The 72,089-nt window shown below is 36.7% G+C and overlaps 1 protein-coding gene across 2 annotated transcripts; it reads right to left on the bottom strand.

The window, feature by feature from the left end:
- Positions 1-27,490: 27,490 nt before the first annotated feature.
- LOC134791641 (chaoptin-like) lies at positions 27,491-53,458 on the bottom strand. 2 transcript variants are annotated; one of them, XM_063762697.1, is made up of 6 exons: positions 53,155-53,458; positions 33,867-34,037; positions 32,806-32,950; positions 32,600-32,710; positions 29,525-32,517; positions 27,491-28,213 (listed from the first exon to the last, which is right to left on the bottom strand). In XM_063762697.1, exons 2-6 carry the CDS (start codon positions 34,033-34,035, stop codon positions 27,930-27,932), a joined length of 3,702 nt encoding a protein of 1,233 aa, XP_063618767.1. In that variant the 5' UTR covers positions 34,036-34,037; positions 53,155-53,458; the 3' UTR covers positions 27,491-27,929. The 2 variants fall into 2 exon arrangements, with proteins under 2 accessions (XP_063618767.1, XP_063618768.1); XM_063762698.1 differs by lacking the exons at positions 29,525-32,517; positions 32,600-32,710; positions 32,806-32,950.
- Between the last annotated feature and the right edge of the window lie 18,631 nt (positions 53,459-72,089).

Below are 72,089 nucleotides of genomic sequence, written 5' to 3'. Positions count from 1 at the left end.
CAATGATGACATTTGTCTAAAGTCAGAATCTTATTAATATCATAAATAAAAAAGATAATCAAAACGGTCGAAGAAGGTTTCAAATACTATTTATTACCTCAGGAGCTACTAACACATACAGGTTGCTACAAAGTATAAAAATCGTAATTTGTTAATTTCTTCGTAACCGCTACACCGATTGTTATGGTACTTTGTATGCTGGTTCTAAATACCCTAATGCATATGTACATTTCGGCTTTGTCCAATGGCTAGGGACATCCTGTATATATTTCAAATTAGGGCTATTAGGGCGTATAGTAATTGTTGAGCATTATTAGTAATGATAGATGTAAACGATTTTGTTATAAGAGAGTAGAGACTACACGATCCCACAGTCAAACCGTGTAAACTGTTTTGTGGGACACTGTACTTGTACAAGCAGTATATTTTTATGTTAATAAATATAAATATATATATATATATAACTTCTGGGCAAAATCTATTAAACTAGTAGTTCGCCCCGAACTGAGAACTCGCGGATTGCCAAAAATTATATAAAGCGATTGACTTTGTTGCACCTACTTACTCGTATGGTTCGACATAAAATAGTAGAAAATAATTTTCACTATGTAGAAAAGGAGGTAACACCACCCACTTTTCTAGTAGCATTTCGTGTCTGTAAGGGTCGTAGTTCTAGCCTAACCTAACCCATTTCTCTAATAGCAGTTCGGTTCTGTGAGGATCGCAGTTCGAACCTAATCAAACCCATTTTTCTAGAACATTTCGTTTCTGTAAGGCTCGCAGTTCTAACCTATCCTAACCCACTTTTTTTCGGTTCTGTGAGGATCGCAGTTCAAACCTAACCTAACCCACTTAACGGCGCGTGCGGTGCGGTGTACGGGGGTTTGAGCGGGAGGGGCTAGTAAGTTTGGCATCATTATACTTTATACCCACATTTTATAGTAAGTAATCATAGTGGTTTATTTAGCTTAGGTATCAGTGGTTTTCCGGGTCAAGGTCCGAGTCCGGGTCCAGGACCAGGTCCAGGTCGAGATCCAGGTCTAGGTCTTGGTCCAGGTCCAAGTCCAGGTCCAAGTCCGGGTCCAGGTCCGGGTTCAGGTTCAGATAAGAGCCCGGATCCGGGTCAGGTCTGGCTCCAGGGCCAGCTCCGTCCAAAATCGAAATTCAAAATCGCCAAACGTGTAGTCATTGAAGAGTTCTGTTCTGATCATCATCAGCAGTTCCACTTCATCAAATGCGACAGTTTTTAATGTAAATTCTTGATTTTCTGATGAAAATACACATATCTCTATACGCATGCTTTTAAGATTTGAGGAGTTCCCTCGATTCCTCATGGATACCATCATCAGACCTCGAGCTTGACAAAAATGTGGCCTAAAAACTTAATTTGCTTAACAAACATAATGAAGAGGACAAATCGCCAAACGTGAACTATGCGTCGTTGAAGAGTTCCGTTCTGAACATCATCAGCAGTTCCACTTCATCAAATGCGATAGTTTTTAATGAAAATGCTTGATTTTCTGATGAACATACAAAAATCTCTATACGCATGCCTTTAAGATTTGAGGAGTTCCCTCGATTCCTCGTGGATCCCATCATCAGAACTCGAGCTTGACAAAAATGTGGATTAAAAACTTAACTTGCTTTACAAACATAACGAAGACGACAAATCGCCAAACGTGAACTATGCTTCGTTGAAGAGTTCCGTTCTGATCATCATCAGCAGCTCCACTTCATCAAATGTCACTTTTTTTAATGTATTATTATGCTTGATTTATTGATAAAACACATAAATCACTATATGTATGCCTTTAAGATTTGAGGAGTTCCCTCGATTCCTCATGGATCCCATCATCAGAACTGGGTTTTGACAAAAATGTGACTAATCTGTATGCATATACATACAATCAAAAAAATAATTTTCAAAATCGGTCCAGTAATGACGGAGATATGGAGTAACAAACACAAAAAAAATCACAATCGAATCTCCTCCTTTTGAGATTTGAAAGTCGGTTAATAAAAGAGGGCGCCACTTTCTACGCAGCTGTCACATTTTTGACGTAAAATGCTTACACATAGCAATAATTTATAGTCTGTCAAGCCATTTCCGTCAGTAGAAAAAAGCGGCTAAAAAATGTAGGCGCGAAGGGTTATCGTCCCATAGAAAATTTGAATATCGCGCCTTTTTCTACTGACAAACTTGTTTGACCGACTATAGTATGGAAATTTTATAGTTCCATTTTATTTAATTACTACTATTTTATGTCCCACTATAGGCGGCAAATCGGCAATGGATCAAAAATCGCGTGGATATATTACAAAGTCTGTAGAGCCCTGAATTGATACTGTATCTGTGGTAAGCCGAAATATTTCCTGTTAAATGTCAAATACCTATATTATGTTTATTTTTATCTTGCTAATTATTTCAAAATGGTAAATTTAAAAACGATATTATAAAAGTGCAAGCCGAGCACTTTCATTTGATACCAAACTCGACCATACTTTCTTGCAAAAAGATGACCAGAATAGCAAGACCCCTCACAAATAGCTTTTTAGCCTTCTAAGCTCTTCTAGCTCAATAACCCCTTGATCGAGCCTGCTCATAATTTAATGACTAAAATATAATGCCCTCAACTACCCGTTTACCCAATTTCATTTAAATTAGAACAAATTTACTTAAGTTCTTGAGTATCAAACTATCCTCTGATAGTTCAGCTTAAAAACATCGAAATGCCGGGACGTGCCCCTAGCCAGCCGCGTGTCCCAAGTCGAATGTAAGAACTTCGTTCGCTTCGCTCACTCGTTCGATTATAAATGTTAATTATTGACTAACTAGAGAGAAATAAAATAACTTGCCTACACAAAAATAAGTTAAACAACCATACGTAAGTAGTTACAAGTTAAGATAGTGTTGGTTACTTCAACCTAATACTTTATCTCGCCTAGTTAGCTGTTAATTTAATTTAATGTAACATCAATTAAGACTACATTTTTATCACTTTAGCAGCTCATAAACTTGTCCAAAAATAAGTACACGTTATTAAAAATACCTAAAACATGGAACAAAATATTTGTACTCTTTAAAAATATACTCATTAAGTTATCAAGGAAGCGAAAAAGATTGTATATCAAATTTACTTTTTTTAATACAAACACGACCAAAAAAGTAATCTGGTCTGCAAATTAAGTAAAGCAATAACTTTGCCGTAGATAAAATTATCGGGCTTGAAGCTTGAATAAATTAACGTATGGATTAATCTCATTATAAAATAAAATACCTGTTAAAATGTTTAATTAAGTCTTCCTCCATTAATTAAAGTTTACGTGAACCTTTTTTTACCCAACTGCTTTGGTATTAGGTAAGTTTCATAAATAATTTTAAATATTATGGTTTAATTTTTTTTTTCATACCCGTTTTAGTTGAAATACGTGTACATATATGTTTTTTTTTTACTATTATTAAATACTAAGTATTAAATTATTCGAAAAGTAACTCATGTGTTCAAAGTCTATGATTGTTCGACATGTTTCTCTCAACAACAAGCGTTTTAATATACTTACCTAAGTATTAATAGTCTCACGGAAGTTTTACAATATTTTTTAATAATTTATCAAAAATAATATCAGGTCAATTATGAAATACATCTTTAAAACTGTTTAAAGTGTTTATAATGTTTAATTTTACAACCTGCTACACGTTCAATATTTTTATTTTAAATTTATGTCCCTTATCATATAATCGGCGATATCACAAGCTATAGGTACTGGTAAGTAGAACGCTTGAACACGACGCCTAGACCTGGACATTTCAGTTTGGCGTGCTATTTCTAAAGATGAAAGGAGAATTTTAGTAGAAGTAAATTCAATTTTGTTGACTTAAGTAGTTTTTAACGGAAAATTAAGATTTGAAATACTCTTACGATTAAATAGTATAGGTAAGCTGTAATGTCACCACCAGTCTGCCACCAGTGGCAGCAGCATTGCATTGCAGCGCGACATTACAGCATGAAACGTCAAATTTAATAGTTATCAATTTCTCGATAAATTGACATTTACCTAGACATTTCCTGCACTAAAGAAGTCTACTGTAGCAGTATTGCGCCACGACATTACTGCGTTACTGTCGCAAATGTCAAAATCGATGTTGTTGCCCGGAATTCTGACATTTACGACAGCAATGCATTCGGCAGAAAAGTCGCGCTTCAATACTGCAGCAGCAATGCTGATGCAGTCTGAATCCGAACGTTGCCTTTACACTTAGTGTAAATTTAGAGAAAACTCCTGTCTAGTCTCGTCGTTTATGTCTAGTAGTGAGTCATTTTAGCATTAGTGAAAGTGTACTGAAGTAAAATCGGCAAGGTATTTGAGACACAAATCAAGTTATTAAATCTTGCCACACCTCGTAAAGATGTAGGGCATCGCTTCTAATGCAATTTTCCTATAACCATAAAATAACTCCATCCGGACCCTTCAAAGGACAGGTGTTTTCGGCTCGAATTAGTGATAATTATGCATGAGACACATCTCGGCTTGGTTAATCTTGCAAAGTTGTAAAGTTGGCATGGCCCAAGTTGGTAAGGCTGTTAGCGGTAGTGGGCCGACGCATGTTTATTTCGGAGATTGCGAGGGTGTAACTCGAGAGTGTTTGCTGGTTTTGAGGGCGAGCGCAAACACACCCGACTCGGAGCGAGCTTAACGAGCCAACTCGGCTCATCTCGCTCTCCAACCAATCATAACGGCTTTAAAAATAACTGGGTCAACTAAGAATGTTTTGCAATTTTGGAATTTAATTATTTATCTTGTAATACTCCTGCTGGTTGTTTAGACTGTTTTCCTGTACAAATAAAAAAAAACTTACAGTACGGGTACAATGGCTCATATACATATTATATGTAATAAATAGCAGAATGTTAATCGCTTATAAAACGGGAAGATTTTCCATATTTCCGTAAGGCTACATCATTCATTTCACATCCCCCTTTTTCCACAGTTTTGCCTCTCAAATGTTTCGTTTTTGTGAATGGCGGTTAGTGTCTTGATGCATGTACTTTATGCATGTAGAATACATACTTTTAAAGTGTGTATACGTATACGTATACGACGTGTTTTCTTTAACCTCAGTAGCCATACGTTTTGGATTTTAAAGTGTAGAGTGCACGAGTGTTAAGCAAGTAAAATACGACTTTATGCCTTTGTTCAAATAAGACAAATAATATCGGTTCTTATAAGATTTTCATAGGTTAATACTGTCATTTTAGATAATTTCAAACTTTTATACTTATCCAGAATAGAAGGTAGGAAATACTAAAAACTCAACAGCTTCTTACTTATAGGCTCAGAGACCCAATTGCCCAATTCTGCGTCAGTTTACGCCGTTGGGTTTTGCGAGGGCAGATAGGTATTTTAAATAGTCTTTTATTTTTATTTATTTATTTTTACCCGGGTGCCCCACATACGCTCTTCTCACAGATCGATCCTCACCCATCGTTTCCAGGTATCCCAGCCGGCAGAGTCGTGTGGCTTTAATCTCGCCAATTATATTGGGCACCGCAACCAGCTCCTCTAACTCCCTATTCTTTCTGCGTCTCCAACTTCCATCTACAATTATTTTCATCAAAAATTAAATATTAAAACATCGTATAGCCCTCACACTTAGTTCTTGAAACGTTGGCATTCAAAAGTGACTTTTTTCACATCTGACTTTAACATTACAACGTCTGGATAAGTTAGAATTAATAAGCAGTAAAAGTTGTAACAGTGCGTAGGATGAACAAGAAAAATTAAATCACAGACATCTACAAGAAAACAACTGCCAACATCAAATTATAATTACTTCCACCGCTAAAATAGCTGCAAGCAATCCAAAGCACCTCTGGCAGCATAAACAAGATGAAAAGTACAAAACCCTCATTCCGTCGTCTTTGTATTGCGTAGTAAAAGTAAATTTTCAGACGTACGTCGCTACGTTCTACAGCCCAACAAACTGCCTCCATTTAGAAGAGCGAGAAACTGAATAATATTTACCTTTAATACTCTTTTATGTGTAGAATAATAGAATGTGAAACAGAGCAGTTCGCCGACAATGGTTGGGCACGAGTTTCGTTATCGTGCAGCGAGTCGTAGGACAATCGTACGCGGCCGCTTGCTCGCGCCTCTCGCCTCGCTTGAATACACACGCGATGTACGCTCTCTGACGGATATTCGGATAGTCGAGAGTACGCTTTAAACTGAACACTTTCCTTACAAAGCGAAAAGTTTACGTTCAACTAAATGCACACGGCCAGTCGTTTGTGCGCTCATCCAGGCTTCACATTTGTCAAGTTGGAAACTCGCATCTCACCTACCTAGTGGGACTTCGTTTTCATTTGATAGTGTTACCTTACTTTATGCACAAGCTCTTTTGAAGTGGAGTTTAAAATTATATTTGTAAAATACCAGCATTCATTTTTGTTGAAAACCAAAATTTAAACAAAAAGAACACAAATGTCGAGCTTTTTTGCCACCGTAGAACACATACTTATCCGTAACTTGAACTCTGCTATGAAAAATGCTAAACGCAAAATTAATTTCAATGTACTACATATTTTTCGACTTACTACTAACTAGTAGGGCGTTCTTATTGTTAGGCGAATAAATTGATTTGCTTTCTTCTGCGTAAAACTTATCTTAACTAACGTAATAAGATCGTAGTAATTCATCTATTAATAGGAAACGAGTTATATTAGCCGCTAGCCCGGCTCGTGTTCGACGACTTACCTGCAGCCGGTACGGAGATGAATGGTCTTCTAATGAATCGGCTGCCAGAGCGCAAAGTTCGTTACCGTAATGGATAACGTGCGGCACACGCGCCCGCGGCCGACACGACCCGACGTCCCGCTGAATTTGTTTATTAAACCAAAATGTTTATGACCGGAATATTTAGGTACAATCCCCAGAAAGCCCAAAAGTTTTATGACCTGCGGGTATATGCGCTGAAATAATTTGACTAATGATCGGACCTGTTTGCGGTACTGTGATTAGGGAAATGTTTTTCAAGGTAAAACTTTAAATGGCGCACGTTTTTTTTATTGCCGGGGATCATACTTAATGTTGTCTGAGAGCAAAAATGAGTTGGTTTTTTTTTGTTGGGATTACATTTGGGAAGAAGAAGCGATCTACTTACACTACATATTTTTACTTTTACTTTTTAACAAATTTTATGTTTACCGGGGTGCAGTAAATTATATTATCTATTCATGTTCATGAGGCGTATTCTGATTGTAATAACAAGTATCTATATCTAGGTATGAATTTTATCTGGATATGTTATGGATATGATCTGTCAGTGTCAAAAGTGATGTTTCCGTTTGAAGAATCTAGTTTTTGTTCCATTTTTTTCATGTCAATTGCCCTTTGACTAAAACGTGTAACAGTTCAATATTTAAAAATGTTAATTTAACTTAAGCTCCCTCTTAAGATTGTTTGGTACCACGTAGATACAATCATCTAACCCTGTTCTCTGGATTTCACTGAACCGCTCCGGTGTATTTCATATTTCACAAGCAAATAAGTACTTTTCATTTCACGGCAGACAGGTGTCGCTAGCTTGGGGCTCCTAAATTCATCACCGCACCACCAGGTGCACGCGAACGACGCTTCTAATCCGGCCAGAGCCTGGCTGTATGAACTGTGGTCCTGAATAATAGACCCGGATCATGCTGTCACCAACGCAGAAAATTCCATTTGTTACTAACATGTGCTTAGATATTTCGAGCGTGGAGCAGATAGGGCGGACCCGTACGCACCGTTGCGTGTCCCTGTAGTTTGTATCAGCCTAAATGGGATCGCTTAAGTAACCTATAATGACATCTAAATGGAATGCGAGTAAATATTTTAACTATATACCTATAGCAGCAATAGGTTTTTAAGTTTATAAAATATATATGTATGTTAGTCTGTAAAGTATTTGTAATATGGGCCTTGTTGCCTGACTTAATATTTAAATAAATAAATAAATTACTCTGACCAAGAAGAAAACGGTTATTCATTTATTCAGCAATATACCTGCCTACCTAACGCAAACAACTTAAGAAAATACATATTTAGGTACTACGTATTAACACATTGAGTGCCTGGAACCCGCTCGGGCTCGGGCACTCTGTTCGTAGTCGCTTTCCTCTACATAACGCTAGAACGCGGGAAAACGCTAGAATCGGCTACGCGTGTAGCGCTAGCGCTACGAAAACGTTGGCAGTGAATGCGTTAACAAAACCTTATCGTCAATAAATACTGGCTGCACAATTTACTGTATATTTCAAGTAAATACATAATAAAAAAAACTCATGTGCTATTTGTATTTTAGAACAAATGAGTTTTTTCATTATTATTTGTGCGTATCTTATTTATCTAACTGTCAGGTCAAAAACTTAATTGATTTATAACATGAAACATGTGACCCAAAGGAGATTTTGGGCCCAGAGTAAACCATCACGTATGTACCATATACGTGATGTCACCTGCAATAATATGTTACTCTTCGAAGGCCGCAAAAATATGTGACACGCTCTTATGGCTCCATAAATAAGATCGTGTCAGATATTTTTGCGGCCTTCCTTTAGTAACGTATTATTGCAGGTGACTGTACATACTATTACAGTAATTATATACGCATTTTATTACTGAAAAAGATATGATATTGGGTAAAAATGAAACGGGAATTAGAAATATATAATTAAAAGACATTATATTATTCATTTCCGTAAATCAATGTATTATATATTAACAAAAGCCTTGCCGTCGTCAACATCTTTATTAGCATTGACATAACGCTCAAATTCACACAAACCGTGAGATTTTTCCACTAAGGAGTTATAAAATCTCATTGCATTAAACTATAAGGTGGGTAGCCATAAGTCATAGTTGACAGAAGTGCGTTTTGATACTATTCAAAATATTATTAGTGTCATTCATTATTTATTTAATATACTTATGCCTACTTTTAAATTCTAAATCGGCTGTAAAAATGCCTAAAATAAGTAGTTAAGAAATATAGTAATTTGACTTTTTATTTAGTTACATAGTTTGGAGATTTAAACGAATTCAGAATACGACGATATCATGCTACTTTTATTTAACTAAACGCAACCATTTTTAACAATCTGTCAAATATTTTCGAGTAACGCCTACCTTAAATAAACCTTACTTCATTGAAAGAAGATATAAAATGAATCTGTTCACTCTCCGTAGAAGTGGTAGAAGTAACAATGAACTTCCGAATAAGATCAAAATATAACTTTTTATTGAACGCGGATACGACTTCAGTTTCATTTTCATGTCAGACTTTGTCTATTTTCTTTTAAAAAGTCAATACACTTTTACAGAATAGTGTGAGTAGTATACGCTTTTGTATATAAAAGTTTTTCTTGTCATGTTCAAGTTTTTATTGCAGTATTTCTCAAAATTCCCGTTATATTTCGTGATTCTGTTTTTATCATCATGATCTAGCAATTATAACGATTAATTTCCTATATATATTACATGTATACGTTCAATTTGCGAGTGGGCCCAAACGCCTAAGAAAATCGACGGTCTCCTTTATTGTGCTATCGTAAAACTTTGAAACAAAATATATTATTTTGATAAACGTGCCAGTGCTAATGTCCAAAAGATGCTAATGTCCAATAGTTGACATTGCTGTCTCCTGCAAATCACAAGATCATAACAACCACTAAATCATTAGCAAATAACTACAAATTTAGCACATACGAGTAGATTACTATTTCATAATGCAATTAAGGTAGAGATAGATAAATTTTATTAGGTATATGTACATTTTTTCCATACAAAGTAGTGTCCGACCGAAGGTTCGGTTTCGGTTTCGGTTTCGGCCAGTTTCGGCCAAAAAATCATGTTTCGGTTGTAGTTTCGGTTTCGGCCAAAAAACGGCCGAACCTTTCGGCCGGGCCGAAACTTACGAAAAGGTACTTCGTACTATGAAACTAAACTATGTGACAAAGACCAAAAGTTGGGGAATAAGTAGGACAACAATATTAATATGTACCTACCTACATATACTGATTCATGTATAGGTACAGAAATTAATTGGTTTATTATAAAACACAATTCCACTAATGAGGGCGCCACTAGACGGTCGACGCAGTCTTAAGAAGCTGTTAATACCTATAACGCGCACACTGTCTAATTGTATCGGAGTAAATGAGATAGCACTGTCGTATGTTACTGGGCCTGGGCAAAGGAATAATAAGAAAACTCATCATCTTCCTCGCGTAATCCCGGAATTTTTGCCACGGCTCACGGGAGCCTGGGGCCCAATTGACAACTAATCCCAAGAATTGGCGTAGGCACTAGTTTTTACGAAAGCGACTCCATCAGACTGACCTTCGAACCCAGAGAGTAAACTAGGCCCTATCGGGACTAGTCCGGCTTCCTCACGATGTTTTTCCTTCACCGAAAAGCAAATAGTAAATATCAAATGATATTTCGTATATAAGTTCCGAAAAACTCATTGGTACGAGCCGGGCTTTGTACCTGCGACCTTCGGATTGAAAGTCGCACGCTCTTACCGCTAGGCCACCAGCGCTCAAGGAAATATCTCGCTTTTTAATACAATGGACATTGGTTGGAGTCTGTGCTCAACTACTTATCCTGAAGCCTGAAGCACGGCTTTGACTTCGCATGAAAGTTCGCCTCACTGGGGCTCTTCGGACGTTTAGGCCCAGATGAAGATCGGTACCCGGCCTTGCGATATTGTCAACAAAAAATTCGCGCTCGCTGCGCTCGCGTTTTTGGTTGACACTGTATCTACATGTTGACTTGACTGGTGAATGAATAGAGTTAAGCCCCCTCCAGACTATGTGCGTGAATCGCGGCGCGACGTCGCGGAGCGAACATATCGCGAAGTTGACGTATGACTCCACACTCGCACACTTCACGGCGATTTCGCAGTTTGGTTTGCGGCAAGATGGCGGAAAAGCATCAGCTGATCGAGTTTAACTGTTAGTTATCTATGGCATCATACGTGATTTAGCTGTTTTTCCATTTTGTTTTCTTGTGAAACCGTAAAATATAGCTGCTTAATATAATATAATTAATATTTATCTTGCCACAGAAGAGCCAAAATAGTGTGTCTTGCAAGTTCGCGCTCCGCGTCTCCTTTGACGCGGGCCGAAATACCGACAAAAAACGGAGAACAAGGCGCGAAGGCGTGAACAATCTGCGAAATCGACGCCACACTCGCGTTCGCGGCTTCGCCCGCGATTCACGCGCATAGTCTGGAGGGGGCTTTAGACCAAGAAAGTTCTACAATTATTTTGATAGCATACGCAGTGCAACTAGTGCAAATGTTATTTCTACGTCATAATTTCACAGAAGTTTTGACGTTTAAAATAACACTTGCACTGCGTATGTTATCAAAATCGTTGCAGAATTATCTTAGTCTAACTCTAGTAATTTTCTTAAAAAACTGCTTAAGTAGCATCAATTTCAAGGACATGGGGTGTTGACAGCCCCATAATATGTGTAAAAGCGGTTTTATGACATTTTTTCAACGATTTTAACAAGTCTACAAAAGGTTCGGTTTCGGTTTCGGTTTCGGCCGAAACTAGAGCCAAAGCCGAACATTCGGTTTCGGTTTCGGTTTCGGCAAAAAAACATGTTTCGGTCGGACACTAATACAAAGTTGAATTGGACCACCCTAATGCTTACTTAACACATTATGCCGAAAACCCGACTATCGGGTATTTTGTGATTTCGTTCCCAGGCCGGACGACCCGATAGTCGGGATCGTGGTACTACTGCTTTATATAACGAAATTGTTGTGGCCTGGCGCGGACGTCTTGTTTGGCTGGGTGGCAATGAATGTGTTAAGATCAAGTTAAGATATATTATTACTTGTGTTGACTTAGTCAGCAAGACTTTTCTAATTATAATAATAAGGTGGAAAGTAAGAATATCTTCTTCATATAAAGCAAATGCTGTCCTGCTGGTTTCATTCGAAACTCGTTAACCTCACCTGTCACGTAATCCATCCTATTTAGATTAACCGTAAAGGAGTTTCATTTACAACTAACGCTTACTTAACGTCCCGAGTTCGGATAACAAAACATAGGTCAAAATAACGAATTGGTCCCTTTGAATTACGCCATCACCAGCACTCAGCGACAACGAGAATTCCTGATGAATTATCAATTTTCTCTTTGTCACACGCCAAACAAAAAACTCGCTATCATCGTACCTGGGGAGCGCGTTATCTTGGCAGAGATATATGACCATTATTTGTTCATGTGTGCTTGATGTGTCGTAGATGTGTGCGCCGATATCAATCAATCGTCGACGACAGTAGCCCTCCGCGGATGCTCTGTCAATACTCTCCAAACATTTTTATTGTCTGTGCGGAATCACACGGCAATACCGTTGAATTTAACTCATCACATGTACAAAGGGTCTTAGTTGTACGAAGCATCTGTGCTCTCAGACCTTTGAGTTGTTCAGGTCCCGAAATTTAACAAAGGCATTCGCAACTAGCTAAAACATTCAGTCGCAGAACGATAAAGTAGCTTTGAATGAAGCACTACTTTTATAATTGGAATAGGTTAAAGCACCTAACAACTTCTGCACAGAATGGCCCTAAGCCATTAGTAGTAGCAGGTAGTAGACAAGTGACTTTACGCTTGACTCTAAATTACTATTGTCTCAAAATGAAGTCCCAATGTCATTTTTTTTAACAAATAATTAATACTTTGCTTAAAGCCAGTTGCACCATCCCACTAACCCGGGGTTAACCGGTTAAACCATTACCCAGTGTCAAATTGTGCTGGTAACCATGGTAACTCCAGGTTTAACCGGTTAACCCCGGGTTGGTGAATGGTGCGCCCTACAGGAATGATTTTTTTAATCAAAAAGTAGTAAAATTCCTAAATTTCAACGACAAATTAACGCAAAGAAAAATTATAAATCCTCTACTCTTTAACCCATTAGCGGCTGAATTATTTTTATGTCGCTGATTTTGATGATTTTCAGATATATTAATATATTATGCCTCAGAAACAGAAATATAAAATTAAAATTTAAATCCGACCTGTAGTTTAGAAAAAAAATACTGATGCCGCATGGCATCGCTAGCCCTCTACCGTGTCAATAAAAACATGTTGTTATTTGTCAGCATTTATTGAACATGAAAGTTATAATCACATTTGGCAAAAAGTCCTGCAACATTGTAATCTAGATCGGCTTTTACACTGTTCCAAAGCACATTCTACGTACATCCTCAGCACATGGTACCAAATAATGACCAACACCATCATAGCGAAATTCATCAGCAACTCGGATACCAGTCTGAGATTGTCGCAACCCTTGAGGACAGACTGTTTATTAAGAAGTCTGCATACGTCTGTATACTAATAACCAGCAAGTGATAAAAACTGTCATCACAACGTAGCTTGATGTTCCCAATTCTACTATATTGGCTAGAAAATCAGTGGCTCGGCGTATAGGAAGAGTCGGTTTATGGTTCTATCTGAAGTTCTCTATGGAATGGAAACCGGGATCACGATGTCTTAGATGTAAACAGCATCACCCTACCACACCAGATATCTTAATAACAACCAGTGATGTTACTAATGAAGTAACAACCAATTAAGTGGGTTGGACCTTGATAGACTGTATATGGGCAAGAGGTTCAACATAGCCACTAAAACTCAAAATCCTTACTTTTTTGACAGTAATTGTATTCGAGATTTTTAAAAAGCCCGATAAGATTCTAAAATCATGATGAAAACGCTAACAAATAGGGGAAAATAAAACATAGAACATGTAACACATATCAAGTGATAAGACCACATAAGCGGCTAATGGTGCCGTACGGCATCGGAGAATTTTCTCATGCCATGTACTAAATCTGTAATCAAAATTTAATAGTCTATGTATATCATTGCATTAATTATACATCCCACGTCCTGATAAAATACATTACATAAATATTTTACCAGAAAACCAACGATTTCTGACCAGTTTACTTAGAATGAACACCAAAAATTTGTATTTTTTTCTATACCCAATTTTTGGGTACCTGAAACCAGCAGGAACAATTCAAGTTGCTTAAAACATGTAATTAAATTGATAACTGGTATCCTTGAGTATGTAATTAATCACAAAACTCCTTAATTTTCTGCTTATTGTATCTTTAGAGAGCGAAATACTAAGCACAGGAAAAGCGATGCCGTATGGCACCGCTAGCCGTTAATGGGTTAATGGGCAGGAACTAAGATTTGGTTAATGGAAATAAAGAAAGCAAATTTGGTTTCTGATTGTTATAGGTTTTTATCTGTCTTTTTTTTAAAACGTGATAATAATGTTGAAATTAGCACCCATTGGGGTGCTAGGCGACGATATACATACTTATATACATAGAACGATGCTTTACAAAAGCATCGTAGTATATGCAGCAAAGAAGTATATACTTCTAATTTACGTTTACTTTGTGATTGTCAGAACACTAATCGGTTGTTTTTTAATTATCATTGAGTAAAAAAGAAACAGTTTCACCAGCCATATTAATTAAGGAAATAGGTTAGCAAACCCCCGGGGCCCCTTAAAATATTTTGACTTCCTTACAATCTGCTTAGAGCACTTCGGTACCAAAAGCGTTAACAAAATTAAAATCTGTTTTCTCTTTAATTTATAAAAAAAAATACTACCTGTATACCTACCACATGTATGGCAACATAAGCTGAATATTTAATTATGCCAATATTGCCAATATTGTCAAGGTCAATCCGAGCATTTTTAATGCTATGTGTGACACGACTATCATGATCTTTCGTAATAAACGTCAGGTAAATAAACGAGTATTGCCCTTAGTTGAGATCACAAAGTGCCTGCATTGGGTACCTATAATATGTGACGTTCCACGACAAAAGGTACCTTATGGCGGCTGGCGCTTACGTCGCATAGCGCCGCAATAATATTGGAGCGGCGTTAATAATAGCGTAAGCGCCAATCGCCATAAGGTACCTTTACTCGTAGGACGTCACATAAGTATGGTAGAAACTATGTGAATACTCTCGTATCCCATTCTCTCAGGTACACAGGTGTTTATTCACACGATTCAATAACGAACTTCGCGAACAATGCCTCACTGATACCTACCTACTTAACTGAATAATAATATAGCCATTTAATATTTAGAAAGAAGGTGAGGATTGAAATAATTCAGAAATGGAAATAACCCAGATACACACTGTGATGTTGATAATCGCTCATTGCAGGTCATTACTTTATAATTTTGCAGGAAAAAATTATGTTACGTTTTACGGCCTCATAGCCCAGTTGGTAGTGACCCTGCCTACAAAGCAGGAGGTCGCGGTTTCAAAACCTGGTAAGGTAATTTATGTGTGTGTTCATCACATATAGTTTTCCTGAGTTATGGATATTCTATGTATTTAAGTAGGTGTTATACATATATATGAGAGAGTGTGTATATCGTCGCCTAGTAACTCACAACACAAGCCTTGTTGAGCTTTCTGTGGGATTAGGTCGATATGTGTAAGGTCCTATAATATTAACTTATTTATTTATAAAAAAAAATTAAACATTGTTATCACTCAGAAGTTAAATCTACTTATTCGTAACACATCTTTAATTGTATTTCTTCAAATTCTACGCCGGAGCAGTCCATAACATTTTCTGCAAATAATCAAAACAAATTACAATATTTACTTAATTTTGAGACAGCTGAGTTCCGCCGTCAGTCTAAAGCGATAAGAGGGAAACAAATAAATTGTACACGAAATATTCGGCCATTTTCCTCAAGCCCCTAATTGGATTAGTGTGATTCCGATGAATCAAATCTTTGTGATGAACGAAAACGAAACCAAAGAAGAGATATATTTCGTTCCACTAACAATGGGTTGATATTGATTGCACTTCACACGCACAGCTCGCATGTAACCGAATCCCATACCTTTGTAGCATATGAAGCAGCGTATTATGTTACAGAGGTGTTGTAATAATGATTTATGACGAATGGGCCTCTCAAAAGACTGCTTACTGTTAAATTTGAACTCCATGCACATCACTTGCATACCGCGGATTTATTTCCACGGTATGCATGTTTCTTAAAAGTTTTTCATGTACACTATAAAAACGAAGAAGTCATGCATGGTGTGGCATCAGCCTTGGTATTTTATATTTTAAACGAGAGTATTTCAACCTTATATCTGTCTCTTTAATTATTTTGGTAATTAAATAGATACAGAAATTTACAAACTTATAACTAGGTAAATATAAAAATTAAGGGTATTATATGCTATTAGGCCATAGGTACCCGGCTAAATGTACCTATCACGCTGCTGGCGTTTCCTCTTTGCTCTGCAATTAGTATTCATTTGTACATAAATGTAAAATCGAGATATTCTCTGACTTGTATTATTACGATTCCCTAAGCTCATAAACTTTACGGACCATCGTATGCCAGTTGCGCACATAGGTGTGTTGGGTTGGGCTGTTTGTGTAGAGCTTACGCCTGACACACCGCCCCTGAATCAACACACTAATGACATTTACCGCTCGCCACCGGAACTATCTTTTGGCTGTTTCACCTGCGAAATCGAACAGTTAATTGTTTTTCCGAGTGAATTTATTTCCCTCTTCTAAACAAATACGAGCTCAGTAGCTTAATGTTTTGTTTTGAAGTCAGATGTGTAGGTGAAACGCCGTTTATATAAAGCTCCTAATGTACTCGTACATCGTGTGTCGTATGTTTTAGGTTTTGATGATTACTTATTATTTTATGCACCAAATCTTGCTTAGGTTCTAATATATAAGTACATACCTACCATTGTTATAACAGGAATTGGAATATATTTCAAGTAAATAGTTCTTCTTTCTACCTCTATGTGGAACTAATCTGTTTATTAATGTTGATTGAACTTCCAAGTATTCTCATAAGCCAGAGACGAGGGCAGACACCACTTCACATAACTTGCCTCCATCGGAGAGGATACAAGTACGTTCCGAATGCAAGCAGAAGGTAAACAATATAAAACTTAAAGCGAATCGGACCAATAGTAGTCAAGAAATGGGCAAACAAAGGCAAATTTAAAATTACAATACTTGCTTAACTTTTAAGTTGTTTGAGTAGCGAACCGGTGGCAAAAAAGAAAATCCCAATAAAAGTTCTGAGAAGACAGATTTATTTTCTATTTTTAAAATTGATTACAAGCAAAAATACGGCAGAATAATAAATAGTCTTAATAACAGGTAGCTTTAGTCAAGTGGTTGGCAGTTTTCCTCCTCAGAAATACAAAGATTCAGAAGAAAACGAAAGTCATCGGACGTTCATTTCACTCGGTTTCCGCGCCATCAGTTTTCACTGCGAGGAAGCCACTCCTGCCAGACTTGACAGGGTGGACAACTAATTCTCTGACCCGATTATTTCTGACTAATGCATGCTGAAATTAGACACAATTTGTCTTTCTTTAATTTTAACCCAATTATCAATACTTTTAACCCAATTATCAATACAGATTTTTTCCTATCACTAAGGGAGGGAGAAACATATATTATACAGTATCTTAAAGTTCTTCATTAACGGTACCTAGGTACTGTAGCATTCAGGGTTCGATATCAGACAATAATACAACAGGAATATGCTCCAAAGGTTGTTTGGTATGGCACGGGTTTTGTATCTTTTATTCATTTCTCGTCACAAGCCTTCTAATGTGAGTAGGGATTACGAGAAAACAGTTTCGGCTAACTACACTCTCTTTGATGTAGAGTAGTATCTCGTGTATGTTTTATATTTTAGGGATAGGTACCTACTTATTACGTTAATATTAATTGACTCCAATTTAAGGTCAAATTTGATTCTAATTGGTTTATCTTTCTTTATAAATAACATTTTCCTCGCATTGCTGTGGCGAAAAATATTGTGTTTAACTCGGTAGCAAAGTTTGTTTAACCCTTGGTTTTGAAAACCCCACAACGCTCAAAATTTCACTTTTCCAACCATTCACTGCGCTCGTGATTAAATTTTGGACTAATATTTCATTTGCTCGAGTATAAATTTTAGCACGAGGAGTTAAACAACAACTTTGCCCCCTTGTACAACAAGTAACTATTATTCGACCATTTTTTTACTACTCGACAAAAGGGCGATGATCAAAACAAAAGACTCCACATGTATCTTAAGTTGAAAGCCTAATAAGCAATAAAACGACGTAAATATTATTACTTATGTTATGTGAAGACTCATAATAGCGGAGTCTGCCAACTCGTTGCCGCCAAGTTTATCTAAGTTAGGCCATTAACTAGGTGGGCCTGCTAATGAGCTCCTGAAATAATTATCTTTATTTGTGTCTTGTTAGAAACTTATTTCCCCTAACGTATATCAACCAAGTAACTACATTTGTTTCCTAACAGCCACTTTATATTAATAGTCTCCATTCCTATTTGCGCTTTTTTCGTCACGTAGGTATTCAGTTAATTGCCAGAAAAAATGAAATCCTGAATAGGATACTCAACATTCATTTTTCACGTCACGAAAAGATTTTTTCTTTATGGCAATTTGCCTGTCCCAAAGTATAATAAAACCCAGTTGTCAGAGAATAACATTAAGAAAATTGCAAGAAATCCTTGGAGGCAATAAGCAATAGAAATCGTTTGCTGTAAGTACGGACAATTACTTTCGGGCTCGGAGACGATCTTTCTTTCAATTCACATTTCTCTATTGGAAACGAAACGATTGCAGTGGATTAAACTAGCAGCTCAATATTACTAGTGTTCAGTGCCCGATTCAATGCGGGATCAGTGGAGATTGTTTTGTTAGCGGTTATGAATTTATGGACCACACGTATAATGCCCCGCGGCAATAACACTGCTGTTTCATTACTCCACAAAGATAGACCACTACAATATTTAAATGCTGGACAATGTAATTAACCATACCTAACAATATATCATCGTGTAAGTGGCATTGTGAAAAATATTAGCCTCATTCATAACCTTTATTACTATAACCCCCAACGACAATAGTCTCTCTGATTTCCGTCTTCAATATTCTACGTTACCTTCGTACGATCCCAAATTGGATAGCTTTCCGAATTTTATGATTCCTTATAAATAAAGCGCTTTCTCTTACAAACGATAAAACTGGCTATTGGTTTCATCCATTTTTATTTGTAAAATTTATTGTTTTTTTAAGCTTTGTTATACACCTTTGTTGATTAGGAATATCTAAGTCCGTGTTGATGTAGGAGCTAGGGTGTTTATTTATATAATAAACATGTATTTTGTACCTAATTATCGAATATAGTTCAACTTTATACTGAAGTAAATGACAATCAGTTTATAGGGCAGTGGTACCTATGTTGGCAATTCCAGTGGCGTATGTGGAAGGTAATTGAAGCGTGCCAGTCGGGCACCGCCTCCGCTGGGACCCCACCTGAACACGCAACCGCAAAATGTGTGTAATATACCTATATCTTTATTGCTTATTAATTTAACTGCCTACCTTGTTGTTAGCACACTTTGACACGTTTGCATACTTCTAGATTTAGATGTTATCGTAAATAATATATATTTTCTATAACTATACAATCGTACATAGGTACAGTGTATTTGAAGTGTGATTTGAACTTTATAATCTTAGCATAAAATTAAATCAGTCAGCTGTAACATTTTTTCAACCAGGCGGCCTAGCCAAGGTGACGATCGCTTGCACTTCGCCATCGAATCACTTTGTGTCCCTCTATCACTCTTCCATATTAGTGTGACAGTGACAGTTGCGTTTCGTTCGCTACGTAGCGTTAGCGATTGGCACGTTGTCTACGGGGCCAGAAGTGTCACTGTTGACAGCTGACAGATCGTATCCATAAGCGTTTCATTACAAAATGTTTAAGTTTAAATCGTCCTTCAATTCTCTACCTACGATCAATTCTTGCGCCCGCTCTATTATAATGCCAAAAAATCCAATTTATGCAAAAAATGCCTTACATCATTTTGGAAAAGAGATGGACTCTACAAACTGCTGGATAGATTTCTATTAAACATAGCTAAGAACCAAGCAAGAAAACTCGCTTTCACATTAAAAAACCCGCATCCGAATCGGTATATCCGTCGGAGAGCTACGATGCCACAGATAGATAGGCATTGGCGTCAAACATATAACACCCCTCTTTTTGCGTCGGGGGTTAAAAAGTAATAAATATCACTAGAAAAATAGTCCCCGAATGCAAAAAAATTTGTGAAGGGTGTAAAACGAAGTATGTACTTCGGTGACACTTCGGTGACCTTAAAACGAAATAATATTGCAGTTATTTGAGAGTACAGTACTGTACCTATCTATTTGAAGAGGGAGCAAGTTTACGGGTCGCCGCGCTCTACGCTATATTATGATAGTTGAAAGCTTTTCGCTTAGAGAAAACTATACCCGGATAACTTTCGCTTACTTCGAAAGATTTACTTTTTAAATTGCTTTTAAAAGTGTCCGGTTAAAGGAAAAAAAAGGTCTGTTGCATAAGCATAGATAACATTACTCTAAATAAATTGAAGCGCCGCTGTTGTCGCAAACAGTTTGGTTCAGATATATGTATAATAGTTATTTCAGATGGAAGTTATTTTGCAGTTCGTTGAAGTTGACCCGGCTTCTAAGTTAAAGTCGGGTTGGGTCATAAATTGTGTCAGGAGCGTGAGCGGCGTAGGCACGTCGATGTGGGAGCGAGTGCGAGTCGAGTGGAGAGATCGCTGCCGAATCTCTGTAGGAATGCTCCGTGATTTAACCCCCGCTAAGCCAGCGGCTGTCACTGGCGAGATATATCACGCGTTCTAATTACGGATATTGCAGATGCTTACCTAAATGATTGCCTCGTGTGATGCTCATTTTAACAATTGATGCTTTAACATTTATTACATTTGTGTCTACTCGCACGTGGTTTGGTATTTGAAATTTCTCCTACCGAAGAACTTGATAATAACTATCCATTTACATATTCTGCATCGAAAATAATACAAGTGACACAACGAAGCTTTTCTTCGTCGTTCAGCGCGAGTATTCTTCCACCTAACTGTCCTAACAGTGTTATTTATTATTAAATCAATTAGGAAACGCTATTAACCCTTTGCTGTACCATGTGACTGCATCGAATCGCTTTAATAGCGCAGATGAAGCGGGTAAACAAAATTTCCTAATGTCCTAATGGTTCGACAGCTGGTAGACATTTCATCATTAGAGTAGGTATTTGAGGCAATATACCATTATAACCCTTGCGTTTTGAACACATATTATAATTTGAAACTGGATCTGTCACGAATTTACTTTTTTTCCCTTATTTCCGACATTTCGACACAGGTTTCAGGTGGTCGTGGTCGCGGACATCGTATACAGCCTAGTATACGCCTAGTGTACCTTTAATTTACTGCACTGCAAAATTAACTTTGTACCTAATCATGTTTGTAAGCATATACATATTTATAAAAGATTACCTACAAACTTACTTATGCGTGCAACTTAGTAGTGCGTAGGTACGTAACTTTCTAGATCGTCTAGCAGGTAGAAAGTCCCACCAAAATGATCTGTCTTTTGAGTTTTTTTTTATTAAAAATAATACCTTTTAATAATGTCAAGTTACCTCGAGTACCAAATGTTCTGACATATTATATTTATTGCTCTTGATTATAATTCAACGTACATAAATTACAGACAACCTCAAGATCATTTTTTGCCCAAAAAAATTACGACTATAAATATTATAAAGGCTGATTTAGCTCCGCTCCCTAGGTCAGCAGTTCTGAGTTAGGGTACGATAGGAGAAGTATGAGACAAATTTTCAGCCTCAAATACCTACACTACACTTAAATGTTTAGGTACCAGCTCTCCTTCTATAATATTGTCATGTCTGCTCTAAACCATACTCAACTTGGTAGTTAATATTTAGTTTTACCTATTGTTCATAGGCTACGCCGCTTGTTTTTAATTTGTTTTCCTATCTGCTTTATATTTCTATTTGTTTTGTTTTCACTGTATTTGATTTTTATTACTTCTTTTAATTTATAATTTGTTAATGTGTCTATTCTTCTATTTTACCGTGTAAGCGAATTGGTAAACTACTGTAAGCTTATATGAGATAAATAAATGGTATTGTATTGTATTGTATAAGATTCCTAGTCTTTATTTATATTTAAAGACGATATAATATATATTCATAGTTAAAGATTTCCATAAAGTAGAAATAAAATAAATATCTATTTGAAACGCTTAGAAACCCTTGCTGTATCATCTGACTGCACCGCATCGCTTTAATAGCGCAGATGAAGCGGGTAAACAAAATTTAGCAGTGCCTTAGATTACAGCACTCAGGGGACAGGCTTCACGGCGTCGGCTTCGGCTAATTGCGACTAGCTCCACAATGATTTATGCTATCTTGTCGCTTGCTAGCTGCACACAATAGTTGCGCACAGAAGGTCGGCTTCATACGATGCGTATTTACCTGCCAATGGACTAATAAATATAACAGCAAATTTTAACACTCACGCACGATAGCCCTAAATTTACGGAAGCTCATAGATGGCTGAATCGATTCAGATTTTAATTTCTTGTTATGAAACTGTTAATACTGTTATATGATCTGTCAGCTGTCAACAGTGGTATTTCTGGACCAGAAATTAGTTCGTTTCATAACAAGTAATGTAGCGTAATCCTCATCTGTTTATACAAACCGGATCCTCTGAGTTTGTATATTGCATGTTGGCGCTAGTTGGGTTGCTTGAGCCCGCACTATGCGCGATTATCTCGGCGAGAGACTCGCGAGATTTATAGCGTTACGAGTATGTGTTTGTAAACATACCTCTTATGTTGAAAGTTGGGTACGAGCAATATATGAGTATAGGCTGGTTGTTTAAGTTGATCAGTCGTATGTAAAATAATTTATTTTAAATATAGTCAACATCCTAATTTCCTGACCCATAGCGACAAACGTGACAGTGCGAGACAAAGGCAATTTCACTTGTTCACGTATGTGTTATCTATACAAGCTTCTATAGGATACCTACACTATCTGCTAATATGGACCATTAGCTTGTTTAGACAATGTCATTGCTTAAAAACTGAGGTTTTAATATTTTAGTAATATTTTGACAAACTAATCGCTGTCTCTGCAGTGTGCCTAGTGAAGTGAGCTAGTGTGCATTGTCCAGACACTATAGGCGAATTGTTGTTATTTATTTACTTGCCCAGCTCGCACTCGGCTAGTTAAATCTAGACCAATTGAATAGCTTCCGACGAATTTAGTAGCACCAAAATAGGTGGTGAATCGATACGATGTCAAAGCCGGTTCAGGAAATTAAATGTATTCATTGCAGACATTTTGATTTATTCCTATCCAGCCGCACCAAGCCACCCCTATTATATTCGTTTCCTGTCTATCTGAGCCTTCCTTCATTTGGTTTATATAAATTACCCGGCTCAAGGCTATCGCAATCTAATTTTTGTAGGCCTAATTGTGACTATTATGGTGGATTTAAAATAATTAAATATTTGGGGACAATCTTACACTAATAGACCCACCTTGTTTATATATACTTACTTCGTTTTTTTAAAGATTATAATTTTTATAACCTCAAAAGTAGTGGTAATAATTAACTTTTTCTTCCGAATGCTAGGGTTTCTATGACATCTAATGTTGCGGTAAAATAATGTGTAAATGACACTATAGTTGAGTGTATAGTTACTCACATTTAATTTTGAAGGAAAAAAGTTACCACTACTTTTGAGGTTATAAAATATCTAATCAATAAACTTATAATCTGAAGAAAAGCTAATTGTCTTGGTCTAAATCTATAAAAATTTTAATGACTTATTTACGTCTTATTGCTGAAATATTTAAATCTAAATCTAAATAAGGTAGTTACCTAAAAGGATTTACGAAGTATCGTGTATTTCAACTCAGTTTCTTAAGGTAAGGTTTTCGCAGTTATACTGGAACAACGGAACGGGTTATACGGCAAGTGTGTAGACAGTTGCTTGGCGATGTGTAGAGCTGAACAAAGTATTTAATTAAATTTCGACAGTTTCCCTATAACGAAGTGAACGTAGCGGAGTATTGAAAGACAGCTGTTGTTGTGAAGTCAGTTCTTCCAACTACTGTAATTAAACCGTAGCTCGGGAGTTTGCCAGTTTGTCTTAGCGTTTATTGTATAGATATAATAGTTATAACACATATAACAGCAGTTTAGGGTTATGTTCCGTCATTCTGCTTCCAAAATAGTTATATAGGGTAACCTGGGTTGCGCCAGTCGTTATTTTAGGAAATTGTACGAAATACGGGAAAATTGCAAGGAAAATAGGCACAGCTTTCGGGTCTAAACATATACCGGGAGTGGCCTGTAACATGAGCAAAAAATTAAACTGTAGGCTGTACTCCTCATACTGACCAACATTTGTTCAGCGACTTTTAAAAATAACTTGTGGTTTGATTTTTATTACACTTTAAAGTTTATTCTAAGACTTAATGTATTGCGAAATTTGTTATGTTTAAGGCGTGACAAGCAACGTCAATCACAATAATATGGCGTGGCGATGGCGTCCATTGAAGATAATATTTATTTTGTATGAAAAATAGGGAGTCTAAATACTTCATAATTTTTAAAAGTTGTTGAACAAAAGTGTCACCGTTTGAGGAGTACAATCTATGTTTTAATTCTTTGCTCGTGTTACAGGCCACACCGTGTATATTATCTTAAGGTGCCATAGGTTCAGAGAGTGGAGCTTTCGAAAAATCGTACCTACCGCTTTTTTAGATTACAATACGGTTGCCAAAAATTGAATTAGCAATCATGAGGATTTTATCTAGGGACTTCAACGGTTCGAATCCTGTTTTTACATGATACATAAAAATCACGACCGTCTAAAACGCCCTTTAAAAATTTGTAACAATTTATGCACAAAAGCTAATAATATGAAAGGTGCTTCTAAATATTCGAAATTGTATTTTTGAAGGAACTCAACGATTAATTTCTCTTTTTTTAAATTTACAATTTACAACATATTAAAATTCAAAAACATGATATCCGTGGTCCCGAGCACGCAAATCTATCTCGCTCACGCTTACACTCGGTAAGAGTGAGAGAAGAACACGAACCTATGGGGCTTTAACGTGGATTCGTACATAAACCCACCCATTGAATCGACGTCTACTTCGATACATCATTCAGCCCACTCAAAGATAGATTACGAGCACAACTACACGAATCTAGTTTCAGCATGTACGATATGCGATTATGCAGTGCCTGAAAGCGCTTTGAAAGCTCATCTATACACTTGAGAGTAGGTTAGCTGTCTCCTGCCCAGTACCTTGAAATAAACATGGTCACCACCGTCTAGCTAGCGTCTAAGTTTTTTTTAACTGATGTGAAAGCTCTTTTAGGGTTAAGATTTTACAGGGATACGTAAAAAAATGATGTCTCAGGTTCCTCATTAAAACTTTAAGTCTAAGTTGAATAAATATTTACTCTTTTATTTAAATAATATATAAAAATATATTTTAAATAGAATTTAAGTATCTACTTAACTATACTATCAGCCGTATTCGAACAATCAGATAGGTCAAATACTATTTATTGAAACGATATGGATTGGATATGTCAGTGTCAAACAAGTGTCAAAAGTGACGTTTTTGTTTGAAGAAATTATCTAGTATTTGACGTATCTCATTGTTCGAATACGGCTGTGTGCCAGTCAGTTTCCTCGCAGTATATAAAATATATAGGTATCGTTGCTGACTGACTCGCTTAGCCCGCTTTTTGATCGTGGTCGCGCTTTTGTCTCGCTACTCTCGTCGTCAGACCTGTTTCGACGCTGGTAGAATATAAAGCGTTTTCACTAATCAAAACCAGTTTATCTAAAATTAATATTGAATAATTAGTAAAAAACAGTTTTCACCAAGGGACTTTAGAAAAACATTTTCGAACGAGAGAACGAAGCGAACGAAGTTCTTACATTTAACTTTGAACACGCGGCTGGCTAGCGGCACGTCCCGGCATTTCCATGTTTTTAAGCTGAACTGTCAGAAGATAGTTTGATACTCAATAACTAAAGTAAATTTGTTCTAATTTAAATGAAATTGGGTAAACATGTAGTCGAGGGCATTATATTTTAATCATTACATTATGAGCAGGCTCGATCAAGAGGTTATTGAGCTAGAAGAGCTTAGAAGGCCAAAAAGCTGTTTGTGAGGGGGCTTGCTATTCTGGTCATTTTATTTGCAAGAAAGTATGGTCGAGTTTGGTATCAAATGAAAGTGCTCGACTTACACTTTTATAATATCGTTTTTAAATTTACCATTTTGAAATAATTAGCAAGATAAAAATAAACATAATATAGGTATTTGACATTTGACAGGAAATATTTCGGCTTACCACAGATACAGTTTATTTTAATATATATGGTGACTTAAATCTATCAGTTAAGGGCTCCACAGACCTTGCAATAAATCCACGCGATTTTTGATCCATTATTTTCTACTATTTTATGTCGCACTATACGAGTAAGTAGGTGCAACAAAATCGCTCTATATAATTTTTGCCAAACGCGAGTTCTCAGTTCGGGGCGAACTACTAGTAACTAACTAATTTTAACCGAGGTATTATGGAAAACTAGAGAAAATAATATATGTTTTCACAAAAACTGGCTTTTACGGGGACAGACGCAGTCATGGTAGGTAATATTTTGATACTCGTATACCTTACCTATTAACCCCCTTATTCATAAACGTCTACTAAAGTTGACAAGCCGATAATAATCGTTTGTCCCTTTCCATCACACCAATACGTCGGAAAGGGACAAACGATTATTATTGGCTTGTCAACTTTAGTAAACGTTTATGAATAAGTGGGTTAGTACCTATTGTTTATTAAAAACGTTTAAAGTAAGTTTCGGTACCTAAATAAAAAAAACGCTTATTTTTTTAAGTCCTGCATTGTTGATATAAATTTTTCATACCAGTAGCTGAACTCTAACTGAAAGTTAGTTTGTATTATTAATATGGCCGTAAAAACTACAACGCGCACGGTTTGAACAAGTAATTGTTGCAAAATCGTTCCATTATTGAATCAGTTGTTAAAACATAATTGATTTACTATGGCTGAAGCCCATTTTGATGGTATTTACTTTTCAAGAACCGGTCCCTCGTAGGTACCTAACTATATTAGTATCGAATAAAGTCGACAGCAAAATCGACAGGAATAGAATAAAGCGAAGCAATTTGCTTTGAGCTCTGGTACGGGGATTAAGCACGATGCCCGGGAAACGTCTGGGGCTAAAATCACAATGAGAATCATAATATACAGTTGAAAGCACAAAGCCCCACTTTAGCCAAACGGAGTTTTGTGAATTTATTAAGGGAGTGATAAAACATTTCTTGAATTTTGCGTCAGGCCTAACTGATGCCTTTGTCAAATCACCCCGATTGGCTTCCATCGGCGCGACAAGGAAAAACCGGTGTATTTTGGAAAAATATTTACTCTGTACATATTTACAATTCCTAACATGGCAAAGATACATAATAAGAACATAATAGTAGCAAATATAATACTAAATAACTTGCAAATCATTCAATATACAAAATCAAGTTGCTAAGTTCACATACGTAGGTAGTGGAATAGAAAACTTTTCTTTGCAAATCTGTAACAAATCAATTCTAGTACCCTTTGGGAATTATATCACTATTCTCTTATTTTATATACGCTGACAATAACCAGTAAATTCTACATTTAGATAAAACTGTAATATCTACATCTTGACCTAGAATTACTGCTAATTCGTATAGTGGTACTTACAAACCTTTAATTGAACTACAGTCTGTCAAAATGCAAACTTTATCATTAAAATTGTGATAAAACTCTATGTAAATTATGTACAATAATGACTAGTTAGGACACCATCATCTGAAGATGAGAGTCCAGAGTAAAGCGAGGATGAAGGATGCGTGTGTGTATTTTGGCTGCGCGTCACTGGAGAGAGCACTGGCGTGGCACTCGGCCTCGTCTGCGCGCAGTTGCATCAGCGGCACGCGGCGGCCGAGCTGATCCTTGCAGGTGGCGCCGCGCACGGCTCGCCGCAACTCCGCGCCTGCCTCGTTCTCCTGAAGCCATCGCCGCAGCCACGCCCCCAGCCACGCCAGCTCGCACTCGCAACGCAGTGGGTTACCCGTCAGAATCAAGCCGCCTGCCAACAAACAATTGTTGCCACTTTATATATATTTATAATCGGCTTCGCACGGGTTACACAAAACCTTAACAAAGTATACACCTAAACCTAGGTGAAAACCGCATCCGCATCCGTTCAGTAGTTTTTGAGTTTATCGCGAACATACATACACACAAACAGACAGACGTGGCGGGGACTTTGTTTTATAAGGTGTAGTGATATATTTGGACCGCCCGCGGGAGGTAATCAATATTCAATATCTGTAGCGCGAACTTAGCTGAATAAAAATAGGGTCATACCTATCCCATTAGACTACGAGTTAGTCATAGGTATGTTGTTCTACCTCACTGGATAATAATATTCGGCCTATACAGGACTGTACATTTTTTTTTTATTAACCTGATAAATAACTTCCTACTGGTATGAGTTTACATATTAAAAATATCAAAGATATATTATCGGGTAGCCCGATAAGATATTTTTTGATATTTTTAGGCTCCCAAAAATTAGGCTTCGAATCGAACTTTTTGAAAGGCACCGCATGCTTATATTTCGGCACATCTTGATAATGTACGATCGAATAGTAAAAATTGTGCCAAAAGCGTTAGGTACTAAACGTGTTTAACTCACAACATGCTTTTAAATACGAACATGCTTTTAAATTCGAAGATTGTTGGTACGTATACTTAAAGCAATACGTATCAAATAAAATAGGGCGGTAAAGGAAAAAGGTCGGACATATGAGTGATCTTATAAAGATTCTCATGTTTTTCCTTTTAGAGCACGCAACTCTAAAAGGATACTTTTGTTTCAAAGATATCAGTCAATATTTTCGACTTTTACTTGAGACACTTTTTCCCCTCTCCTTGTTTACAATTTCTTTTCCAGATACGCTTCCATGAATCCATTTAGCAGGAAACGAATATTAAAATTTTGTGAATAATCTATATCTCGTCAAGCAAAATAAGCTTGGCATTAAAGTCGGAAATAGATTCGTGACAAAAAGTCCGGTAACATTTGAATAATAATATTTTAGGCAAGTCGCGACTAAGTAATATCGATTAGAATTTAGTCAGAATTGTAGGTACCTAGCAGAATTAATTTATCCACAGTCAAAGTAGATCAAACTTCAAATTCAATAGCAGCCACGTTTGTGAAATTTAAAGTTTAATTAAGTACACATTTCGAAGCAATACGTACGTCATTAACTTTATCAAGGAAATTGACAATGACAGCGACCGTTTCACCGCCGCAACAGGAATGCCGCAATATGCAATGCAACTGCAGTTGCCATCAGAATGTCGACTTAAATCTTCTACCACCTCTTACCTGATAACAGCTTAGTCGCTACATGACTCCAGCTTGTAAAGTTCGGGTAGAAAATGGCCGGATTTAGTGTGGTGAGCTGATTATAGCTCAAGTCGAGGCCCAGCTGAGGCACCTGTCCGAGGTGCCGCATCAGCGCCGTCGGCAACTTCGCCAGGGAGGTGGCTGTTATCCGAATAAACATCTCTTGACTACTTGAAAATGGCTCGAAGGCTTCGTCCGATATTTTACGCAGTCTCGATCCTCGAATTTCCAAGTAACGAATATTCCTTGCGTCAATTCCATGCAGCTGCTCGTCCATTACATCATCAGTCCAGTGTATAATCAACTTGTAAAGGGAAGGAAGGGACGAAGTAATATTAGAGATTCGAAAAGTGGCATGGTTTATGGTGGACCACGTCTGTATGCTCAGGGACCGTAGAGACATTAAGGGGCGGAAGGAATCTTGGTCGACTATATCTAAATGCTTGAGACCGTTCAAATTTAAATGAGATAAGTTGCTCAACCATTTAAAACTACTTGGCGAGATTTTTATAATAGGGTTAAATGAAATATCAAGAATATTTAAATTATTTAAGTGCGACCACATCTTTGGCACCAGAGAGGTAAGACGATTATGGCTAATGTCTAAGTGGCGAAGATTCACTAGCCGTTTAACGTCAGTCTCCTTAAAGCTGTTAATTAAATTTGAAGTTAAATTGAGACTCGTTAAGTTCGTCAATGGTAAATAAGGCACTGATTTCAAACTTATATTTGCAAGATTCAAATGCCGCAAGTTGGGAAGGTTGTGGAACAACTCTTTAAAGTTTGCTTTTATGGAATTAAAGCTTAAGTCGAGCTGACTCAAACCTCCGAGACAGGAAAAAGTGTTATCGGATAAAACTGTAAGTAAATTGTGACCTAAGTTCAAACTTAATAGAAACTGTGTGTTACGAAATATGTTGCTATCTAAATATTCTATTCGGTTGTAAGATAAATCTAGATACCTGAGAGTGAAGCCAATCTGAGAGAGAGCAGTACTTGGTAATATTGAAATCTCGTTAACACTGAGATCTAGATGTTCGATCATGGTATTCTTAAATACATCTCTAGGAAGGAGTCTTAGGTTATTATGGTCCATTTTCAGGTATCTTAATCTATTTAAATTGCTAAATTGCTCCACTGCTAGCTGGGAAATGACATTATGAGAAAGGTCCAAAATTTGTAACGAAAACAAATCACTAAAAGACTTTCTTTTAATTGAGTTTATATTGTTTTTATGCAAATCTAGTATCTCCAAATGAGCAGCTTGGCCAAACGCTTCACTCGAAATATGCATAATTTTATTATGCGAAAGAATAATTTGTCGTATTGTGGACTCAAATACAAGGAAGATATTATTTGGCACTTCATGCAAATCATTGTGTGAACAGTCGAATATATTTACGGAAACTGTGGAATCGCCATCTATGCTTCTAATATTATTTCTACTGACATTTAACGTAAACGTAATATCGGCATGAGAAACGTTGAGAAACGAATCAAGCTGAAAGTACGAGAAGTTATTACCTTGAAGCTCTAATATTTCTAGTTTCGGCAAATTAGCAAAGGTTTCCGGCTCCATCGAATCGATTATGTTCCCAGCCAGAGATAAATATCTCAAGTTCGGTAAGTTGGTGAAACTGTGCTTAGTTAAGTTATTGATTCGGTTATAAGATAAATCTAAGTTTCTCAAGTCAGGCATATTCGTAAATGTTCGGCCTCGTATTGAACTTATAAAATTATAGGAAATTCTTATACTGTTTAGAGGTAACGTGATATTTTGATGACTTTCGTCGATAACTATGTCTACAATCCTGTTATAGTCTAGATTTAAATACTTTAAATACGGCAGTAACGCTATGTCTGTTAATCTCAGTATGTGAAAATCATTATTGTCGAAAGAAAGCCAACTAAGGTTTACTAGACCCTCGTCTATTTCGAACGGAAAATAACCACTAAATAGCGTGGAAGATGACTCTAAAACATGCAAGGAGTTAGTAACATTCGAAAAAGATTGCGGATGAACGTAGTACAAGTCGTTGAAACTCAAATTAATTTCTTTTACTGGCATACTAGCTGGGAAAACGTTCTTATAAATCTGTGCAATCCTGTTTCCTCTCAAATTGATAGTCGCTAGAGCAATAGCCCAATCTCGGAATTCGTCGGGCATCAAATTAGATATCCTGTTATAGCTTAAATCGAGGTAACGAATGGAACCCGGTTCGAGTGTTTGAAGCGAAGAGGGCATGGCAGTTAAAAAGTTGCCGGCCAGAGAAAGCGTCTGGAGGCGGCCGGGGAGGGGCGGCGACTCCTCCAACTGGTTGTACGCCAAAGATAAATGGCGGAGCCGCGCGACCTGCGCCAGGCTGTCCGGCAAGTGGGACAATTTGTTGTGCTCCACTTCTAAGTGCTCCAATGAGTTTTTCAATGATAAAAATACGTCATTGTAAATATATTTAAGGTTATTGTACGAGATAGACAATCTCTCTACACGATTCTTAGCATAAACTAACTTAGGAACAATTGTTAGTTCGTTGAGATCTAAAATAATTTGCCTAATTTGGATTTCTTGGAGTATAAGTATTTCGGTAGAGTCATTTAATCTATTATTACTCAAGTCTAGTTTCTCTATTCTCTTGGTTTTGTTGTTCGAACAAGTGGAATTGTGGTCAAAGTTAATAAAATTATGTCGTAATTGTACACCTTGTAGCCTAGGGAGATTATAAACTAAATCACAGGAAAATTTGTGTAAAAAGTTATTGGAGAGCTTGATGAGGGTTAGGGAGGGAGGTAAGGAGTCCGGACTGATGGAGCGCAGCAGATTGCCCTCGAGGTCCAGCTGCAGCAGGCGGCGCAGCGCGCTCAGCGCGCGCGGCGGCAATGCGCGCACTTGGTTGTTACTCAAAGATAAACTCGTCAATGTGTCTTCTAAATGATGCCATCGAATTTCAGGATCGACATGTGCTATGTTGTTGCTAAAACAAATTTTAAATTTCAATATACTATCCGCTACGAGGAGAGATTTAATGGAATATCTATTTAAATGTTCGGACTTACTTCTGCAGATTCAACCAATTTAAAACTTTTAAATCTTTCAAGCCTTGTTGCGGTATTTCTGTGAAATCGTTGTATCCGAGATCTAAAGAGGCAAGTGTAACAGCCATGGAACTGGAAAGAAGCAAGTTCAGTTGTTAAAATATCTTTCGTATACTTTAGAAATACTTTTTAGAGTAGCCAATCCGATGAGAAATCTATATCCATACCTAAATGCATGTGGTTCGATGTTATGTAATTTGTTTGCTACTAATACTAGGGTTTGAAGTTTTAGGCCATCCAGTGCGCTTTCTGATAGGACTTCCAAATTAGACATGCTTATATCCAAATGTTGTAACTCTATCTGAGGCCATTCTGAAAAGGAATTATATAGTAGGTAAGTGATAAACACCTTATTTATTGTACGAACGAAGGATAGGTAACAGCAGTATGGACCGGACAATTAGTTAAATTAAATTTTATCCCGTTCTTACAAATCGTGTGTCATATCGTACTAAGTCAAAATGACGAAATAAGACTAACGTTTAATAGCTAATTGAGGCTTATAGCGCGTTTATGAATAACACTATTAGTATTGCCATATTAAAACAAGTGCTCACTTCATACATCAGGTTTCCTTACTTACCTAATAACTTGTATGGGAGGTATGGTTAAAAGTATTATTAATAAGTTTAAAACTCGCTTAAAACTTATTATAAATGGATTTTATCTATACATCCAGTGAGCACTCTAAGCTTAACTACATATTTCTCTATAGTATTGCCCAAAGTTACACATAGCGTGAATACGAATTATGTACATGATTAGTAAATAGGTACTAGTTTGAAACAATGCTTTGATTATAATACGGAGAGAAGTGAATGACACCCTCAAATAACACATTATGCGGCACTTTAATTATCTTGTATAGTATCATGACTGCGTGCATAAATACATTGATTTCAATTTCACAACGCGCAACGTCCGGTTATTGGTTACGGCCCACGAGCTCAACTTTATGTAAGTAATTTGGAACCCTATTTCGTACCCATTTGGGTTCAATCAAAACGAGTAAATATCATCATTTAAGTGACATTTCATAAGTTATTTTATAGCAATACCATAGTTACAATACTCTTTATTGCACACCTCAATAAAATAAACTATACAAATTACAATCTTAAAAGTAGAGCTAAAACAATGCGATCTCTTCCAGATACTTAAACCCATAGGGTAGTGGCAAATTTTATGAAGTCGGTTTCTTAGCATATATGCCTATTTAAGTCTGTACCTGGAAAGCGGTGTAGCGGCACCGCGATGCACGACATGTGCTTGTCGCGGCAGGAGCATAGCGGGCTGCCGGCGCACGGCTCCGGGCGCGGCGCCGCCAGCGGGCCCACCAGCAGCGCCAGCAGCGTGGCCCCGTGTAGCGCGCGCACGTACGCATCGCCCAACACCATCACTGCAAACAATGCTCTCATCACTGCACCATACACGATATTCTAGACAATATCCTAACTAGAGATGGGTAGGGGTGAGTAAATACTGAGTATTTACTCAAAGCACCCGATAAATACCCGTATTTACTCATTTAGGTGGGTAAAAACGATTGCTTATAAAATATTTAAAAAGTGAGATTTAAGAACTAAATTGCTTTTCATTGAAGAGTGCTAACGTGTATTAACAATATCTATAAAATAAAAAGCATATAGGACGCTTAATTTCTGAAAAAAAGGTAATTATTAGTGAGAGGCAAATTGTGATAATACATAGTTAACAATTTTGTTGTAAATAAGAAGGTATTTACTTTAAAAATATGGTACTTAAATTCTATCGATGTTCTAGATAACTGCATGTCCCGCAAAAGTACGTGTTTACGAGGCACTTACGACCTTTTATTAAGGGTTTTTTAAAGAAAACTCAATATTGGCTCAACCGATCATGTTCAAAATATTGTTTTTTTGTTCTCTATTATACGGCTAATCTCTAGATATGTTTTGATATTTTTTCTGAACTTTGGTTCGAAAGTTATAGAGAGATAAACATTTTTTTTGCCTTTCAAAAGGGTTTGTTTCCAAAAATATTAAATTTATCGAAAAAAGTTCTTAGAAACATTCCAGTTATTTTTAAAGACCCATTTAATGATGTACAACACGTTGGTGAATACTGATTTTTTTTTTTGTGACAATTAGTTACATGTATGGAGTGCCCCTCTTAAAAATACATTACTTACAATTTTGAGTACTTAATCCAGTAGCGGCTTACAAAACACACCTATATTTCAAACTTATATGCCCCTTTCAGCTCTCTAAATAGTTTATACCCACCAATTTGGGTATAAACGAGTAAATACGGGTATATTGAGTAAATACTGAGTATTTACTCGGTATTTACCCGTGAGTATTTACTCACTACCCATCTCTAATCCTAACTGACTCATCAAACGAGTGAAGCCCAGTTACGTAAGGTGTTTTTTGACCAGTCAGTATAGAATGTAATTTATAATTCCAGCTTGACAAGATATAAATACCGTTGTCGAAATGCATGATTTAAAATGGCGTCCTTTTGCCATGTTAAAGATTGTCTTCCTATTTACGTATTATAAGACAAACGAGCTATTGCACATCATTATAATGTAAACTGAACTGTAAAAACCACCCATGGTTCACGGTGAAGAGTTAAGTATATTATACCTAGATATGCAATTAAAATGTTATACACGAAGCTTGCTACAAGTGACGCATTCACAGATATGGTTGGATCTGAAACATTTTTCCGTGATTTCTGCACTAAAAATTATGTTTGACATATTTGTACCCAATGGAAGGCCCATAATACGACCTTAGTGTTACAGATTTGAGCCTGATTTAGCAAAAAAATATGGTTTTAGAAGACATCGAAATTTGGCTTCTTACATTGATATCCGCCATTTAGAACAGTTCGTGACTAGGGCCAATCGCCGATCAGTTTATAATAAAAAAAAAAACCGGCCAAGTGCGAGTCGGACTCGCGTTCCAAGGGTTCCGTACATTACCCAATTTTTAACAATGTATTTTTTATATGTGAAACGCGAGTGAATTGCCTTTAAAATCCCCGGGTCGGATCAAAAACTAAGTAATTAGTCCGACTCACGCTTGACTGCATACTTATAATAGGTTTTCCTGTCATCTATAGGTAAAAGAACTATTTTATATTTTTTTTTCAAAATTTCAGACCCAGTAGTTTCGGAGATAAAGGGGGGGGGGTGGTAATTTATTGGCTATTTTCTTAAATAAATTCTAAACTGTTTATTTTAAAATTACAAAAAAATATATTTGAGATTCTCAAAATGAGCTCTTTCATTTGATATGTAGCACGATATAGTTTAAAAAACATTATTTTTAGGGCTCCGTACCCAAAGGGTAAAACGGGACCCTATTACTAAGACTTCGCTGTCCGTCCGTCCGTCCGTCCGTCCGTCCGTCTGTCACCAGGCTGTATCTCACGAACCGTGATAGCTAGACAGTTGAAATTTTCACAGATGATGTATTTCTGTTGCCGCTATAACAACAAATACTAAAAACAGAATAAAATAAAGATTTAAATGGGGCTCCCATACAACAAACGTGAGTTTTGACCAAAGTTAAGCAACGTCGGGAGTGGTCAGTACTTGGATGGGTGACCGTTTTTTTTTTGCTTTTTTTTTTGTTTTTTTTTTTATATGGTACGGAACCCTTCGTGCGCGAGTCCGACTCGCACTTGCCCGATTTTTTAATTTTTACATTTACCCCCCAAAAGTGGTCTCCATGTTTAAAATTCATTTGTTTACGTAAAATGTCCGTCTTTGGGTCACGAATTTACATATGTAAACCAAATTTTAACTTAATTGGTCCAGTACTTTTGGAGAAAATGGAATGTGACAGACGGACAGACAGACGCACGAGTGATCCTATAAGGATACGGGTTCAGCTTTTCCTTTTGAGGAACGGAAACCTAAAAAGAAGAAAAAAGTAGGTAGGCAGTTGATTTGACTCGTCTTTAAAATAGAACCTGGAGAACCTATATTTCACTAGCGGCGATTAATGATCGCTAACAGAACGAGTTTTTATTCTACAAAACACTTCTACTACATAGTTTAGGTTTCAGTTGTTTCATATAATTTGGAATCGTGAAAAGAAATATAAATACGTATTACTTAAAGGAAAATTCAAACTTTTCATACACATAATTTGCATGTAACTAAGTAGCAAACAGAGTGCACGTCTCGGTTGATGGAAATCCTTAATGCACGACAGAGTAAATTTGATCTCAATATCTCAAAGGGATCTAGCGTTATCGTATTTTTAAGCAAAGGATACCGCTCACGCCTTCTCCCTCAAGGGTTAAACAAATTGAAATAAGGGCATGTGCCGTACCTGCGCATAGTCGAAGTGCCGGGTGAATAAGTGCTAAGAAAACAATAGTGCCTACCTATCCCTATCCTATATTTTTATTTTTCTCCAGGCTTACATAAACTACTTATTTGGTGAAGTATTTTTTTTATAATAACACGTGTTTGAGTGTTGCTTACTGTGCCCTCAGTCGACAACAAGTTTATACCAGGTATCGAATATTATCTTATAATGAAGCCCAGTTCTCGTGCTATTTTTGCGATAGGTTTTATCAATTTAGTTGCTTTCATATTAGTCTTACGAATGATAATCAAGAAGGAAATATTTCCACAGCCACTCTACAAACTTAAATCAGCTGTGTGATCAATAATAATAAGTTACAAAACAGTCGCAAATCAACAGATTCAGACAACCTTAGATATTCAAATGAGTCAAGTAAAAACAAATCTTACAAGCACACATTTACGTCAGAATAGAAGTATTTAAATAGGTACCCCACAACCACCATACAAGGGCCCAAATTTTCATACAAGAAGTGCCTAAGGAAAAATGGGCCATGTACTTTTCAGGATTCATGATCGTGTCGATCTATCGTAAAGAAAATGTAATGCATGCATTGTCATCAGACTGACTTAAGGCGACGGTAGCAGTGGGTAAAATTTCAGATTCTGTCAATTTACCCCATTTCACACACAAGCGCACTTCACGCACACTACCTCACTTTACTGGGACAGGTCAGTGACCCATCATGTTTTTTTAAGATTGGACTTTTAGTTTAGTATTGACCACTAGCCTCCTTTGAGGGTAAAAGCGTTCCATTTTAAGATGAAAGAGAAACAATGCATTTAATCTTGCTGTTCATGTCACACGTGACGTACCTATAATTCATTTGATTATTTGATTGTTGACTATTTTACTACCTAATATTGCTTTGTCGAGATACGCGTTTTGTACAATTAAAGCGAATAAAACAAGATGTCATTAAGTCAGATGTAAAATGTTATTTACTACTCTATACGGTTTTTCATAAGGTGCAATATCCATTCAATGGGAATTTAAATAAATAAAGTTTCGGCAGGGTGGCAATTTTGATTTTGACGGATAAAGCGAAACAGAGTAGTTCTATCGAACCTGCTTACAAATTTTCACGAGAATCAGTTGAGAAATGTGATCTGCAAAGGAGAACGCTGCAATGATCTGCTAACGCTCGGCCAATGATGGTTTAGGTACACCTATAAAAAATGGTTGTCCCTGCTGTAATTTTAATATCTTTATATTTCAACCGGTATAGTTTTACCTTAAAATAATCGGTATCGCTAAACAATAGCGGTACCTTACTACTTATACGTTCACGAAATCGGTATCTGCATAACTTGATTGTTAGTAAACTAACCTGGAAAATAATCTCAAAATCACCGAAACATGTATGTACAGTCACCTGCAATAATATGTTACGTCATTAGCGCCAACTTTACCTCCAGGGAAACTTTGCCCAAAACGACAATTTTAAACAAATTCGTTAATGTAGAAAAATTGATAATAGTTATGGCCACCCTGCTGTTTTTAGTAGAAAATAGGTTATATTTCTGACCAAACTTGTGCATAACTGATATACCAAACTTGTGCATAACTTGACTTGGGAATTTTGAGCGAGTTGTTTAATATAGGGTATATTTCGGCGGGCAAAAAATTGATAAATAATGAATGTAAGTAGAAAAAATTGAGAACCCTTTGACAAATATTTCTGGGTGTGAGTTATAACACATGAAGCATAGATTATGTCTATTCAGATTTAAACTAAAAAGGCCTAAATACACATAAGTTTTAGCGGTGGGCAAATTAATCCGGTAATTTGGCATCCATACCAACATTGCCCACCACCAAAAACGGATTAGGGTTGTCACTTTCATCTAATTTACCCAACTTCGCAAGTAAAAGAAGGTTATGTTTGTACACTAAAATAAGTTTATAAATATATACTGTATTTAATTTGTCTTATTATCCTTTATTTAGATATTTTATCCCGTTAACCAATGAAAAACACAACAAAAATCATATTTTTGGCCATTAAACTATTGTAACAGTTTTTCTCAAAAGTGACAACCCTAGCCTTTGTAAAATGCTTAGGCGAGCCTTATTTGGAAATGGGCAAAAACGGGTAGGCAACATTGCCCAGCAAACTTATTTAAAAGTTTTACACTTATCGCTAAGTTATTAACAGGGAATGGTAGGATTGCCCAAAACCTTTAAGTGATCCTTAGACATCATCATCATACGAGCTGTATTTGAATACCAAATTGACGTGGGCAATGTTGGCGAAAACCCCGGATATCTTTGCCCGCCCTCTAAAACGCAAAAAATGGGTAAAAACACGATAATTTTTTTTTTCTCCAAAACTGATGCGTTTGATCACAATGGACTTGCTGAGCAAAAAAAAGTCATATGATGTGATATTTTTTGAGAAATTCGCGTTTAAAAAAAAAAGCGGGCAAAGTTGGTGATAATGACGGTACCTACTCTTCGAAGGCTGCAAAAATATGTGACACGCTCTTATGGTTCTACAAATAAGATCGTGTCAGATATTTTTGCGGCCTTCGTTGTGTAACTTAAATTGCAGGTGACTGTACATTTGGAATCATTATTTTATTTAGTTTCAACGAAAGTTTCAAGTTTAGTATGAAAATACTTCAGATATGCAATATGCACAAAATGTAGACCTAATCGAAATAAAACATTGCTTTTTATAGTAAATTTATAAAACATTCGATACATAGGTATACATAACAATAACCAGTCCACAGCGCTAATTGGCCTGTAAGCTTCATCCCGGTCTCCAAAGCCGCAAAAACTCGCTAGTACTTAGTGCTGGTCTAGCCGTTATTTTTTCTTGAAGATTTTCAGAGAACAGCACGTACACGCATTATACATATAGACGGAACGAACGGCATAATCATAATAATTTATTCGTCGCAATCCATGGTATTACAGATCTAGGTACAAGACTTTCAGGTATTACTTATACGAATTACATAACTCTTCCTGTTAATAGGCAATATTTGAATATAAAAGTTCTATAATATAATACAAGATTACAATTGTCATCAAAATTCATTGACGTACAGAAGTCAAATACGTTTTTATAATGACGCAAAATGATACCAGCGTAATAAAAATTGATCCCAATCAGTAAAGATGAGTCTTTAAACTTTTTTCATTTTAAGCGAGTTTTGAAGGAACATAATACTTAAATTCGACTGTAATCGTATTGTTTTAAGATAGTTTACTGGGGTTTTCAACCATTATGACTCGTAAATAAGAGCAAATCAAATTTAAATGAGACGCGAGCTGATATTTATGTACCCTATTTTTTGAAATACAATTTATCTACTGGTATGCTTTCTCGTGTGCGTATATGATTTAATGTCAATATAATTGTCAAAAGCAAGAAAATCAAGCTGTCATTTTCATTTGAAGAAGTACACGTGTGCTCCGGTGTAGCCCCAACGGGCATCTGACTTGAAGAAGAATTTTGAGTGATGTCGTCAATGTATGGAAATTGTTCGAAAGTTTACATTTGAGATTGAATTTCTCTGTTGTCTTTGTGAGTAAAAATATAAATCGATAATAAATTGGTAGCTGAATTATCTAGCTTTCAAAATCATACAATAATTCAATTACTGTCAAAGACAAAATTGATTTGCTTCTGTCTCAAACGGAACTCCATATTTTGATTTTTTGATACTTTTAGTGTCGATTTGTAGAGAATAACAGCAAATTAAAAATATAATGGCATGAAGAGTTGGTACACGGTTTCTTCATGAAAAAATTTACGTGTAATTTAATGCAATTATTAAACATTTATTGAACAAATTATGGTTACAAAGTGAGGTCTAAATCGAAAACGTCATATACCGGCCCCTTAAGAAAAGGAATTCTATAGGTATATGTTCCATTATATGAACTTTCAGTCTGACCTAAGTATAATCAGCATGACCCCGATATAAAAAAAGATGTATTTCTTTATTTGCTTTAGACTAGAAATAATAAAATACACAAATATAAACTAAAATATCGTAAAATTAGAGGGTTATATTCTTAGCACATTTTCAGCAGAAATAGAACCTGCGTTTGTGGTCTATTACGGCTGACATAGCGTCTCGTTATTTTAGATTGTGTCGAGAACCCCTGGATACGAGATAAAACAACATAATGTATTGTACTCTGATATTCTTGTGTTACGAGTATTACGACAGGGTACGTTCGTACAACACTTCCTTTGTTGCGCATTTCTTTGAAGTTATTTACTTCACGAGCCAAAGACAATTTCTATACCTTGATGGTAGTTATTAAGTATATATCTACCTCTTGATACATTTATTTCTGGATATTTCAATGATTAGATATTATAGTGTGGGTAAGTTTATTTTGTCGTAAAACATCATGGATATATTTAGTTGTTAATATATTTCCTACAATTTCTGACGGCCAATATTACCTTTACATCAAAACACATTCCTTTCATGTCGTAGGATTATTAAACAGTTATTTTTTTAGGATCAAATGATTCGTGTAACGGCCTGAAGTGTAGCGAATATATTCATTCTTCAATTTAGGTAATAATATTTACATTACAATGCACTGTAATGAAAAACGAATGGCAAAAACTATCACTGCTTCTAACGGAAACAAAAACCCCGAGAAAAATTATTAAGTAGTTTCAATTTAGGTACCTATTTATTTTCATTTTTAAAAGCGGTAAAGGGTAATCTTAAAGCATCATGAGGTTCTTCTTTTATTTGCCTGTCGAGGTTTCCTTAAACCATGGATGCCCAGAAAGCAGCGGTGCAGACAGACTTAACCGTCAGTTCACATATTAAATACTAGCGACCCGCCTCGGCTTCTCATGGGTTAAGAAATTATACACATAAACCTTCCCCAAGAATCACTTTATTGATAGGTAAAAACCGCATAAAAATCCGTTCAGTAGTTTTAGAGCTTATCGCGAACATACAAACAGACAGACGCGGCGTGAGTCTTTGTTTTATAAGTTGTAGTGATAAAATGTATAAATCCTGCTAAGAATCATTGTTATATCTTATTTACGGACACAAACCTTTACGTAATCAAACTTATTTTTATTTCTATTCTTGTAGTTATGGTAATGGTTACCTTACTTCTATATGGTTTCTTATAGTTATGGGCCAGGACAATTAAATCGGCTGCCTTTTAGGCGTACTCAGAGTGTGATCAGGGCGGTCATGGTGGTGGTCCTATGACCACAATATAATATGACCCTATCTATGGTCATAGGGGAGACAATGGGGGTTATCAATTTTATCATCGTCGTTGCCATCGGGATGGTTATAGTGATTACTGCTACTACTCAGTGACAAGCGCCCGCAAGTCTATTCTATACTACTGATAGTGCGGGCCTTTCGAATCAAGTCGAAAAATACGTATTTTGTCGTATGCGATTATTTTCGATTACTCGCCTACGATATCGAGCGCTCGAATCTCATAAATAGGCCTAGGTCATAATCGTGGACTAATCTGAAATGAGCAGTCGCACTCACATACATAGTATAAACCTAGCCTATGTTTGGTGACCGCGAATTGCCTTATATGATGCTCCATCTTGCAGTTGATGTAATGTGGGAGGAAATACTTAATTTGAAATTCATTTCAACAAGATTATCTGTAAGCGTTTACGAGGAAATGTGTTTTTTTTTATGGACCGACAAGCAGGCCTAGCAGGATACAGAAGTGATCATAAAGTTCTTTTTAGGTTCCGTACCCAAAGGGTAAAAACGGGACCCTATTACTAAGACTCCGATGTCCGTGTCCGTCTGTGCGTCCGTCTGTCTGTCAGCAGGCTGTATCTCATAAACCGTGATAGCTATACAGTTGAAATTGTTACGGATGATGTATTTCTGTTGCCGCTATAACAACATATACTAAAAACAAAATAAAATAAATATTTTAGTGGGGCTCCCAGTCAACAAACGTGATTTTTCTGCCGTTTTTTGCGTAATGGTACGGAACCCTTCGTGCGCGAGTCCGTCTCGCACTTGGTCGGTTTTTCTTTTGTGATTGGCCCTGAGGACCCCTAAAAAGTGTCAATGGGTATATATGTTCGATGCTTAAAAATGGATTTTATTTATTTTCTAAAAACAAACTTTAGTTTAGAAATGGGTTCGCTAAAATATTGCCCACTACCTAATATTAAACACTTTTTATAAATCTAAAGCCAAAGAGCACCACCGTTCATGTAAACATGGTTTGACAAGAAAAACTTACTTATCCTAAATTATTTATTTCATAAACTCCGAACTACTTATAAAAGCTAACTACGTATATTAATGTACCTACAAGTACAAACTGAGTTAGACATAAACTTCATACTCGTCAACAAGAAACACAATTTTCTTCAAAAGTTTTAGAAAGTTGACACCTAATAATTAACGTAATAAATATGTTGTAAACATTATTTGGGGTACATACGTACCATTATGTAGATACAACTAGTGGAATATTAAAGTGCTTCATAAATTATTAACGGCTGTTCAAGTACCTAATACAGGCTGTTAGTGTCGGGCACGTGGCGATGTTCTCAACCTTATTAATTAGGGACACAAACCGAAGAGAACACAAGGGCACAAAGGTCAGCATTTAATATTAACCACGTGACCGCCTCAACTTAAAACTGTAGTTTGCTCGTCTCAACTTATGCATGAATTAAATTGTTAGGCAGAAAATCCTAAATTATTCGTGAGCATCTAGCGCGGCCTAACATTCACTAATTACTCTAATTAGTCTTTATCAGCACTATAGTAGTATTTTACGAAGCGAAAATATACATGTCATTATAGAATGAATAATTCTTATTTAAGTTTGGCTCGAACTGAGACTAGAACTATAAAACTATACATATAAAGTGGATTCATAGAAATCGACATTCACACACATTTAATATTCGACACGATTAAATAAAAAAAATATAAATTCATGATGGCTGCGTTTTTTTAATAATTTCGACTACGGATTTACATTGAAGGGCCTTTCATATGCTCAGATATCAATTTTTATTATAAAATTGAATAAAATCTAGATGGCGGCCGTTTTTTTACAATTTTGACTAAGGATTCATATTAAAGGACCTATCGGATCCTCAGACATCAATTTTCATCACAATCACTACAAAAATGAAGAAATTCATGATGGCGGCCAACGGCCATTTGTTCCAATCACGTTCCAATGATTCATCCCCAGTTGTAATTTTTTATCATAAACATACGAATCGTGAAGGACTTCAAGACGGCTAACTTTGGCCAGTAGTTTTTGAGTTTATCGCGAACATACATACACACAAACAGACAGACGCGGCGGGGGACTTAGTTTTATAAAGTGTAGTGATGTGTATGAAAGGAGATATGTCACCAATGTGATTTTTTAATGGATATGTATGACAAGGGAGGAATTTCAGTGGCAGAAAAGGCGTTATTATTGTTTGTCCTTGTCTATGACTCTCACTTTTCATTTCTGCCTACTTTTGAAAAGTGCTACGTCTAAACGGTAGACGCGTATCTCGACATGTCTCGTGTATCGAGACAATAACCTACTACAAAAAATCCTATAATAATATTTGACATCTCGGGTATAACCGTCACCTTATTTTTAAGTACATACTTTGTTCTAAGAGTGCGTTGCTAAAGCAATATTATTATACCAGCTAGGTAAGTAGGTATTTATTAGGTCAAACGCAAAACTTGTTACAAAATCGACAAGAAAATAATGACATGAAATTATTAGGTACTGGAATTAGAATAGTTTCACAATCACTTATGCTCATTTGCTAATCATAACATTATTAATATGAATAAATGTGAATTTTAATCCATCACCAAATTACACAATAAAAACATTTAAAATATAAATTAAATAAGTTCAACGAAAAATTAAACATGTTATTGATATTGTGTTAGGAGTGCATTAGAGGCGTGCATACTAATACAATTACGAGTACCTACGAGTAGTAGTAAAGTACGATAATGTAGTTCAATAGGTAATACTAATTTTAATTTATAACGATATGATTATGGAAGGATATGTTTGACGCTTCGCCACTGGTACCACCTATACGAGTATACCTTTTTATAAAATGGAAGCGACTGATTTAACCCCAGTCACGAAATTAGAACGTTGCATGCATACCTATTAACTAGGAGCCGGCAAACTCGAACACGTACGAAATCATCTCCTAATTGCTCAAACAGCATCCCGCATGTACTAAATTACATGACACGCTTTCGATGAACGCATAAAAAATTACAAAATTTCATTTTAACGCGTGAAAATTCAAAGAGAATTCATTTGACAGCAAAAGTTGTTGCGTTATTTACGCTTTGTGAAGGTGCTTTATAGTAGGTAGTCGAGAAAATAAAGATTGGAGTGGAGCCAGAGGTTGGCGGCGGAAAAATGCGGCTGCACCCGAGTCGCGCTTTGAATTACGTTACGGTAGCGGCTATTGCGGCGCGCCTTCTTATTATACGGATGGAGATGAGAACGGAATCTACTCCTAACGTGCCCATAAGCGTCACATAGACCCAAACTATTCACCTACTTGAGCATATCTGCACGCTCTCGGTGACGGTTTCAGTTACTTGGAAGTACCTACACAAACTAAGAAGCTTTCAGTTCCGTCCCGATGTCATTTCTTTATGAGTTTTGAAAAAATAACACGTTAAACGTATTTAATACGAATTTGTCAAAACAAGTTAAGCCTCCATAAGTTTCCTATTATTAGCTTTAGGCTCGAACTCCCTAAAATTTTTGTCAAAAAGCAATTCTGAGTTACGCTGTGAGGATAGGTTAAATATTATTCATATGTTACAAGTATGTAGGTACCTATAGACCATTATTAAGTTAACAATTAAGTTGTGTCTAATTATGACGATCCCAAATTTATTACACAGACCCGTGATAAACAAAACTCGTTTATGCTCTGACAAGAACATTCGCTGCAAACCCTTTAAGGTAAATGTGATCGTAAAATTTGACAGGTCATTAAATTTTGCACGACTCTGTTTAGAAATTCTGGAACTTTATTTAAACTCCATCCTGTTCTTGTTCACTGTGAATGTACCCATCTACTGCCGTACTTCTTATTTTATTTAACTATCTACTTATTTAGTTAGAAAACCGACCACATTCGTATCGGACCAAGCATAATTATTGTTTTCCATAACCACAACCAAAAAGCTTCAACATAAAAGGAGATACATTCTATTCTCTCTACTTTTGCGTAAACTAACGGATAAACAAGATTTTGTTCATAATAGGTAGGTAGGTACTTAATTTTCTATAAATACTCATTGAGACTCATTTCGACAGTGTGAGAACTCGCATGTCCGTTTTATTGAATTGAGAACTTTTTGTTTGAAGTAAGTACCTATGTTAAAAATATTTTAGTTTCATCGCAATATGGTGGCCGTGTTGAAACTGTTGTAGCTCACCTAGGATAATGTACTTAAATAATTATTTGTAACACATTTCGTCGTGCTGACCGAGCTGAGACAAGGTTCCGCTTTCACCTAACCTAATTAGACACGTCTCTGGAGCGAACTTCTATCAAAAGCGGGTACGAAGTTACTATCTATTGTGACGCCCTACACTAGGTACCGTAAAACGGGGTGAGTAGGTTTCGCGGGGAGAGGTGGGTTATGAATGGGGAGAGAAGGTTTGAGAGGGGGGTGAGAAGGGATTTTAAGGCTACTGCTACAAAAATAATGTATTCCAATTTAAAATGGAGCTATAGTAATACGCATAATAAAAAAATCGATCCAACAATCTTCCAAAATCACCTTTGTATGAAAACCCCTCTCGACCCGAATACGAGGCACTACGGGGTGAGGTGGGTTTTCCTCTTTATCGACAAAGTTATGAAATGGAACTACCCAAAATAAAATAAAAACTAAAATATAAACGTCCAGAACACTTATTATATACACCATTCAGTTTACATATGTAAAAATAAAATGTTATCGAGGTTTGAATTTCAGTTTTGACCCTACTCACCCCATTTTACGGTACGTTAAAATCTTAACTCTACGAACGATCGATCTAGCTGGCTTCTTTAGCAGAACTCCACGCTCCAACTTCACCATCGTTATAACTTAAATTCCCTTTATCGGGCGCTTTTATTTATATAATGTAAGATATATAAACCCGTTTAAAGTGAAAACGCATTTTTCCTACTTAAAACTATAGTTTTCCGTATCGCCTTGGTGAAGCCACGTTTTCACTAGTTATGTTTATGTAAGACTAGGTTACGCAAAGAGATTTAACTAGGATTTGCAGTCAAAACTAGTTTTCACAAAGTGCTTTGGTGAAAACTAGTTATTGTCACTAATTATTGAAAATTATTTCAGTTAAAACTAGTTTTGGTAAGGAAATACGCATTTTCACTAGTTTTCACGGTATTCTCACACAGTCATAAATTAGGAGCGACGCAACGCCAAGCAAAGCGAGGACTACCGTGTTAGGTTAACCGCGACCAACCAGAACCGACTTTATATACTTTTATAACTTAGAAAAAAAAGCTATTTTGTACCGTCTAGTCAAAACTAGTTTACACTTAAATAAATATTTGAACAATCAGTTAAAATTTGTTGCCACCAAGACATTTTGCGAAAACTAGTTTTGTATAAAAATCCTAGTTAAAACTAGTTTACGCCGATGCCTTACAGAAAAATAGTTGTAAGTAACTATTGAAAACCCGTTTTCACTAAAAACGGGGTTTTACGGTAACATATATACTTTAATCATCGAATTTAAACTGTTGTGAGACATACTAACATTGAATAATTTTACGGTTTAGACTCACTAAACTCAAGACTCACTAAAAACAAGTGAGTCTAAACCGTAAAATTATGCAACATAAGTATATTATTATACTTTTCCCTAGTCAAGACACTTTGCGAACTAGTTTTGACTGCTCCATGAAAATTCAAGTTAAAACTAGTAGTAGTTAGTACTAGTAGTTTCTACCGAAATTAAGGACAATTCGGTTTAACTAGTAAAAACGCGTTTTCTCTGAGGCAGTACGGAAAACTAGTTTTAACTAGGGACAACGCGTTTTCACTAAAGCTAGCTAAAGTTAACTAAAGTTATTTTATATTTACAAAATGGGACTTGAAACTCAAACTCTATCTTTATATTTCAATTTTTTAGAGGGTGGTACATACTTTTGACTCCATGAGAACGCGGACTGTACAAATTTTATTTAGGAACATGTCACATGATTTGCAATGCCATGCCAAAAACAAGAACTACCAAACAACAAATCAATATAGGACGGAACAAACTCGCCACTTTGACAACAGACGGCAATGTAATGGAAAAATTAAAATGCAATACCTGGGTAGTTCCAAAAATTATATTGAGATTACTAACTTACGAAAAGAAAGATTAATCATTTCAAAATTAAAGACTTTTCCTATGTTAAAAAGAACGTCTAGACCAATTTATATTTTATGAAGGCAAATTTCTTTAACTTAGTTTTGTTTTGAAGAGAATGAAAAATATGAGGCTGTATCTTACATCTAAATCTTTCAAAAATAAAAATACGTAACGTTAGCTTTAATTACCATACAAAAATATTATGGTTGAGTCTATAAAGATCTCATAAATAGACTGACAACTTCCTGGGTATAATGGGTATAATATCAAGGTATAATTAAAATTTACTGTTTTAGTATCGTTTGTGTATTTTGACTATGGTTTAACCATGCAATTTAAACAGTTTTCCAACATTAATACTAACCCGTTTAAAGCAAATCACAGAAGTTACACGTATGATATGCAGTCTTGGTAGCACAAACAAAGCGATACTCTCTAGCCGCTCCAACTGTTTTACCTACTGGGCTCCACTAAATCTTGCATGGCAACGGAGGAGCTCAAACATCGCCGGCTGAAGCCCACTTGTGTACAAACGGAGGATCCTTTGGGATAGCGTATAATGCACTCGGAAGATTCTCCGGCCGCAAGGTTCTGCAGGCCGTTGACTTTGAGATGTAAGTAGGCCAGATTTTAGTCCAAACGATGTAAGGATTTTAGAGATCATAACATAACCAAAACTTCCATTCGATCAAACTGGAATTAAGACTTAATCTGGAGTCAAATATCGAATCGAATCGTAGAATAGGTAACCTTATATTTATCAAAGCGGTGTCGTGATTTACGCTGATTATAAAAATCTTGTGAAGGTGCATAACAATGTATTCAAAATACCGCAAACTTTTAAATATAACTTCGAATCGGTCTTACTGCTTGTTACCACTATACAGTATATGGTAATCATTAAAAAATGTGGTGTACCTATTAAATTTTTTACATATTTTTAAATGACCTATAGATACGTCAGTCAGCAAATGGAACCCTTATTAGATCACTTTATTGTCCATTAGTCCCTTTTTCTCGGGAACTCGCGGAGGTTCAAGCTGGAATTGATACAAATAAACATCATTTCAGATCTCCTATCCCTTGGAGCAGTGAAAAAAAGAAACTTTTAAGTCAACGCAGTCTAAAGATAAGTCCGTATATGCCCCAACAAGGGAATCTAAAGGTATAGGTAGGGGACTCTTAAGTGACTGAAATTTGGCCAGAAGCACTGCCATGACATTGTGCTACATATAGCACAAGTAAAGAAAAATTAAGAAAACCGTAAATTTGTAGTTACATCACGAAATAATTACCTTTTTGCGATTATAAATTTATGTGCAGTTGGTAAATTAACTTATTAACCGCTACCTACGTCAATGTATTGGGCCAACAAGTTTCCAACGGCAAAGTTAAGTATATCCCTCAGTACAGGTTTATCTCTTCGTTAGAGGATTGGGAATCGAAGTTTAAGTATTACATAGTTAAGTTTGTACGGAATCCGCAGTGCGCGAGTCGGATTGATACTTACATTCTGTTTTTTTTTTTATTAATTGAGTCATGTCCCGAAAAACTCATCTGCATATATCGATTATCGCTGGATGAAATTAATAATATCTACGAATGGTGCCAAACGAGCGGAGCATTCGAAAACTCTAAATAAAAGCATTTTGTATGCATAAAGCATAATCCGTTTTTCGTGCATAAAAGAAATCTGATTATCGCCGCGCGCACTGACTATTCTATTCCCTCTTAATTGTGAAGAGTGATAATTACTGAATTTTATTTGTGGTAATTGACGCATTAGGAGCGGAATGCTAAAGATACTTAAAAATAAACGATCTGGAGAAAGAAATTAAAAAATGAATGAAACCGTAACGAAGTGCTCACGACGAGGAAAGTGAGAAATTATTTTAAAGCAACTGAAGCGGCGCCTAATAAGAGTTGCAAAACTTCCGCGGAGATTTTCAGATTAAGGTTTTTTTATAAACCGTCTTGTATTAGGGATATCGTTGCTCAAACTCGCTACTTTATCATTAAACTTTGTACGAATATAATTACTTAATAGAAGTGTTAAATAGCTCGTCAGCTTTCTGTAAAGTGCAATTTCATGTCATTACATTCGATATTACATTGTTAACTTGGAAATCATTTTAATGCCACCAAACTTTCTAAGCACTTCAACTGAAAAGTTACAGCGGCAACATTGTTGTAAAATGCTCCATGCTCCTCTGGTAAGCCGCAGAAATACCTATTTCAGTTTTGTTTTATGATTCAGAGTAAGCAAACAATTTTGTCTCTTTCTAACAAACGGAAATATTAAGATAATGGATAGGGACAAATGATTCTCAACGGTTTGTTAGATGTGACACACGTTTATGAATAAAGGCAAAAATCAGTTATTAGATTGCTCGATTTCATCACAACTATCTATCACGAACATCCAAAATCGAAATTTCGTTTTCTGCTCCTGTCGCTCTTGCATATTTCTGTTATAGAGAGGCAGACAACTAAATTTTTATTTGATATGTTTTCAGTAGACCATCTGAGGCTCATCACTGAACAAAAACTGACATGATCATAAATTCTGATCCTCCCCACATCCAATATTTCAGTTATAGAGTCTCTGCAGAAACAGTCGTGGAAGTCCCATAAGCCCCGTGCATGAACTATAGGGAGCAGCATAGGAGCCGTCAGATTTTTGGCGAGGCGTAAATGTGTCGTTTATGCTTCCGATGTAGCCCATAAGATGGCAGAACCTACTATGCACAAGGAAACGTACCGATGAGAACGGTAGATGCAGATGGTAGCACTTGCTTTGGCAATGTACATGTGCACATATGTTTCCGATTCAGGCCACAAGATGGTAGACCCTCCAACGCGCACGGTCCCTATAGGCCCAATACATTTCACGATTGTTCTCTGTCCGAACAGCCAGTTTTTATTTTCATTTCCTTCAATATCATTCCACATTCTTCAAAATATCTAATCTTTGTAGAGTTAGACCAAGAAAAGTCTGCAACGATTTCGATAGCATACGCAGTGCAAGTGTTATTTATACGTCATAGTTTCATAGTTTAAAAGAGTTAGACCAAGTGTGCAACGTTTATAGAACACGAAGCAGTGCTAGTGTTATTTATACGTCATAATTTCATAGAAGTTTGACGTTTGCGTATGCTATCAAAATTGTTTCAGACTTTTCTTGGTCTAGCTCTAAGTACTTAAATGCTAATTTTGCCATATTCAATGAGTGCGAATATGACAGGCTAAAATAAATTTTGAATAAAATGTTGGTAATTTGAATTGGTTTGCAGTAGCGCGTGCGCCTCCGGTGTGTATAAAGTTTAGAGGCATAAAATAATAAATAAATAAATATATTTATTTAACATACGACGTAATTTAACAAAGGCACATTGCTAAATTAATACTAACAGGCTTATTCTAATTTAAATAATATGATGCGAATTAGATTGGATCCATATCTAATCCAAATCTAATTCACATCCTCTTATTAAAATTAGAATACGGCTGTCAGTCTACGTAAACTCAAAAGATACTGCCTACATCTATAAATTGATCACCTGTCATGTTCATACACGTCTCGATGCCGGCTTCTTTAGCGAAACAATCCCGCTCATTTTTTGCTAGCAACGCATGACTGTCAACCCTACGTAAAACCGCTGCGTGTATTGACTCTTAAGAGCCTCCCGACTTTGCACCTTCTCATAAAATAGAGCTACTTAGTAAACGCCGGATTTGCACGTGCTAAGCCCCTGTGAGTATTAGGTACTCGGAAATTTCAATCCTTTTATCAAAAGGTAAGTAATGTTATGAATTTATTTATATTTGTAAGAGCTTTATGAGGAGTCAAGACCCTACCTTAAATCCTTAGAGGTGTAGGTAAGTAGAAATTTCATATCTAGAAAATCGGCAAACCTGCTATATAATGAACTGCTTTTTTGTATATGTTTACTAGTGTGACATAAATGAGAAAATATTATTTATTCGGACATCATTTATTTTAGCAATATATATTTTTATACATCCACGACGAAATTCAAAGGTGTATGTGGAGTCCCCAACCCGCATTGGGCCAGCGTGGGGACTATAGACCAAACCCTCTCATGCTTGAGAGGATGCCTGTACCCAGCAGTGCCCCCTATATACATACATACATACGCATACATACATACGCATACATACATACGCATACATACATACACATACATACATACACATACATACATACACATACATACATACATACACATACATACATACACATACATACATAGTCTAATACACATAGGCTATATTTTTTTTGGTAATTTTATAGACATTTCATACAAACATTTGTTTCTTATACACAAAATACATCAGCAAACTTTTTATTCGACTCCTTTGCCATAGGTAGGTATTTAAATATGGCATACATTTATCTCCATACGGTAACAACGTAACTTTGTCAATGAATAAGAAAATTATCATACATCAGTATTCGGCTCATGAATTTGAAAGAATATAATGAAACTTTATCTATATTGTATTTTAAACTGTGAGCACAAAGGTTTCAGAAAAGCAATTATCTATTCAGGCTTCGGATCACCCACCTTGCATTTTTAAGCATTTCATTAAAATGACTAAAAATTAAAACGCCACCATCCCAACCTTAAACTATGTAGGTACGTAAATCGTATAAAATAAGTCCTGAAAAAACTAGTTAACATCTATGTTATTTCTAAAGAGAAAAAATAGTAATAAATGAAAACTTACGAATAGTTAGTAATTAATCACATTTCACAAACACCATTGCAATTTCCAGATCCGAAGTCTAAGCGTTGTGTTCGGCGTTCCGTAGAACTCATTAGTCACTTTTGTCGTATAATTTCGGCGAGTTGTTGACCATGTTAAAGTTGCGCACTGTACGGTTGAACGAACAAGCGGCAAGATGGGGGCGCGCGACGGGACGCCTCGGCAGCTACGGTGGAACTGGCGAAGGCCGCTCGGTGGGCGGCCCGACCGCGCGGGCTTTCAGCTTCACCTTTCAGGTACCCAGGCCTGCTTGTCGTGCCGCTAATTTTTTTCTATCACCTAATTTTACGTACTCGTATGCTACACGCTACACTATTCATTCCACAACTGACCGTTGTTATCTGAGGTAATCTGTTAACAGATTATTAGCTACAAATATAGTATTACGGGTAAAAATGAATTAAGAGCCATCAAATCCGCCTATTCCACCTATCCCTACAGCGATATCCCCCCCAGTGGGGATATGTGGAATATTTTTCCATCTATTTCTACTGGTAGTGATACATGGAATCAAGTCGTCCATCTATCCCCCCTATTTTTGAATGGTAGGGCCAGATGGAATTTATTACGCTTTTCCCAACTACTTTCCCCCCTGGTAGAAATAGGTGGATTTTTTTCCACGTGTACCTGTTGATTTCCTCCCTGGTGGGGATAAGTAACTTTTTTTCCACTTTAACCTCTTTTTTCCTCCCCAGGTGGGGACAGGTGGATTTTATGTTACCTATCCCTACTGCCTTTTTGTTTGGTAGGGATATATGGAATCTCTTCCACTCGTCCCTGCTACCTTGCTGTTTGGTAGGGATATATGGAATTTTTTCCACTCGTCCCTGCCACCTTGCTGTTTGGTAGGGATATATGGAATTTCTTCCACTCGTCCCTGCTACCTTGCTGTTTGGTAGGGCTATATGGAATTTCTTCCATTCGTCCCTGCTACCTTGCTGTTTAGTAGGGATATATGGAAATTCTTCCAGTCATCCCGTCCCTGCTACCTAGTAGGGATATATATGGAATTTCATCCACTCGCCCTGCTACCTAGCTGTTTAAGGCCTGCGCAAACCGGCGGACCGCAGCGCAGATCACCCAGGAGGATTAACGTGCTCCTCGATGCCGCGGAGCAACAATCCTCCGTGATGCTCCGAGATGCTCCATGTCTCAGAGCATTCAAATTTATACCTGAATGAAATTGAAATAGGGAAGAATACACATTGATAAATTTAAACTGATCTGCGCTGCGCTCCGCCGGTTTGCACAGGCGTTTAGTAGATATATAATATGGACTTATTCCACCCGCCCCTGCACCTTTTCATATATATGTTCAGATAGCCTCGTCACAATTTTTTTGGCCAGTCTTTCCAATGTAATTAGGTAAAGATGATTGGAGAAAACTTCCATGTATCCCTATCAAAATACAATCAGGTAAAGATGATTGGAAAAGTTTCCATGTATTTCAACCAAAATACAATCAGGTTAAGATGATTGGAAAAGTTTCCATGTATCCCTACCAAAATATAATCAGGTTAAGATGATTGGAAAAGTTTCCATGTATCCCTACCAAATAGCGAGGTTGTAGGGATAAGTGAAAAAAAATCCACCTATCCCCACCGGGGGGGAAACCAATGGGTATACATAGAAATAATTCCACCTGTCCCCCCCAGGGGGGGAAACAGTAGGGACGGGAGGATAAAAATCCATTTATCCCTACCAGGGGGAAAATGGTAGGGATATGCGGAAAAAAATCCATTTGGCATCAATTAGTAGGGATAGATGGAAAAGTATCCCTACTAGTAGAAATAGATGGAAAAATATTCCACATATCCCCACTGGGGGGGATATCGCGGTAGGGATAGGTGGAATAGGCGATCAAATCTCACATTGACTGTATATACGATTATTTGTAATTGTTTTAAAAGCTTTGTTTTTAATAAACTTCAAAATTGATGAGGTTCGGTGGTTTTTTTTTTATTTTATATCAGGCAACAATGTCCATATTATAAATATCTTATAGAATAACATACCTACATAAGTACATACTCGTAGGTATTATGTTTTTCTCGGGTTTTCAAAGACAGCTGGACCAATTAGGATATTTTTAAACCACTATACTTACTATGTCAAACGGATCTTATTTTTTTACCTAGGTATATGGGCAATATGCGGGCTCCATTTAAATCAACTAATTATTTATCGAACGAGCGAGCGAAGCGAACGAAGTTCTTACATTCGACTTGGGACACGCGGCTGGCTAGGGGCACGTCCCGGCATTTCGATGTTTTTAAGCTGAACTATCAGAGGCTAGTTTGATACTCAAGAACTTAAGTAAATTTCTAATCTGTTGTGTTGTGTTGTTCTAATTTAAATGAAATTGGGTAAACGTGTAGTTGAGGGCATTATATTTTAGTCATTAAATTATGAGCAGGCACGATCAATGGGTTATTGAGCTAGAAGAGCTTAGAAGGCTAAAAATCTGTTTGTGAGGGGTCTTGCTATTCTGGTCATCTTTTTGCAAGAAAGTATCGTCGAGTTTGGTATCAAATGAAAGTGCTCGGCTTGCACTTTTATAATATCGTTTTTAAAATTACCATTTTGAAATAATTAGCAAGATAAAAATAAAAATAATATAGGAATTTAACATTTGACAGGAAATATTTCGGCTTACCACAGATACAGTATCAGTTAAGGGTTCCACAGACCTTGTAATATATCCACGCGATTTTAGATCCATTGCCGCCTATAGTGGGACATAAAATAGTAGAAATTAAATAAAATGATATACTATAGTCGGTCAAACAAGTTTGTCAGTAGAAAAAGGCGCGATATTCAAATTTTCTATGGGACGATAACCCTTCACGCCTACATTTTTTAGCCGCTTTTTTCTACTGACGGAAATGGCTTTTGACAGACTATAAATTGTTGCCATGTGTAAGCATTTTACGTAAAGAATGTGACAGCTACGTAGAAAGTGGCGCCTTCCGCCTTGACTTCCAAATCTCAAAAGGAGGAGATTCGATTGTAATTTTTTGAAGTGAAAATTTCTTTAGCGTCGCTGTGCACTTTTTGAGGTGGGGAAAAAATTATTAACTCGAGACAGCGTAAGGCGTAACGCGTAAGGCGTCTCTCCTCTCTTTCTACCGCGCGGCGAAAATGTATGCCTGAGCCTGCTGTTTCATTTTGGCGGCGCAGTGCGATTGCGTCATTGTTTTCTATTTAAATGCCATCTAGTGAGATTCCCTCAAACTGGTATTAATATACCTATAACTGTAGTACCAGTAGTACTTACAGTGATGTGCTTAGGGGTTTCAAGTAATGCGACGATACAACGCTAGATGGCGTTAACATCAATTACACATAGTGCTGCAGACATTTTGCACTATATGTTATTAATATTTTGAGTTACAATGTCGTTGAGTTTTCACTTCTGCCGGCACTCCCGGAGTGCAACCCGTTGTTTTTTTTTAATGTTTGTTACTCCATATCTCCGTCATTACTGGACCGATTAAAAAAAATATGTTTTTAATTGTATGTATATGCATACAGATTGGTCCCGTTTTTGTCATAACCCAGTTCTGATGATGGGATCCATGAGGAATTGAGGGAACTCCTCAAATCTTACAGGCATACATATAGTGATTTCTGTTTTTTATCAACAAATCAAGCATATACATTCAAAAAAGTAACATTTGATGAAGTGGAACTGCTGACGATGATCAGAACGGAACTCTTCAATGAAGCATAGTTCACGTTTGGCGATTTGTCCTCTTCGTTATGTTTGTTAAGCAAGTTAAGTTTTTAAGCCACATTTTTGTCAAGCTCGAGTTCTGATGATGGGATCCACGAGGAATCGAGGGAACTCCTCAAATCTTAAACGCATGCGTATAGAGATTTTTGTATTTTCATCAGAAAATCAAGCATTTTCATTAAAAACTGTCGCATTTGATGAAGTGGAACTGCTGATGATGATCAGAACGGAACTCTTCAACGACGCATAGTTCACGTTTGGCGATTTGTCCTCTTCGTTATGTTTGTTAAGCAAGTTAAGTTTTTAAGCCACATTTTTGCCAAGCTCGAGGTCTGATGATGGTATCCATGAGGAATCGAGTGAACTCCTTAAATCTTAAAGGCATGCGTATAGAGATTTGTGTATTTTCATCAGAAAATCAAGAATTTACATTAAAAACTGTCGCATTTGATGAAGTGGAACTGCTGATGATGATCAGAACAGAACTCTTCAATGACTTCACGTTTGGCGATTTCGAATTTCGATTTTGACGGAGCTGGCCTTGGAGCCAGACCTGACCCCGATCCGGGCTCTTATCTTGTCCTGAACCCGGACCTGGACTCGGACTTGGACCTGGACTTGGACCTGGACCAAGACCTAGACCTGGACCTCGACCTGGATCTGGTCCTGGACTTGGAACTGGACCCGGACCCGGACTCGGACCCGGACTCGGACCTTGACCCGGAAAACCACTGATACCTAAGCTAAATAAACCACTATGATTACCTACCATAAAATGTAGGTATAAAGTATAATGATGCCAAACTTACTAGCCCCTCCCGCTCAAACCCCCGTACACCGCACCGCACGCGCCGTTAAGTGGGTTAGGTTAGGTTTGAACTGCGATCCTCACAGAACCGAAAAAACTGGGTTAGGTTAGGTTAGAACTGCGAGCCTTACATAAACGAAATGCTACTAGAAAAGTGGTTTTGGTTAAGTTAGAACTGCAATCCTCACAGAACCGAACTGCTATCAGAGAAGTGGGTTCGTGAGGCTAAAACTGCGACCCTTACAGAAACGAAATGCTACCTACTAGAAAAGTGGGTGGTTTTACCTCCATTTCTACATAGTGCACCATCTATGTACAATCATCTTTCACCGGCCCCCATAGAAGTCGGTTTTTTTTTCTTGAAAATGATTTTCTACTATTTTATGTCGAACTATACGAGTAAGTAGGTGAAACAAAGTCAATCGCTCTATATAATTTTTGGCAAACCGCGAGTTCTCAGTTCAGGGCGAACTACTAGTTTTAGTTAAATATTTAATGGACTTCCGATAACGTTACGTTGCAATCGCATGAGGTACAGATATTTGCATGTTGCTGTTCAGATATTCTCTTTACTTACATTTGTAGGTTTTTTTTTCAATTCATTTATTTATTGAAGACAACATAAAGGTGCAATCATTATTTAACTCAATATTTTTCGCGATTTCGGGGTTGCTCCCATAATAAAAGTTGCTCAGTATAATCCCAAAACCTACCTGGCAACGGGAATGCAGTTATTTTAATGCGTGTAGATATCGCCCGTTTGCCGTTGCTACACCGCTGCATCCGTAACGCTCCAATACTGCAAGTACTGCAGTCACAATCAGAATATTACCTTAAGTCTTCAAAAGGATAACTAAATACCTAGTCTTTATTTTTTAACACATTCATTGCCACTAAAAGCTACGGGTTAGGCTCGTAGCGCGTAGCCACGGTTTCGCCGTATGTAGCACGTAGTCGCTACGAACAGTGTACCCGACAGTCGGGTTCTTGGCCCTGAATGTGTTAATAGTCAAACATAGACTTATTTTTTCAATTTACCCAAGAGAATGAGGGTAGGCAACAGTGTAATTTTAGCAGACTGCTTGTTAAATTAAAAGTAAACATTAATTTGGGGTAAAAATAATAATAGCCCCTTTTTTAAGCGAATATTTTCCATACAACAGGAGGGTTATGCGTTCGACTTGTACCTATGTATTTAATCATGTCTATTTGCCCATTTGTTCTCTCATAACTACTCATTGGCTGAACTGATTATATCATTATATATCTACTGGCCAATATTGCGCAGTCAAGATATAAGCATACCAAATTGTTAACAAAATTTAAACCTATTGTGTAATATATATTTTTAATGTACCGTAAAATCAGGTAACTTTAGTCCACAGCTTACAACTATGATCCAAATTCAAATTCCAGTAAAATATGTAAGTATAAGTATTTTTCAAATTATGTTGAGTATATAATATAGAAAGAGCATTAGTGTATTTAAGCTCCAAAATAAATATAACAAGTACAAATCATAAGGGCTCGTTAAGAATCAACGTAAAAAGCAACAAAAACTGGACCATTGTATTTAAGGACTATAGTTACTTGATTTTATGGTAACTGGAGATTAACCATACAAGAGATAAGATAAAAATCCGAAATCACATATGCCTTAACACATTCACTAAATAATTTAACACATACACTGCCAGCGCTACGCGCTCCGAGCTACGAGCGTAGCCGTTACCGCCTAGCGAGTCGCTGGCAGCGAATGTGTTCAGGGGCTATCGATTTGAATTTAAAGATACGTCAGTTAATAGATCTAGAAACGATATGGATTAGATATGTCAGTGTTAAATATGACGTTTCTTCAAACAAAAACGTCACTTTTGACACTGACACATCTAATCCATATCGTTTCTAGATCTATTAATTGACGTATCTTATAGTTCGAATCGGGCAGTATGTGCCTCTATCAGGCCAATTCGATTTTTTTGTTATTCGATCTGTTTCCAATATGATATTGATATGTCAGTGTCAAAAGAGACATTTCTTCAACCAAAAACTTCACTTTTGACACTGACAGATCAGTACGTCTACCACCAGTTTTGACATTGACATATACGCTCACGTCTACGTAACTTACTTTCTATGCATCTCGCTTATTAGTGCAAGCGAGATGTACAGAAAGTAAATTACGTAGACGTGAGCGTTATGTCAATGTCAAAACTGGTGGTAGACGTACAGTATAAACAGATCGAATAGGTAATTTGTTTCGGTTCGAGTGCCATATTGATAGTCACGCGTCGTGATTAATTCCTTTGTTTTTTGCTCATTAATATGACGACCGGTCTGGCCTAGTGGATAGTGACCCTGCCTGCGAAGCCGATGGTCCTGGGTTCGAATCCCAGTAAGGGCATTTATTTGTGTGATGAACACTAATATTTGTTCCTGAGTCATGGGTGTTTTCTATGTATATAAGTATGTATTTATCTATATAAGTATGTATATCGTCGCCTAGCACCCATAGTACAAGCTTTGCTTAGTTTGGGGCTAGGTTGACCTGTGTAAGATGTCCCCTAATAAAAAAAAAATATTGTTTAAAGTGTAATATCGATAGCTTATTATACAGTAAACGAATGTGGTAGTGTGCAGTGAATGGAGAATTAATCTTGAAACGCGTATAACCACCATCTGGGATCAAACGGCCGGTAGTCCACGTGCTACTTCTAAAGTCCAGCTATCGATTTACAAGAGCTAATAAAATCACCGTACACTATCTTGTACTCATCGTACAATTTAAGTCGTCGTATTTAGCTCCTAATACTTTGATACTGGAGAAATAGTCCCACTGGACTGAAGCCATAATTTTAAAAAGAAGAAGAAGAAGAATAGGTAATGGTCTAAGATACGTTATAAGAAATATCTACCCTCATCTGTTATTTATTTGTGATAAGAAATAAATGATAGATAGTATTCACATTGACACATTGCAAATAAGTTGCCTAGTAAAATTGCGTATCTACGTAATATATAGGTATGCCGTGACATAATATATATATAGTTTTTCAAAGGACTGTCTCATTTCAAACATAGACAGAGAGAATCATACTATCCTTGTCTTACACTAGTACTAGCACACAAAAATTTTCTTTTGGGTGGATGAGTATAGTTCTATTGTTCTTATTTACTGACAAATTTGGTTTCACCAACTATATAACGGATATTTTCAAGCAACGTCAAAACTTCACAATCGATAAATTACCTAGACCGAAATTCTAATCACCGAAATTAAATTTATACACGTGCTACAAGCCTCAATTAGCTAATTATCATTTGCCTTGATATGTCATTATACTCATTATGACTTATGTATTTGAAAGAAAGGGATATACTTAACATAATATACTTAATTGAGGTTTGTAAAGTGTCATGACATTAGATAATAGGGGATAAGAATTTAATCAATGCTTTGAATTGTAAATCAAATAAGTTATGAAACTTATGAATTATGTTATACTTGCCAGACATTTTAGCAGATTATTCATAATCATCAAACAAATAACTACCTTACAATTTCAAATGTTGACCAAAGTTTTGTGCAATCTTCTGAATCCGAGCTGAACTACGATTAAATTTACTAATACTCGTATTCATTTTAATGCTATTTCTTTTCTTCGAAAGAAACCTCATTAAACGCAGAAGTGTTTGAAAAAAGACATGTTTACAAAACTCTCCCAATAATTGGATTGTTATTGACAAGACCACCACCAGATATTGTCGTTGGCGTTGCCACTATTATTAGCTTTTCTTTCCATTTTATTTAATTTCTACAATTTCTTGTAGCACTACACATAAGCACGAATTCAGTTTCATAGAAACAGACAACCAAACAGGTAGGTACTACATATGTCATATCTTTCCCACAAGTAAAAGAGATGGTACCATAAAGCTGCCGTAACATGTAACATAATTATGTGTGTATCATTCACACGCAGCAGTCTATGGGCCCGATTCGGATTTTGAAATAGACATCTATTAGATATCTTTTAGACATCAACAAGATACGATAACGATATGTTTAAGATCTAACCTGTCAAATTTGACATGTGCGCGATTCTGGAGATACTCTTGAACGATTTCCACAGGATATGACTTAGAGATCCAATTCACATCTAATAGATATCTTACGCTATCTAACGTAAAAGTGACATTGGTTGCCCGAATTGCGCTGCAAAAGAGAACTAGTTGATATCTAAACTATAACGTATCTAGAATGGATCTAGTACGTGTCGTCTCTTGTGAATATCTTGAAGTTCGAATACGGCAGTATGGAAGTATGCACGCAAGACGTAAATGCAAGCAGCTCAGGGTGCGTACTGAATGCGTCTAGACGTTATTGTGTTATTCAACTGAGGCAGGCCTTAGTTTATACGAGCTGAGTGCAGAAGACTTACGGCTCGATTCGGAAAATGAATTAGATTTCTACTAGACTTCAACAAGTTACGATATGGATAATTTAAAGATATTTGTAAGATAGATATGTCAAATTTGACGTTTCCGCGATTCTGGAGGTCCTCTTGAACGATTGCGACAAGTCATGACTTAGATATTCAAGTCACATCTAGTCGATATCTAATGTAGATCTAGTTGATCTCTAAATCGTCTCTAGATCTTGTGATTATCTCGAAATCCGAATAGGCATGTACTTACAGATTACATTCACTCGCTCTGCGGATATAAGTAAAAACTTTACACTTAGAAATAACTAATTTCACCCGTTAGCATTTGTATAATGGAAATGAAGTAGGTACGACTAAATTGGTAACTTCCTTTATTCATTGACATGTTATAATTAGTTTTAGTTTATCATTATTGGCAATCAACATCCAAAAAGGGGTGGTTCTCGATTCATCAGTTTTGGTAGGTACTCGGTTATACTAAATCGAGTTGTAACAAATCTTTATTACTTATATATTTTTATATCAGATTTGGTACCAAAATGTTACCATTAATACCAATTTAGCCAATTAATTAGTAGTGATACTATAGGGAACCCAGTGTACCTAATTGATAATTTTTTCGAATTTTAGAGCTTAATATTATATGACTACGGCTGTGCGAAATATCTTTAAAATACCTAATTATGTCAACTAAGCCATTGCTGGTATTCGCTGTGTAGTGCGAGCGCCCGAACCACGCACAGCCTTCCTTGAATTTCAGATATTCCATACCTGAGACGAACCGTGTCACTTCAAAGTGCTTATACGTGGCTGTTTCGCGGCGGGTGTACGAGTATAAAGGCTTATGAATTCTTATATGATTCTCAACACGGCCTCCGCCGACCGGCTCCGAGCGCTCTTGGCTCCGGCTCAAGTCCCCTTCATTCCCCTATGTCTCGCCGGTAAATAATTGCGAAATAATTGTGCGCACTACTCCACCTTGACAATTATGTGCACTTTATTCGAAGGTGCTCCTAGTTTACGCCTCACCTCGTACAGGTTTAATTACTACCTTGCGTAACATGTGACTTTATTGCTAGCGCACACATACTGCGTGTTCTATTCCGTGTCTGCCAACCTCTTGTTCAACTACTGACAAAAATTTTACACAGGATATGTTGGCCCTTATTCACTTTAAAATGTTTAGTCGTAATAACACATCGCGTAACAATGTTGCCAGATTAAGGAGAAGCCATTTGAATTTTAACCTGGATATTAGGCTGTAAATGTATCGTATTTTTCTTGTGTTGTATTGTTTAGGTATTTACAGCTCTTTCAAATAAAAAAGTTAATTCGACATTCTAAAAGTTCCTCATTAGGTACTTTACTTTAGGTAAGATTCAAAATAATTTATAATTAAGTATACCTATTTGTGCATATATATATTTGGTCGGTATTGTTGGTGTTTATGAAGCTAGAGCAAAGTTCATTCCTGGTAGGTAGTTAAGATGCTTTAATTTAGCCGGCGGTGGTTGTGTAAAAGCCGCTACGGAAAGATAATAGCGGTTCTTAAAATAAAGCCTTTGTGTCATTATTATGACAACGCTCGCGACGGCGGCGGCGCGCAGCTCCATTAACTATGAAATTGATTTAGAAATATTAAAAATAATAACCCTACACCTTCTAAACAAATGCTGTACTTTGTTAAAAATTCACAGATTTCGTGCCTCACACGACTATCGAGCACATTGGAAATGAATCTACGGAATTCGAAAAAATATTGTCGCTGAGCGACGAGAAAGTCTGGATAAGGAAAAAGTTACAAAATAAAACTACAACGTTGAATGATAATTATTTTATTCTTAGACTAACACAAGTATCCTGGACATAACGCATGTGAACAAACAAATTGCAAAATTTCCACACGCGTATCCAAGTTTGAATAATTGTCGCTGTGGCGCATAAGTATAGGGACATATTTAATTTTTCGATTAATAAGCAGGATATATTAATGTTCAAAGTACAAGAAAATTATTACACGGCAAATCCGTAGTCAACTCGAGAAGTGGTGATCGGCAGCAGCGCCAGCGGCCCATTTGCTGCAAGATATGAAATTTTCTTGACAGCAGTTTGACGCGACGAGAGATGACCATAACAGCGTTTGTCTATGTTGCACCAAACCTGAGTTCCAATAGGTACTACCAGGGTTCAGCATCAGCTATCTTGGGTAATGCTCATCATGACGAATCGGGTGTCCAAAACAGCGTGTGCCTATGTTGCACCAAACCTGAGTTCCGCTAGGTACAACCAGGGTTCAGCATCAGCTCTATGTTGGGTACTACTCTCCTAAGTGCTCATCAAGACGAGTCGGATGACCAAAACAGCGTGTGCCTATGTTGCAACAAACCTGAGTTCCTTTAGGTACAGCCAGGGTTCAGCATCAGCTCTATCTTGGGTACTACTCTCCTAAGTGCTCATCGAGACGAGTCGGATGACCAAAACAGCGTGTGCCTATGTTGCAACAAACCTGAGTTCCTTTAGGTACAGCCAGGGTTCAGCATCAGCTCTATCTTGGGTACTACTCTCCTAAGTGCTCATCGAGACGAGTCCGATGACCAAAACAGCGTGTGTTTATGTTGTATTAAACCCGAGCCCCACTAGGTATTTAGTCTCCCTCTCGTTGTCGAATAGTGCGTTATCTACGCCCGTCTCAAACAGGATAGATAGAGTTAGACCAAGAAAAATCTGCAGCGATTTTGAAAGCCCACGCAGTGCAAGTGTTATTCTGCCGTCATAATCCCGATAATTCACAACAAACACCGATAACGAACTCTGCGAAACATGAAGTCATAAATGTCCTGTGAAAAATGTCGTTCTGACTTTTTGACTATTTTAAGGTTAGGCTACAGGGCAAACCCTTAACCCGATCGTCTTTGTTTTAGGCTCAAATTGTAGCTGACTAAATTGTCCAGAGCCGTTTTTCTCAAATTTTTGATATCATTCTTCGTTTCCAAATTATCGAGCACCAAAATCAAAAATTCGGAAAAAATTGAATTTTATTTTCACTATTTCGACCATAACTTTTTTTGTTTTTGACTTTCTCGAATAATTATTTTTGCACCTTACAGCTCTCGTGATTATGCGTCTTTTGAGCCTATTTTTTAATATCATATCTTCACAACTTTCCGAGATATAAGGGGATCGCACTTTTTCGTGAAATCGGACCGTATACTGGAGCGAACGAAAAGACATTTCCAATGTCAAAAGGGCGCAGCTTGTGTACATACTAGCCTAGGGTAGCCGGCAAATTATGGGAAACATTTATGGAATATTCTTCAGGAATATTTAAAGATTAAAGATTTTGGTCCCTCCGTCCCAAACTACCATGTAATTTCAATACCTGCATCTGTAGGTATATTGAACATACTTAATAGTAGCTATAGACAGGTATAAAATCAATGACGGAGCTTACAGAAAATGGTAGCCGTAATTTCAGTACCGCCATATTCACTCTAAAATAGTTCCAAATAAGTACCTATTACCTAAGGTGTGAGATAATAAACCGCTGCAGTTAACGTGGCTCAAACATCACGAATACGAAATGTGTAGAACATGTTAGGATATAATAGTTTTCAGTGCATAGGGTTAGAATAGAAGAGCACGAGCAATTGAAAGGAGTACGGAACGAAGCCAAGCGCCGCGAACCCGACGCGACACAAGGCGTCGCGTTGTTCTCAAAATAATGCGCGGCTACTGCGCTATTTGAAGTGTGTCGCTACTTGAATAATTTATAAGTCGCGCTCGTCTCGGAGTGCACTACATTTTCGTAGCTAAGCCATACCATACTCCGGCCCATGTCAAATACAGTACCACTCGCTAAAATTAACTAAAATACGGACGGCACATTTCAAATCCTGCTCAGTCAACGCTAATCCCCGGCTAAACGTAGATAAACATTTAAGTTTCAATTACATACTCACCTAAGAGCTTTAAACTGAAGTCTTATATGAAGATAAATTTATACGTACATATATAGGTAAGTACATTCTGTCGTACCTATTCCTGTATATATTATAATAATATGGTAAGAACATAAGGATTAGGCTCTGACATAAATACAATAAAGTCAACGGAAGTGAAAGCGTAGGCAAAGGTTTCACGGGCTTTACACATTAAGGAAAACAAAATTTTCTCGGGTCGCATTTTTCCTCGGGGATAAATACAATATATTGCGGCACTGAGGTGCCACAGGCAGCGCCTGAATGAACACAATTAGCTGGTATCGTGTCAGGTGGGACGGCCATAGTGTTGCGATCACCTCGTCACACAAACGGCCCTGCTTTTAGTTGTGTACCATAAATGTAGTAGGTACACATTTTGTTTATTGGATACTCTTTATAGTCTTGTGGCGAACCTTTTTCGGTTGGCTTACCTCAGCCTGCGAAAGCAGGCCGCTAAGTCAATGATATATCTACTTACCTAGGTGTCACCATGGACCTAGAATACTACGGACGTAGTTTTGCTAAGACAAAAACTGTGATTCCATCATCCACCAATTTCCTAGTATTTACGCGTGACACACACACATTGACAGTTATCTCAATGCCCTCATCCACCAATTTGCCGTCAGACGGATCGAAACATCAGTGAAGTAAATTTGTCCAAGAAAAATGTAAAATATGCCGGCATGCGTAGTTAAATCCTGCAAGAATTGTACCGATCGAAAGAAAAAAAGTGACGGAATAACTTTTCATAGCTAATTTTATGAATTATCACGGTATAGTACATAAAATCTCCATATTTCATTATTTATAAATGCGAAACAGGAGTGTGACCAGTAAGTTGAATAGGGTAATTTCCCGAAAGTAGGGTAATTGATGTCCTTCTTATTAAATCATTATGTGTATAAGAGATCATTAATTAGGATATTTAGGTAAATAGCTAAATTACTGATTTTGCATTTCAAACTAGGTCGGTATGGTAATTTCCCGATAATAAGGAGATTAAAGACGTTTACATGAATAATGTTTGATAGTTAACGTTTATTTGTTATGTAAGGTAAACATACACATGGTGCTCGACGCGGTCCCAGTCCAGTACATGTCATCTTGAAACTTAAACTCTAAATCATAATTAGATTCCAAAAAATGTTGCCACTGCAATAATTTGTTTGTAAAATAGTAAATTCCTTTTTATAAATAAATACGCTAAGATAATTTATTTATTGGTAATTTTACGACTACGATTTAAAAAAGTACTTTTATTTACTTATTTTTTCATAAATACAAGACGCGCTAGTAAAAAGTGGCAACATTGTCTTACTTTTTTTGGAATCTAATTATGATTTAGAGTTATAAGTCATTGTCAATAGAGGTGACAGCAAGGTGTCATCTATTGGGCATTAACATGTCGAGCACTAGTACATTTACCTTATATATATTTATTTATTGTTTAAAACCAGATATGATACAAGTTAAATATCATTAGGTATTGAAAATAATATTTGCACAAAGTAATTGTGCAACAATGCGCATTTTCAAGACCTATCAGTTAGATACACACTTTTTTTTATTGTCTAACGTAAAACTGTCCTATTTTAATATTTGAAAACAAGGACGATATTGAAAATAATTGTTTCACCATTAGGGGAGAATTTGTGTTACATGGTATCACTCGTCTACAAGCACACTTTCAAACCGTCCGCCATTGCAGTGTCACAGTTTGTCTTAAGTGACATTCCCTCTGTCAAATATATAACTCTATGGGTGTCACTTTAATTGTCTAATGTAGGTACGATATTCTTGCAATGACAGAATAAATATTAATACGCTTTAATTTTACGTGATTAATTATTTCTTTAATCCTAAAATAGGAGTCCCACAGTCTGGCTACAGAAAGTTAAGGTTAGTAAAGTAAATTATAGGTAAATGTAAAAAACTTCTGTACACAAGTTCCACACTATCATATGTAGCTTACAATTTACTTATTTGATTTGCTGAGGGTTATTCTACTAATTCGTAAACATACAAACTGTCTTGTAAATTATTGCAAGATGAAGAGCCAACATGTATTGTGACTATTTTAGTGGTTTGCCCATAACTGGCACTAAGATACTATTAAACTGCAATATGTCGGCGTGGAATAGTGGATATTAGATAGCAGATAATATTACTTAGGTGTACAATAGCTTGCTGGCTTCAATTTGCTCGCTCGACTTTCTAAATTTGGCATTGCATCCTAGCACACATTCCTTGCGATTCTTATTTTTAACCTGTATTCTCGGAATGCGCCAATTGGTGAAGTGGAACTACTGACGTAGAACATAAAATGATGGTATATTAGAGTTTTTGTGAAGTCGTTTCGTTTTTTTATTGTAATTATGGAAGTATAACAAAGTAGTTTAAATTATATTTATATATTTAAATCACGCTAGTGTAAAATAGTAAGTAAAATAAAGCGTGACAGTCCACTGGTGATATCCTGATATCACAATTTTACTCCAAAGTGACAGCATTGTTTTGACATCAGGTACCGACTAGGCGCTATATAATTTTTTATAGGCCTACCTATTATTATAGGCCGATACTCTACATTTTACAACGTCTTAAACCAAAATATATCATGAACTAAATATACACTGATTGCCGTAAAAGAATATTTGCATCCACACCATCATTGAAATGAAAAATGATTCCTTTTCTCTATCTACAGGTTGGTATAGAATCGTGACGTCACTGTCCGTGTTCGTGTCGCGCGGGAGTGTTTAATAGGTTTTGCCAAGTCCATAGATCACTTATCTGCATCACGGAGTATATGTACCTACGTATATTTTAAGATGACTCGCGGTCGCCATATACTAATTTTATATGAGAGCCGCTCAGTCGTTCATTTTAACTGCATCCAGGTTTACAACTTGGAGGCAGGCTGATTCGAACTCACAAAATTAAAGTTTACTTTAACAAGTATATATGAGTACAAATCCTTATAAAACATTTACGTATGGGTTAAAATACAACAAAAAAGTAAGTTCGACTGCGTATATCAGTCTAAAAGGCTTGCCGCGTAGTATTTGAAGATTTCGATTGATAAAAAATAAATAAAAAAAAAGTCATTTATTGTCGCAACAAAAACTTACAGCAACATATCGAACAAAGAGAAAACAAACAATAAGGTTAAAGTCCGATAGGGGTGGGGTTGATGCAGCAGATAGGAAAATATCAGTGTAAATTTAATTCACAAATTTCTTTACTGCCCTACTCGCATTACTGTCGCAATTAAATTTTTTATTTCACCAGTGAAATTGACAGTGACATCGGCCGTTTCCCGCTGCTGCAGCCGCAAGCCGAATCAACGAATTACATGGCGGCTGACGCTTACGTCGCATAGCGCCGCAATAATGTTATTGCGGCGCCATAAGGTACCTTTTGCCGTAGAACGTCACATATCTTTACTATTTCATATCTAGTAAATCTCTAATTCATTTCCCGAATCGCGCCGTCAAGGTGACAGTCCATTTCCAACGACAGCAGCACTACCATTCATTTTACTATGGAAATTGACAATAACAGCGACGCGTTCGTACTAGTAGTGAAGCTGCGGTCAGAAATGGAATGTTACCCTAATACGGAGTCGGTGGGGAGTAGTCCTCGTCTAAGGCACACGTGCTTCTCTGATAATTAGCCGTTTGCGTGACAGTGACAATTACCACTTCGGTACCGATGTCGGGAACACACCGCATGTTTACAGTAATTGTGCAATCATGTCTAATGACGTAACAGTGTAATGTGTAGCTTTTACATAATGAGTTTAACATTACTCATTCCGAGGATATATTGTCTGCTTTGGTTTTAATGACGTTATCAGCAACTTCATTTAGAACGTTTATTACATAATGTCCGTAGCAGTGCTACGGCGTAGACCGCCTACGGCGTAGCGACGTTATTTTTTGTTTAATCCGGCGCAGCTAAGCTAAGCATAAATAAATAACTCGGTATTAGCAGCTTACACTAAAATACGCTTGGTGACGTTGTCCTTGCATTAACTTTGTACTCGCATGCAAACCGAGACAATAAAAAGTTCATGAACTCTTAAAATTGTTCCCTTTTTAAGCGGTTTGAAAAAAACTTGCAAAAGAGTAAACCTGTTTTTGCGACCGAATTAAAAAAAAAGAGTTTGTTCTACAGTTTAATTATCAATCATTTAGTTTGCGTTCCTGCGAGCCAGCGCTCCCTAACGAACGCTATTTCGAGCCAATTTTAATACATATTAATATTACTCATTCGAAAGAAGACCTAAGTATCGCAGTTTACGTCAGTCTTTATTTTCAAGGAACAACAACTTATCAACACCGGATATAATTTAAACAAAACTGACAAACGAATGAAATGTATCTAAGCAGAAAGTATTTAAAAAGGGGAAAAAAAATAAGATTTTCGATTACTTATAAACTTTCATTTATAAAAATGGTTAAAAATGTTACTTATGCCACCCGTCTTATCTTAAATATATATAAATAAAACAAATAAATATTATAGGACAATTTTAACACAGATCGACCTAGTCCCACAGTATGCTCAATAAGGCTACCTACCTACCTACCTACCTATCTTACCTATTCATTAAAAATGGCTCACTAGGAGCATACATTGTAACTAAATGTGGCATTCCATGCCTAAAACGACCTTATTCTCCATGTGCATAAGGACCTATTAGGCATGGAACGTCACAAACATCCACATGCACACTATTTTTACAATGCTAAATAAATACATCACTTACCTACAACTGGGTGAAATCTAGACTAGGATACATTAATACAGTGACCCTGCCAAGGATATTAGTTTTGTTCGTGACTCGTATCACGCTGACGAACGCATAACTGTCGAGAACAAGAGAAATAAATTAAAATATGCATTAAACTTTATCATCCTTCGAAATCATGCGGTCTCTTTTTAATTGGATTTATTAACTCGTCTAAAAACGCGTCAAATACTTATTAAATCAGCAACCCTCGTTTTCAACCAGTTTAGATTTTCGTTAAAATAATTATTTTTAATTATTCAAACTGCTGCTCATTATGCATTCAAAGCGGCCAGTAAGCTGACGATCTTTTCTAAAGTATGGCGACAGTAATCCATTAAAACTCCTATCTTACACGCTACGCTTTTGCAAAAGAGACCTTGCTGCATGCAAAATAGAGTTAAAAAATTGAGGTTGCGGTGACGAAGATAAGTAGTTAGTAAATAAAGCAATTGACGGTTGGGAACATTTTATTTGCTTAAAAGCGGGATTACTACTAGGGACACTTTTCTTTGGGCCCTACTATTTAATTTAGATGGTTATTTAGAAGTTAAAATAGGTTTAAATATGGCGGTAAATACACATCACTCGTTTACATAAATGTTAAATATAATATTAGCTCTATATACACATAACAATGCACAAATAGTAGTTTATGTGACTGCTACATAATGAATACATTAAAATACGAATGTGGGTTTATGAAACGAGCATAACAAATTTCATAATAAGATCACACAAGGGTTTTAATGCCTATTTATCGCACCCCGGTTCGACGGGTGCTAAAATGCCCCTGCATTTTTGCTAGTGATTAATTAAATATCGACTCGAGTGTTATCGATATCGATATGAAGCAAAGTTTAAACCGTAACAAAAAAATATACGGATAAAATGAACCTTACAATCCAATAATAAGAGTACATCTACAAGTACACAACGCAGCAAACTCTCGGTGAATAAAGGTACCCACACGGATGAACGTCACGATCGTATGCCGTTATACAATGCCGCTAATCCAGCCGAGATGTGCCGTCAAATTTTACTGAGCCGCGCGTCATTTATATTATAATGCGCCGCGGTACCTGAAGCGGCATTCGACTTTTATACTTTGATCACAATCTTATCT

Source organism: Cydia splendana, chromosome 6, assembly GCF_910591565.1.
Source record: "Cydia splendana chromosome 6, ilCydSple1.2, whole genome shotgun sequence".
Lineage (NCBI taxonomy): Eukaryota > Metazoa > Arthropoda > Insecta > Lepidoptera > Tortricidae > Cydia > Cydia splendana.
Note: the sequence above shows the minus strand (reverse complement) of the source record. Positions and strands in the feature narration are given on the sequence as shown.

Excerpts from the sequence above, each read along its gene's own strand:
- LOC134791641 (XM_063762697.1), bottom strand. The coding sequence starts at position 34,035 with ATGGTGTTGGGCGATGCGTACGTGCGCGCGCTACACGGGGCCACGCTG. Across the intron at positions 32,951-33,866 it reads GCCGCTACACCGCTTTCCAG|AATGGCCTCAGATAGAGTTA; the intron begins GTACAGACTTAA and ends ATTCCTTTTCAG. Across the intron at positions 32,518-32,599 it reads AATTGGTTGAATCTGCAGAA|CAACAACATAGCACATGTCG; the intron begins GTAAGTCCGAAC and ends AATTTGTTTTAG.